Source organism: Epinephelus moara, chromosome 7, assembly GCF_006386435.1.
Source record: "Epinephelus moara isolate mb chromosome 7, YSFRI_EMoa_1.0, whole genome shotgun sequence".
NCBI classification, from domain to species: Eukaryota; Metazoa; Chordata; class Actinopteri; order Perciformes; family Serranidae; genus Epinephelus; species Epinephelus moara.
The window spans coordinates 29,750,668-29,822,756 of record NC_065512.1 but is presented as its reverse complement, the minus strand read 5'-3'; the positions used below and the strand labels follow the sequence as shown (position 1 = coordinate 29,822,756).

At 40.8% G+C, this 72,089-nt stretch overlaps 2 protein-coding genes and 1 long non-coding RNA gene across 5 annotated transcripts; all 3 read left to right on the top strand.

Annotated features, from left to right (window-relative positions):
• Positions 1-17,417: 17,417 nt before the first annotated feature.
• fn1a (fibronectin 1a) lies at positions 17,418-51,455 on the top strand. 3 transcript variants are annotated; one of them, XM_050048686.1, is made up of 49 exons: positions 17,418-17,723; positions 18,669-18,794; positions 18,914-19,051; positions 19,398-19,529; positions 19,733-19,870; positions 20,571-20,729; positions 21,277-21,474; positions 21,703-21,885; positions 23,527-23,703; positions 28,143-28,298; positions 28,672-28,800; positions 29,011-29,154; positions 32,911-33,032; positions 33,187-33,355; positions 33,732-33,917; positions 34,141-34,269; positions 34,492-34,581; positions 34,695-34,889; positions 36,288-36,566; positions 36,673-36,936; positions 37,932-38,026; positions 38,428-38,596; positions 38,723-38,809; positions 39,005-39,196; positions 39,818-40,090; positions 40,746-40,860; positions 40,997-41,073; positions 41,167-41,256; positions 41,448-41,714; positions 41,815-41,931; positions 42,130-42,294; positions 42,402-42,557; positions 42,685-42,798; positions 42,929-43,198; positions 43,322-43,533; positions 44,125-44,212; positions 44,442-44,627; positions 44,805-44,894; positions 45,086-45,277; positions 45,393-45,482; positions 46,398-46,506; positions 46,681-46,900; positions 47,079-47,249; positions 47,334-47,472; positions 47,616-47,783; positions 48,687-48,812; positions 49,278-49,384; positions 49,507-49,626; positions 49,971-51,455. In XM_050048686.1, the coding sequence occupies exons 1-49, from the start codon at positions 17,594-17,596 to the stop codon at positions 50,037-50,039; spliced, it is 7,518 nt and encodes a 2,505-aa protein (XP_049904643.1). In that variant the 5' UTR covers positions 17,418-17,593; the 3' UTR covers positions 50,040-51,455. The 3 variants fall into 3 exon arrangements, with proteins under 3 accessions (XP_049904643.1, XP_049904642.1, XP_049904644.1); XM_050048685.1 differs by having other exon boundaries at positions 38,723-38,833; XM_050048687.1 differs by lacking the exons at positions 44,125-44,212; positions 44,442-44,627; positions 44,805-44,894; ... (9 more) ...; positions 49,507-49,626; positions 49,971-51,455 and having other exon boundaries at positions 42,929-43,209; positions 43,334-43,414.
• A 1,872-nt stretch (positions 51,456-53,327) lies between these two features.
• On the top strand, positions 53,328-61,175 carry umps (uridine monophosphate synthetase). The gene is made up of 10 exons (XM_050048989.1): positions 53,328-53,570; positions 54,294-54,447; positions 55,343-55,467; positions 55,649-55,836; positions 55,961-56,058; positions 57,125-57,285; positions 57,369-57,486; positions 57,613-57,788; positions 58,781-58,895; positions 59,557-61,175. The coding sequence occupies exons 1-10, from the start codon at positions 53,421-53,423 to the stop codon at positions 59,733-59,735; spliced, it is 1,464 nt and encodes a 487-aa protein (XP_049904946.1). The 5' UTR covers positions 53,328-53,420; the 3' UTR covers positions 59,736-61,175.
• A 3,014-nt stretch (positions 61,176-64,189) lies between these two features.
• LOC126393050 (uncharacterized) lies at positions 64,190-65,284 on the top strand. The gene is made up of 2 exons (XR_007570234.1): positions 64,190-64,265; positions 64,373-65,284. It is a non-coding gene; the product is annotated as an uncharacterized LOC126393050 (long non-coding RNA).
• The last annotated feature ends 6,805 nt before the right edge of the window (positions 65,285-72,089 follow it).

Here is a 72,089-nt window from a genome sequence, read left to right as displayed (position 1 = left end):
TATTTGTGTCATGTGGTGACTAACCTGTGTATGTCTGCTGTATGCGTGTGTGGAAACAATACATTCTTAAACTTTGTATATACTTAACCTGTCTAGAAAGTCTGCCTGTAACTTTGCTTATCTGTGTGTGTAGATGGTGTACAGACCATTCTCAATATATGAAAATAGTTTCATTTCAATGGATTCCCTCAAGGATATAAGTCCACACAAATTATTCACATGGAGTTCAACTGTCATGAACTTTGCTGTTACTGACCATTGAGAAATAGCATGTTATTTTAGCAGTGTTGACCTCAGATGGGAGAGGGAGAACCAGATGATGATCCAAATAAGAGGAAGCTGTGGTAGCCCATTAACTGTGTTGCACCATTCACTTTTATTTAAAAGTTGCATGCACCTACTGCTAGCTCACCCAACACCACTGAGCTAGCTAACATTATAGCTCAGCTGAGGAGGATGCCAGTAACATCTCGGCACTCACAAGCACGAGCCTCTTGTCCATGAGTAGATGCACTCGTCCTTCTGTGTGGTGATAAGGTGGTTGGATGTGGTTCAGTGGACAGAAAATAGATCCTACATGAAACTGCTCACAACAAGCTCTGGGGATTATCTTGAGTAATTGGGTCATGATTTCTGGAAAGGGACACTGTTGTTGATTTTTTCCAATGTATTCTGTGGGCCCTTTGAGCACCACAAGCCGAGTGCCATATACTTCCATTATATTCGAGAGAAGGCAGACATCTCTATAGCAGATATCGCCAATACTCAGCAACTCACACCAAAACAAAAATAGCACTACAGGTTAGAGAAAAACTATGTATTTTTGATTTTGGGGTGACTGGTCCCTTTTACCCTCATTTTTCTTTTGAACAAACATGTGAACTTATTCCTGTTGGTGGCAGACAGAATTTTTTTAAAGTTAAGACTGACTAGCGCTAGCATGTTTACAGTGTGTTAGATGTTAGCATGCCAGCTACAGTAGTTCATAAATGAGCCAAGATGCAGAGATTCATTTCGCTGTGCCTCTTTCTGGTAAGACGGGCCTTTATCCTGTTCAGGGTCACGGTGAGCTGGAGGCTAACATGTTGTTCACATTACATGTGAACAAAATGCTAAACAGACACAATAAAAGTAATAAATTAATATGATCCTTTTTAAAGAAGTGGATGTTAAAATCTTTCTGAAAAATATGACACACAATCAGTTTTGGGAATAGTTTCCCCTTATTTTAATTGGCTTATACCGAAGTTGAGCAGCAGCTGAAAGGCACTATTTGTACTTTAACCTCCCAACTGACTCATCTATGATGTGTCATTTGTCCCTTTTCATTTTCCTGTCTCTACACCACATATTATCAGAAGGATTAATAAGGAGTTTCAGGGGAGAGGGCTCTCTGCCACAAGTCAAACAGTCACTCCTCTGTTCTGATAGCAGAGCAGATATTTGGGGGCAGTTCACTGCGCAACATCAAAAGAACTGGTCTGATTCATCTGTCGTGGTTCAGTGGACAGGTAGCAAAGGAACAGAGGCTCCTCTAATGATGTAGCCCCTCTGAAGACATGAAAGAAACCAAAAACTTCTTGATCTCTATTTACTGCACACATGCACACTAATGTATACTTCTTTACTTCCACAGTGTAGATTTAAATCCCCCTTCCTCAACAAGGATCTAAGCACACAGGCAGGGGTGTAGCACCAAATCCTGGGCCCTATGTCTCATTTCATATATTTCTTAAGATTTCTCTTGTAGTCTTGATTCTTTCTCACCAAACAAAGATTACATGACTGTTTATGACATATCCAGATGTCTACCAAATAACTGAAAAGAGCCACCAGCCTGTTTTTTAAGTTAGAAGAGTATACCAGTTCATATAACCAACATACTGAGAGGCACACGCACATGGATTAATACATGTTGCATCAGCATAAACACACACTACCTCTCTCTCTCTTCTCCTCCCCATCCCTCACTCACTCTGGTGCCCCTGTCATAACAGCCCAGTTGATGTCTTTCCAATGCTACTGGAGTGTCTAGTTCAGGGCTACAGAGCCATCTGGAAGAGTATGCATTTCCCAGTCTGTTTCCATTCATTGGTTTCCACTCAGACCAAACTGACTCATGCAGGTTATGATGTAACACTCAAATTCAGAGAGAGGTAGAGGGAAAATAAAGCTGCAATTTCATTTTATGCTCCTTTTATACACAAACCTCACGTATGACATAGGGTATTGAACCAATACCATAATACCAGACTACGGGACTCTGGTAAGTAAACTCAAGCCTGCAACTTCAACATGATTAAAGGATCAGTTCACTCCTATATATATAATTTAAATACATCAGTGTCTGATATTTTTGCCTCCATGCGAATAGAATGCTTCAGTACAAAGACTGCAACTATACTTGCAATGCGCTGGTCTACAATGTTCTGAAAACCTGCCAGTTTAAACCAGTGCCACTAGATGAGACGCTGTTTCATCTCTATTGCATCCATTCTGTAGCCTACTTCCATTATAACTTATGGCTTTTAAAGCTTTTTTCTGTAGCTGTATATAATTTGTTGCGTCTTAAAACATGAATGAGGATAGTGATAGTGGGATACCTGCATAAAAAACTATATGAGCTTCAGATGAACTGTATTCATAACAAATACACCAAAAAAAAACTTAAATTACTGGTGCTGATTGATCAGTAAATGCTTGTTTAAATAATTCTCTTAGCTGAGTAAGTTTCAAAGCTTGTGTCATACAGACATGGCTAAGGTTTGAGATTTAGACCGGCTGACAGTTTGTAACTGACTTGACCACAAGCTGTCTTCACTAAAAGTCGACTGAAACAGGTGGCGTGCCTTACATCCTAAAGGCCCACACACACTGAACCAACATCGAAGAACTAGTGGCGATGAAGGTTGCGTCGCTTCTTGTTGCCTGCGTGTCAGTCAAAAAGTTGGTTAGCCAGTTAGCACATTAACGACACAACCCCTCAAGGATGACAGAAGAAAGAATATTTACCGTGTGCCAGTGAACAAGTAACACAAACCATCATGAAATGTTCTGCTAAAGAGCTCAATGGCTTAAACAATAGTCATACCTAATATAACACGTTAGTCTCGATCTCACACCCTCTTGAGTTTGGGTGTTTGTGTGCTTTCCTCACTTCTGTTTCTTTTCTCGTGCACTGAGCTTAACTGCCTACCAGTTTGATTTCTCTCCCCAACAGTCTCTGACACCTATTAAACATGCTGAAGAAAAGCAGACAAGGGTCTACTGCTGCCAACAGTTAAGGACACAGTGCAAAAACAAGGGCAACAGACGCTCACCAACTGCCCAACATTCCCAACAGCCAACCATCAGCCTTCTGTTTCAGGGCCTTAAAACCAGCCACTGGGTACCTCAAAAGCTGAATCGCTGGCAATACCATCAGCCGGCTTGTGTCAAGTTGAGATTGGCCAGTTTACACTGCTGCAACTCATTCTCCCTGCAACGTGCTAAAATAGTTTCATAAAATAGTTTCATATTGTTGCAAGTCTTTGGTCTGTGTCAGAACATGTGGCACGCACCACATGTAGAAGTTACGTCATGTCACCTTCGCAATTAAGATAAGTACAGGTACAAAGGGGAAAATATTACAACATTGCGCTGTCACACTAGCACTAACGGTTAAGTTTCAGGCCTGTGGTAAATCCAAGTAACAAGCAAAGTCACCACAGGCCAGGTGGGATTTCAATGCCATGGCTCGTATAAAGCTGCTTCATCCCTCTCCAACTGCTTTCATATTACAACAAAGTTCAGAAACTGTAAACTGTTTTAGCTTTGTCTTCCTGTGTGGCTGAGGGATGGAAAAAATTGTGATGAGAGACAGGAAGATATTCCTCAACCTCTGATCCCACATCGCAGTGTTCTGCACATAATAGTCATGATACTTAACTCTGCCCCAAGAGCATAAAAACACACATGCAAATAGGATCTCTAAATGATCTATCCAGGACACACACACACATGCACACATGCAACTCTTCCCAAACATCTCCATCTGTAGTTATATACCTCTAATTAGAACATGACTGTGTATGACTCAGACGTTTGAGGGAAGTCATCATTTCCCAGTTCTCCCGACTTTCCATGCCCTCTGTTCCTAGTAACTGTTTTGCTAGGGTATAATAATGACTCAACCAAACACATTTGTGCATGATGCCGTTGGAGGTTGCCTCCTTTAATTCTTCTTCTTTTCTCGCATTCTTTCTCTTCCCCCTCATTCTTCCATTCAGTATGGTTCACCCCCCTTTCCTCTTGCAGCTTTCTATTCTGCGATCAAGTTATGACTCTGGAATTCCTCACCAGTGTTATGGGGTTACCATGGAAACCCGAAACAGAATCTTCCTTGGTGACCAAAATGAGATTTATAGCTTCATATAGAGTTCAGAAAACAGTCAATACTGGCATCTGTGTGTCACTTACATACAATATATATCTTATTTTGATTGCCCACAAGAATAAAAATTTAACAAATATTGAAATAAACTAATAGATTTTAAAGGATGAAAATGTTATTATTCTTTTACTTTTATCTTATGCCAATATTCCCTTGCATAAGCCTCATTTAGAAACCTGCACATACGCAAATGAGGATGTTAAATATTTCCAGGTCAGACAGGGGGCAGCAGGGTCAGACGGGTCACAGTCTGGGCTCATACATCTTTCTTAAGTAGTCCAAAGAGCACTTTGTCCATTCAACCACTAATACACACTAACATTTTTCAATCTGCCAAGATGTTTACAAGCCAAACCTCTTCTTCCCTCAATAACCAAAGGCAGGAAAAACATATCATTCCCATCTAGGAGATTTTTTTTGCATTTTGTGGAAATGGACACCTAATCTGGGAACCAACACAAAAAAATAAACCAGAGGTTGATTTGTGCTTCCCAGACCAGCACCCAAAATTCAAACATGGGCCCAGACTTACGAAAACAACTACTTCTGCCATATATAGTGATGACGCTTCAGAGGGGCCTTTTAACTCATTTTCAGCCTGTGCACATAAATTAGGAAAGTGTTTTTCCAGAGTCTGGGTCTCAACTAAAAACGGGGCATCAGTAAGATTAAAATTGGACCCCCAAGTTATTTTTTGAAATAATAGGGATAATGTCATATATCTTATCCACAATGAGGCAATGATAGAAATGGGTGTTTGCGATTTCTGCAAACTTATGATGATGATGCTGTTATGAGAATGTTTTCCAAGGGAAAATGTCTCCAAAATGCTGTCATACTGACTGTCAAAACAGCTGATTTAAGTGGAATAAAAGTTGCAACGCCTTAAAATGGGCATTTCCATTCCTCCTGTACAATCATTGATCATGATTCATCAGTCAGTGCGGGGTAAAATGGAAAACTACTCAGACTTATCCAAATTAAATGCCTGCATGCTGCTAAGCAAAAAGCATTCATCATCTTACCTATGAGATGCACTTTAATTACCAATATAACAATGTATTATTGCTGACAGCACATAACGTGAGAGCAGCACATGCTGTTAATGGGAAATAAACAACAGAACAGCACTCATCAAATACTCCAAAACCTCTGCTGCCTTTCACAGTGATCTCACAAATAAAAAGATTTTTATCACCATGGCTGCACACAAACTTGCTGAGTCGCTATCATTTATCAGATTGGCTTCATGCAGGGGTTGAAAGGATAGGTTCGCATTTTTTTCAACTTGGCTTAAAGCAATACTTACCTGCCAATACGTTCACTTAAAAATGATTTGTTTGCTGTAATTGTTTCTCCTGTTTATACCGGCACCATGGCAAGACATGCCTTCTGAAAGCAATTTCACTGTAAGAAATAGGGGGGCAATATCCACAGTCATATATATCATTGCAAAAACTAATTCCAAAGCTTAGCCAAAGGTAATATGAGGTTTCAGCAGTCTGATATAGTGAGTCTTCACATTAAAATCAGTGCTGCATTAAAACAACATTCAGGGCTACAGCAGCATGCTGTTTCAGGTACCAGAGAGACAATTAAATATGATACAGGAAGCTCAATTTTGCAGCAGATTTATGAACTCAAGGATGGTAATTCTGGATTAGGATAGTTAATTGCTGAATCTAAAACCCAGGTTGCCAGATACTGAAACTTGGGACTGGTCGGTTTGACTACTAACCAAAAACATTGGTATTTAATGACCTGGGAATAAGACTCATCAACCAGCTATCTTTCTCTAGAACTGAAGTTATCATGGCATAATTTTACTTTAGGGTGTGACGACCACATGGCAAACCATAGTAATACAGTGTTCATATTACTGAGTAATCCACTAAGTTTGTGCGCTTGCATCTATTGGATTGCCAAAACCAGTGTCTTGCCAATTGTCAGTTTCATACAATATATAGATTATTACTACAAAGCACTATGTTCTCATTTTGATACTGCATCACTTAAAGTCTAATTTAGAATTGATGGTTGTTAGTCACAATTTTTTTTATTAACAAGAAGTAATAAAAAGCCAATGAATGCAAAACCAACTCAAAAACAATATATCTTATATCAAATATATATCAATATATATATATAATATATCAATATATCTATATCAAAATATCTTTGAGGTTCACTTTAATTCAATTAAAATTTGTTTTATGCATATAGAAGTTTTTCATAGTAACACCTTGGCCGGGCCAGTCACAATTTTAAATATGGGGCATGGATGATATGATGACCAACAACTTTCAGAGTCTTTACCCTTTATGCTAAATATGTGATGGCATCATTTTTGGCTCACGCATGCTTTCACTGGGAACACTACAGGAAACGTAAACTTGTGTTGAAGACATTGTGTTGAAGTACTTTTTTCAAATTCTGATGGCAAAAACAGCAACGCTCATTCACAGACATACTGATGATGCTACACCATCACATCTCATCTCTGCACGCTGTAGTCTGTTTATATTTTTCTGTAACTCAGGCGCCACATGTTTTGTTGCTCGGATTGGTTGTAGGTCTATTTAATTGTGTACAGAGGTATTTGTTCTACAGGGGTTGATAACGCTACTCGGAAACTAAAAATGAACTGGGAGGATCCGGGTTAACATTTGTGGTTTGGTGTGGTGATGTCAGGCTACCCTCGCCTACTATTGCACATCTATTTGAAAACAGCTGCTCTAAGAAGCAGTGCTGTAAATCCATTTGATCATCATTAGATGCTATAGGTGTGTTTAATGGCCCTTACAGAGGGCTGCTGGGAAAAAAGGTCGAGAATATACTTTTATGGTGCTGTTAGGATACAGCACAATTTGCATCTGTCTGTGAGATCTATCGGCTGTAACACACACACACACACCACCACACCCCTGTGTAACTTTCAACTTCCTCCCATCCAGCTTAGGTTCCCTGCAGGGGGTCGACAGCCCAGTGCATTATGGTCAGTCACCAGGAGATAAACCAAATGCTGCAGCAATGACATCATCTGTCTGTTTGTTTATGGGGGGTGCGGGGGGAGATGGAGAGATGGGACAAGAAGGAAGTGGGAGGGATTGGGGACATTTGATGAAAGTGGGGTGTTGAGAAAGACTGAGAAAGACAGAGAAACAGTCTGAAGCTCAAGTAGAAAGAATGAAACAGGATGCATTCATAAACCCTGAATAAGCAAATGTAACCCACTCTGCCTCCTCAGTTTGTTTAGACCGCTGTATGTTCACTGAATAATCAAACATTCACAGTTTGCACTTACTGGCTGTTTGCTTTCAGAGCACAGCTGCTTAGTCTATGGACAAGCTTTTCAATTAAGTGAAGTTTTCATCTGTGTATTATTCTTTGAAGTTAACAGATATGTCATAAAGCTTGGGTTAGTTTGTTTCTCATATCTCCAAAAAGCCCTCTCATTCAAGATCTCAGAAAACACAAATGTATTTGAAGTTTCTGGTCTTTTCTGGGCTTTTATCCATCACTGATTTGGTTTGAGGGAAAGCGCATTACATATTTTCTACATGTGGGACACAGCTACTGAAAGCTGTGAAACTGAATGTATGAGGTTCCTCCAGAAAAGGAATGTTTCAGTCAGACATATCTTAAAAATGATAGGTACAGTATGTAAAACATACCAACTGTGCTACACGCACTCAAATATAAGACTCCGCCTGAAAGGTACAGACTTATATCGCATCTAATTTCATGCTCAGAAATGGTGACTTAGTCAAGGAATCTTAGAAGCAATGAATGAAAGAAATTACGATTGTTCAAACTTCTCTTTAGATCAAAGAACTTCAGTGCGTACATTCAAGGCAATTAAGTCTCTGATGCAGTAATGAAGGCACATATTGTCTTAAGGAATGTATCCTCATGCAGCAGTTTGTAGGATATCTTATGAAAATGCACATGCACATTATGGTGTTGTCACGTTACGTACTTAACGTAAAGTGACGTAATGTAAAGTTACATAGGAGAGGAATAAGAAAAGAAACATGGTTGGGTGGGCGTTGTCATGTTACGTACTTAACATTGCATAACTTAATTTAAAGTTACATAGGTTAGGTTTATGCAAATAAAAGTAAATGGGTTACGTTTAGGAAAGTAAAGTTTCATAGGTTAGGTTTAGAAAAAGAAATATGGTGACAATGTAGCTTAAAATAACAATAATTGGTTTTTCATGGGACACAAACACTGGTCTCCTGGGGGGAAGTCCTGTGTCGTTTGACCCATCCACCACCCAAACCTGCCTTGTTATGCCTTGTTTGACTTTTGCTCTTTATAATGCTACTTACTATAAATAAACAATGCTGAAATATTACTGGCTCAAAATAAACATAAGTTAACATAAGTTGAGGCCAACATAGCCTCATATTTCTCATGTCTATTACCATTCAGTCTAAGGTTAACTGACACATGAACAGGCCTTCAGAAAGATCAGCAGATTTCAAAAGGGACAACAACTTTGGTGTATTCTTGAAGTAGGAAAAATGTTAGCTTAAGAACTATATCATAAATACGGTGGCTAGCTGTTATGAACCAATCATAACCCCGACGTTTTAAAATGTAAATCTTGATAGTTAACTGCAGATCATAGCTTGGTAGCTAAAGCAAATGGTCTTGGAAATAAAGTGAAGTCAGAAAAATGAGATTGTGGGTGGAATTCAGGTTACGAATTGGACTAAACTGAACAATAACGCGTCACCGACAGCATCTGGCTTGTAATGTTAAGCATGGATCAATTAAACTTTTCTGGCTGCCACAGCAGAGAGCTATGTGGTTACCTTGATAGATAACATTCACATATTGAGTGTCACACTTTTCATGTGGTGACAAAAGCAATAAGAAGAGTCCTTACTCCAAGGAAAATAACAGTGGACAATAGTGGTCCATGAGGTGCACATGACACACTCTGAAGTTTCCTGTGTATCCGTAATAATTCAATGGTTAAAGATCTGAATCACTCATATCTGTGGTGTTCTCTAGCTCTTGGTTGTGGAGGTGGTTAAGGGCCATGTTGCTCTCACGCTCTCTTGGGCTCTCTTGTGATTTTTCCTGCACGTCTCGGAAGCAAATGGCTATGAGTAAGGTCACACAGAGGGGGGCAGAAAGCAGAATCTCCAGGAAACGCCACCCACACCAAAACATTTTCCACCAGCTTTTTTGATAGTTAAAAGTATCAAACATTTATGAAGTTTACATCATATATGCCGCTAAAACAAACTGATACACTACATACCAGCTGAAGTAAAATGTTCACTATTCAAATGCAGAAATCAACACATGCATTTACTGTGTGTGTGGTAATAAAGTGTTCGCACAGAGGACATTTAACCACTTCTGAGAAACTTAATCTTGAAATGTTTAAAGACTGCCTCTGTAAAACTAACATCTGTGAGATACTGTGAGACAAATGTAGACAGTAGCTGTTCCACTGGCTACTGAATGGATGAAGGATAACAGGAAAATAATTCACCCTGCTCAGTTGTACAGTGATTTATGCCACATTTCAAACCAGGTCTGACCAGTTATAAATACTGAGATGTTTCTGAAGATATCCAGAACTAATCCAGCTGAGGAAAGTGTGGAGTCTGAATTCGTAATCACTCCATCTTTCCTCAGACTGTGACCTCATCTCCCCAGAGGAAGGGGGAGACTGAAGGAAGAGGGGGAGGAAGAGGAGAGGAAAGCAGGGGGTAGGGAAACCGAAGAGAAGTTGACAGACATTAGTAATATATTTGTTTCCTTTTGTATGACTTAAGGTTTTTTTAGATGGATGTAAGAAATCCTTATTGTACATTAAGGGCACATAGTACGGACTGATCTAAGGATAATTACTGCAAGTGCAGCAAAAGTAGACCCAGAGACAAAAGGGTGAATGAATAAAGGTAAGCACACAGGTAAACATATGAACATTTTGGATAAATCATGTTAGCTTCCCCTTCCTTACAAAGGTATAAAAGTCCAGGACTGAAAGTGTAACTTGTATCTTCGTCCTCTTCTCCTTCTTCCAAATGGTCTGCGGAGGATTCATTATAACATAATTGTGGATTCCCACCCTTTGCCTTACAGACACAAAAAAATGGTTGTGCACTCAAGGGGTCCTCCTTAACTCCTGAAAAGTGATCTAATGTTTTACTGCCAGGAAGTCGCCTTTGAACTGCAGAGAATGTAGTAAATCCCGTGGGTAAACCAGAGAAGCTCTGCGATAGCACACGTTTATGCTTCATGATTTTTTAGACTAAACATAATGTACAACTGAAAAACAACGTAAAAATGTGCAACACGACTGCTGCAGCATGCCTGCAGCGAAGTGTGTCTATCATAAACAACTGAAGGTGCTACATTGACCATGGAAGCTGTGCTTCCCCACACTGGCACCACCAGCTCAATGCTAGTTTTACATGGCAGGTCTATTTTTATTTACTCTGCGCACAGCTCTGTGGCCCTCCAACAGGTAAAAATGACATAGAACTGTGTAAAAACAAGTCAAATTAATTGATTAATTCAGTTCCACTTAGTATGGCATATGATCCCAAACCCTTCATAACCACCTATATTATCACTTGGCAAAACTCAGGACATACACAATAAACTGGCAGCAAGCTAGCACTAGTCTGCCACAGGTAAAAAAAAAACAAACCTCTGTAACTCATTGTGTTAGTCTTGTTTTAACATCCATGTTCAAAAGGTGAGGCTTTTCTTATTCACATGTATTGGACATGTCTGGGCCTTGAAAAATTCTGGAAGGACATTTTCCAAATCTTCTCCTCAGTCCTTAACTTTGACCTGCAATTGGGGAGGGTTGTGATTGGATTTCATGTGTTGTTCCTTATGCTATAAGTTTGATACAGTACAGTAAGTTTGATTCATAAAACATCCATTTTAGGCTCTTTCATTGGTCAAGTTAATGGAATCCATTGACCTCTGACCTCTAAATGACCTGTCTTATCTGACATGATTATATCTAAGTTAGATCAGGACTGCTTGATGACATACAAAAAAAAGAGGCAGAGGCAGCCCCTGAAATGTGATACAGCTACAGATCAACTGTGCTAAAGTGCATGGTACTACACTCTGGGCCTCTTGGGAAACTTTCTGTCAGAAACCTAATAACTTGCCATTTTTCCACTACAGCAAACACCATGCTTTTTAATGTGCTTAAAGTGAGAGGAGTGGACACACATCAAGTTACATGGTAAAGTTCATTAAACACGAAGAAACATCAGAACATAAAGATGCAGTAAGAGGGTCAGATAGAGGAATGTATTACATTTTAAAAAAAAAGAAAAAAGAAAAGGAAAACACCGTATGAAAGGAAGGCTGGAAAATAGTAGTGTAAGACAAGAACTGTTCTGGGATGTTGCAATACTATGCAAGGAATGGCCAATTATTCAGAGCAAGGACACTTCTTGATATTACACCGCAGTAAGAAGAGGAATAAAGAAGAGAGAATGACGGGGTAAGACCAGACAGCACCCAAAGGGTAACATTTTGAGAAGATTTGAAGAAGAGAAGAGCTTAGACAGAAAAAGTTGGATGAAACTGTGCAGCAGCTGTACAGAGACCTTGCAGCTGTGACCTCATTTCTTACCCTTGTCCTGTTTCTCAGTATGATCATTCTGAGTGTGTTGTGTAATGCAATCACAAAGTTACAGTATGATTTCCACATATCAGCATAAAACTTTGCTAGCTCTGCCCAAATTTCTCAACTCTCCATTCAATCACATCACGTCGTTACTATTTCACTTACTACTCCCACTGACTATTAGGATTATTCATAACTCCATGTCAGACTGAAAACTTTATACACATTTTCCACACTTTTCTTTCACTTTTCTTGTTTAATGTTTTATTTTAACTTTCAGCTTTACAACTGTCTTTCTCTCCTTTATTAATTTCTTTCATGCACCCACTCTGTCCTCTCACATTCCTTTTCTTTTATCCTTCCAATTCAGGATCTTTACAAACATCCAAAACAAGACTGTATCTTGTATAATCTATGTGTCTGCAAACTCTCTGCAAAGTTCTAGTTGAGACATTTACTGGGGACAAAAGACAGAGAAATTCTCACATTATTTTATAAATAATACACACATATACACTGTATATGCTGCACAACAGGAAGGGTTTACATTCTCTGCACAAGGGCATTCACAGCGTAAAAGTTTAAAGGAACAATTCACACCAAAATCAATAATACATATTTTTCCTCTTACCTGTAGTGCTATTTATCAATCTAGCAAAGGTCAGCAACATTTACTATCAAAAGAGCCATTTTTGGCATTAAAAAAAAAAAAAAAATTGTCCACATTTTTGTGTTTTTTAATAAAGGTAACACAGCCTATGAGGTCTAAATTAGCCAATCATTATCACGAATAGTTCTAAATTAGCATTCTTTAATATGAGCAAAAGAAAAGAAATCTGCTCACTCATGATTACGTTTCTGTTTTTTCTTTTTTGGATTTGGAATCAATAGCTAGCCTTGCAAAGGAGGCTCCACCACTAACTAGCCATCGCTATTTAGGTTCACCGAAATGTAAGAGAAGGCACCGGGTCGTAGACATATGACGTGCACTTTAGGTGACGGAATGTTAAAACTTTTTTTTTGTTTTTGAGTATATAGCTTACACATTTTTACAACTGGAAAATGTAAAAATCACTTTAGGCCTACAGTCATGAAAAATTAAATGAAATAACTGTTATTCTTTTCAAGATTATTATTTGTAAAAGCCACTACAGCATGCGGCTCCAGAGTTGCAGGTTGCCTATTCTTTAGGTGCAAGTTGCTGTCTGTTGGAGATATCAGCAGATGCCTGCCTTCTCTTGCACATAATGGAAGTAGATGGCACTTGACCTGTGGTTTTCAAAGCGCCAAAACAAACAAACAAACAAACAAAAAAAACCCCACACATTTGAAAAACTTAACAGCAATGTCTCTTTCCAGAAATCATGACCTGATTACCACCGAGTGCCACTTAGTTACATTACATTCAAGTGAAAGCAGACATCTGTGGTCAATATCTCCAAACACTCTGCAACTTAAAACAATCTAGACTGTCTCTTTTGTAGTGAGTGTCTGTTACTGTCCCTGTGAACAATGAAACCAAGATGCATACTGGAAATTGGACTGGATTGTCGCTGTTTTCATTGTGACCATGCTGTGTGATCTGCTTTTGATGGAAAATTACCACTTATTAAAGCCAGTCTTTACAACCATAAGAATGTTTGTATATTTATATGTGAAGCCACAGCGGGCAGTTCACTTGCACAATAACCAAATAATAGCTTTAAACTGGGATTTCCGGCTTCATCAACATTCATCACAGCATTGCAGTAGCTGAAGTGGTTTAGAGATGGTAACCACAGGGGAATGATTTCATTTTGGGGTAGTTGTGTCAGGGGGTAAAAGAGACAAAGAACTGTTGTAAATAAATGATTCACTTTATTTGTTCCATTTTTTTTTATTGAAAAAGCTGCATCACCATGTTCTTGTACAAACTTCGAATGTCAAAGAGCACTGAAAGAAGCCACCACCCAGTGGAAGTATTAAATCTGGTGGTTATGGTTTCAGTGGATAAATGGATTTTAATGTAACATAACTATCTCACTACATAAGATTGATATGACTAGGATTACCTCATCATTAAAGCATGATGTAATGACACATATTGTTTTGTTCTCCTCTGCTATGAGGTTTGAAGTTGATTGTTCCTCTGCGAGACAAATTTTGCAATTTTCTGTTGTCATGGGCTCTAAGTTCAAGTTCAACACAGAAACATAATATTGTCAACGCCTCCACGGATAATGAGAAACCCACTCAAGGTGTGAAATTGCTGTCAGTGCTATATCAGATGACCTTTCCACCTCCTCACCTTTACGTGACATCGCCTTCCAACAAACATGTCCTTATATAGATGAGTGTATTCTGAGGGCTTAGGGGGGAGGAGATGAAGAGAAAGAGAGAACTCAGTGTGAGGATAGCTGTCACAGGCAGATTAGCTGTATATGCAGACAGATAGACAAGCAGATCACATTTACACCGTAGGCCTGTAATTGAAAACATATGTGGAGCTTCTCTGCTCAGAAGTGGTGTTTCCTCACAAAAGGCAAACAGTGCTTCAGTCAGTGTGACCTGCATGTACATCCTACTAAAGAAAATGACTCAGGCCTGAGTCTTATCAGTCTACTCTGATTCAGGAAAAGAAAAGAAACAAAAAACAACCTGTGTCACAGTATGTCTGCAAGCCAGCTGACGGATTTCCCATGCATGGGACAAAATGCAACAGATGGGTCCTATGACGCATCAAAATATGTTCCCCTATAACTGCTCATTGTGCAAAGCAACTGCCCAATAAAAGTTAGCGTTAACACAAATGTCACGGTCGAGCCAAATGATGCCAACATGAGATCTCTAACATCTTAAAAATGTGTCAACACCTCGTAGATTTCCTGACACACATAAGATAATCCACATGGCCACGGTTTGAGAGCCTGCACTCCCTTTTTCACCACAGCTTGATTGACTTAATTTGCCAGCTGACTGACCATTAATCTGTTTTACTGCTGTAACAGTTGAGCTCATACAGAGGAAGTCATGACACCCAGTGTGCTGTTTTTCATTTTTGTCAGGGATGGATCACTCTGAAAGCGAAGTGCTTTAGAAAGCGACCCACACTTCAAGTGTCAGAGACGATGTAGAAGGTTGCTTGAAGATTTTGTCTTCAGTTTTGCTTCTTTTTTTTATTGTTGGCATAACTGTAATGTGGGACATTTATTTTAAAAGAGCAGTATGTAACATTAAGAGCATATCTATGATTCAGAGTCTGAGCTGGGATTGTCTGTACATGGCTCTTAACATGGGGTTGGCTAAGCTGATGGTGCTAACAGCGGCAACAGTGTTAACAGAGATAACAGTGGCACCAGAGGGAGAACTGGGGGATGGGCGTTATGCTTCTGTAATGCTGCTGTTCCGCCACAGTGGGGCAGGACGGTGTTATCAGCTGTAACCATATGAGTGGCGTATAGAGCAGTGGCTATTAGCTACCCAGGGAGGACTGACATGCACTAACATGCAAGTGCGGCTATCACAACAAAAAACAGAAAAGCTCAGATTACAGCATACATAAGGGGGAGTGTGACTTCATTCTCTGCTCAGGTTTGTTTGCTGCTATGTTAACGCTCTAAATTTCGCATACAGAACCTTTAAAACTAGTCTGATGCATGCCTTAATTCCGAGATGGATTTAAGAGAGTCCCAAAACAACTGTTTCTGTTGTTGAAAAGAATCCAGGGAGTCACCATGCATGACGTTTCAACCTCAAAATTGTCTGGAGGTGACTAAAGACATGCCAGGAAGTTTGCACTCAGAGGCAAAACAAACAAGTGACTAGGCAGAATAGAAGCATTACTGTAGATTTCCATGTACAAAGTGGTCACTACTTGCAATATTTACAACAGAAAGTGCAACCAAAATGGAGGAAAGAGGACAAAGAGACAATATAAAAGTAAATGATCCCTTGCTGTGCCATTTGTAAAACCAAACACAAATGCCAACTGACTTTAAATTGGCTTTTCTAAAAATGTATCCATGGCTTTTCCCACTAAGCAACACAAAGAAGTACTGAAAAATGAGTACCTAATGTAAAAATGAGTAAGGTCAGGGACAGCAGAAGAGCGCCCCTCCCGCTTTATATGGTATTGAAGAGTTAAACTGGAGAAACAGATTTAAAATGAGCCATGGACAATGAATCAAGCATGCACAGGAGAAAGGAACTGATTACAACAGAAAAGAAAGAACAGAAATCGAGCCAGAGAGGAGAAGAGTGGAGCAGGAGTGCGAAAAAAATTGATCTCTTGATTTGCACATTACACAGGTTAACTTCCATCACAGAGGAACAATTTCAATAAAACTCCTGGACATATAAACACTTTCCAGACATTGAAAATTTAGGCTACTGGAGACTTTCCAGACACTGACGCCATTGACCTAATTCCTGCAGATCACATACGCGGACTCTGTAAAGCCAATATACTGCATAGCATCAATGGCCTGCACCAAGGTTGGGCTGCTTAAATAACACAAAGGCAGCTCTTGATGAGGATATCACATTGCAATGAAGACACACACACCTGGATTTTTGATGGTCGGTATGAATTTGCGCAAAATGAAGCGAGATAGGCTTCTCTTATAGTGAAAGAAACACTTTTTTCACCATCTCTCACATCTAAAAAATGATCATGTATGAGACAGGAGGAGCATGGTGTGTGTTTTTACAGCTGGAAACACAAAACCATAAAGCATCTTTACATTAAAACAATAAAATAAGAACCTTATATGGCTCCTTGTGCTGAAATTCATGGCTTCAAGCAACAACAAAAAAAATCACAAATTTTATTTAAATCAACTCTCAAACACACCTGGAACTCTTCAGACACAGTTTGGGCAAATGGTTGTATGAGTGACTAAGTCAGCACTAAAATTACAGGAGGTTTGAGTAGTTTACTAAAGGTGGATTTTCTTCAACACAGACAGCACAAAATAGCAGGGCTGCAGCAAGAGGGGTCCCAAACCCTTAACGTTTACAGCAAGTGGATGGCTCTGGGGCCAGGACCTTACATTTTCTGCATTATCAATCTGCTAATGGGGCGTTTTGGCATCATGACATCATATATCTTACAGTTTGTTTCCCTCAGTGTTGCAGGTTGCATGGAGACGAGCATGACATTTTTAAATAATCTCTCTGTTTTACCTCATAGTTTAAAAAATAGTATGAGGAAGAGCTTTTAATGTGGAATTTGTAACCATCTTTGTTTCGTAGAAAGTCTGCCTCTTGTCTTTGTGCGTGCTGCGTGGGAGTCGCTCTCTTTTTTGGACCTCCCTCCTCCGCCTGAAACGAAGCCATGCCCAGATAAATCACTCCCACAGACTGGTAACCTGCACACTGGGGCCGCAGACTGATTGGAGAGAGGAGCACACTGATCTGGGAGGTTGGAGCGCGGCGGAGGAAAATAAGAGCTGCATTGAATCCGAGTTCTCCGTCTCTGGTGACATACTCTTTTGCACAAGGAGCACCTGTACCCACATTCTGCAACAGCCGAGAGGGTCGCATTAAACAGTAATATGTCCGGCAGCACCATAGCCAGGGTGCTGGTTGCGCTCTGTATCGGGAGCGTGGTGAACTGCATGCCCAAAGTGAGACACAGGAGTCGGCGACAACCGCAGCAGCATCAGGTCTCCTCCGTCTCTCAGGGTAAGTGTTTTTTTGCCAACTTATGAATCACAAGAAGGATTTCGTGTGGCAGTAAATGTTTAGTTTACTGAGAGCCATCAGAGGCCACTTTACTTCAGTTTTAGGGTAAATGATGAAATTACAGCTAACATGCCACATAGTCTCTCGGGTGTATGTGAATCTGTTTGAGCGTCTTTGCAATGGAAACGATTGGGGCCCCATAGATTAGGTAATGCTTTTTGTATTGGATCTATAACAACAACAATCAGCGTCTTTAGTTGCTGATTTCTGGTTTTGGAGTCCCAACAATTTTTCGGATCTCCTCACTTCATCTGCGTGCGAGTGCCAATAATTAAAGCTTCACATAGAGAGAAAAGAAATGAAAACTCTTGGCTTCAGTTTTAAGGTTGTAAAAAGAAGAGATGGTCATTGCATGTGAAGTCATGAGATGTGAACAAAGAACATGCCTGCTGGGGGAGAGGAACAGTAAAGGTGCATTTAATTCTCCACTCTATGCAACTGATTTATTACTCAGCCTTGGGGGCCTTTGAAGCCAGCTTAACACATCTAGGGTCAGTTTCACAGACATGGGTGGAGCCTTGTCCCTCCAGTAAACTGTTTATTCCAGTGTATGGTTTACTTATTTTAGTGAATATATCTAGAAAGAAAAGTTTTGTCTTTTCCCAGAGAATACTGATATGTGTGTTTGGAAAATGACTATGCCTTAATCATAACTACAAGTATGGCTTCATTTGTCTTTCCACTTTGAAAAAAGGACATGGTAAGCAGGTACAGTGTTTGTGGATGTGTGAGGGATGGGTGGAGTGTGTTTTTTTTCTCTTGCTCACATTTTCCCTATGTGTTTAGCACAGGAGCAAAGGGAGGGGGGGTGCAGTTTATTTGACCTCCTGCTGCCTGATTCTAGCTCCAAAGTCTCATCAGCTGAATTTTTCTGTCTTTTTTTAGATGGTTGTATAGAGAGTGGCCAGTTCTACGGCATTAATGACCAGTGGGAGCGGCCATATTTGGGCAGCACTCTGGTCTGTACCTGCCATGGAGTCGCTGGCATCAAGTGTAAAAGCAAACCTGAAGGTAAAGTGTGTGTGTGCTGGTCTTTTAAACAGTGTCCAGAAAGCCACATCTCATGCATCATTTCACTCATCCTTTAGTAAAACACAAATCACATATTTTCTACTGTTTCCTCCCTGTAGCAGAGGAAAGGTGCTACGATAAGATCAACCAGCAGTCCTACACAGTGGGAGAAACCTATGAGAGACCCAAGGATGGCATGATCTGGGACTGTACCTGTATTGGATCGGGGAGGGGCAAGATCAGCTGCACCATTGCCAGTAAGTTTGTGTTTTTGTGTGTTTACTAAGATTGCCTGTTCTACACGGGGCTACGCCGCTGCCATTAACCATCCTAACCCCAGACCACACGTCCTAGCTCATGTAATTCTGTGTATATCCTGTTCTGCCAGACTGATGCCAGTAAACTGGTTAATCTCCATATTCTCCACAGCTGATTAGCAACTGGTGCTGTGCAGCTGTTAGCAGTTAGCCAGGTGGTTAGATAATGGGAGAAATGTCTGAGTGTGTGTTTCGATTTTTCTTTCCTTCTGCTCTCTGTCTGTGCAAACACACACACATGCAATCTCTTTCTAAAATTAAACCTTTTGTCCTTCTTTGTATCCAGATCGCTGCCATGAGGGTGGGGCTTCATATAAGATAGGTGACACCTGGAGGAGACCCCATGAGACAGGAGGCTACATGTTGGAGTGTGTCTGTCTGGGTAACGGCAAGGGAGAATGGACCTGCAAACCTGTCGGTGAGTCACTCAGACAGCCACTGACTAACAGACGGCTATGTTTATCTAGTGGGATTATTCATACTCTGGTGTTTCACAGCCAGTTAATGAATAAACTTATGTTTTAGGGAATTTTTGTATTAAGCATTTTGTACAAAAGGTTTGATTATTGAAAAAATAAGGTTTCAGTTATGAAGTAGCTTATGAGTCTCTGTTTCCTGCAGCTGAGCGTTGCTATGACAACTCAGCGGGAACATCCTATGTTGTCGGGGAGACATGGGAGAAGCCATACCAGGGATGGATGGTGGTGGACTGCACCTGTCTGGGAGAGGGAAGTGGACGCATCACATGCACGTCCAGAAGTAAGAAACCATTTATTTCTATCACTGTGCTAAAGCTGTGTATAAAAGATCTGCATCACATTAAAAAATCCGACTTCCAATGAATTAGTTGGAAGGGTCCATGTGATTTCTGTCACTCATTTGTTCAGGATCTCTATTTTGTATATCCTCTATGTACACCACTTGTTCAACAGCAGACGGGGAAAACTTCACAAGCAGGAAAATTAAGTTAAAGCCGGAAATCAAATTAATCACTGCTGTTTTCGAACAAGTCACATGTGTCAGTATACATAGCTCAGTTCTCATCAAATGCTGCACTCTCCAGCCTTCCTGGCAGAGCCAAAGGCATAGTGTATCTTGTGATTTGTTGCAGGATTTTCACAGGCTGTGGAGGAAATGTGGACCAGTTGTGTTTCCAATTAGGGACCATTTCTTGCATCCTTAATGATCCTGACTGATCTAATGCATGCAAATGAATGTTATTTCCTGACGACTTGTCACATGCAAGACTTCAGGGTGGCCTTAGACGTTTTTGTGGTGGAGGTTATCAATAAATTGTTGTCATGCATGTGTTCAGAAAGTTATCAACAAAGTCTCAAGGCACTAACATGAAAACAGCTGGTGGCCAGGAGGAATTCTCCACTGATTCGCTGCGGCCACACTGCAGTCTCACAGTTTCCATCTATTTCTAAGTAATTCCTCTCATTCACTTCTCCCCCAGATCGCTGTAACGACCAGGATACTCTGACCTCCTACCGTATTGGAGATACCTGGACCAAGTCAGATGTCCACGGCCACTTGCTCCAGTGTCTGTGCACAGGGAACGGCAGAGGGGAATGGAAGTGTGAGCGACATGCTTCACTTCACACCACTGGCCTGGGTGAGAAATGATAATGTCTATTTTTTTCTCTTCCCTCCCGCTCTCTGTGTGGAGAGAAGAATGTATACCAGAGACAGATGCTGTGAGGAGGGAGAGATAAGAAGTGTCCAAGTGTTGAAGTGAGAAAGACGTGTCTTGTAACTCATGACCATGACCTCATGAGAGTGAGACGTGGAGTAGGGGGAATGAAGAGGGAGGAATGAAACATGGGAAAGGAAGAGGGAGAATTGTGCTTGAAGTGGTTTGAAGTGATTATTGGGTGTGAGACAGAAACATATGCTCATCTTGACTCAGGGACAGTAAAAAACACTCTCTTTTTCTATGTGGCACATGGTGCACACCTCTTTACATTGAAATTAAAGCCAGACATTCATTACATCGGTACATTTGACAGTGTAACACATAGGCTACCTGTACTCCAGTAACAGCTGCATGTTCAGAGATGTTTATTCTTGTTTTTAATTAATTTTTATGGTTTAGCTACATCACCTCAGTAGGCGATTTTTATTATTGCTGCCCCTAACCCAGATCCAATGTTACATTCCAGGCACTGGGTCTCGTGTGATCACTAACATCCAGCCTGCAGTCTACCAGCCTGCCTCTGTGCCTGTGCTTCCTCAGGAGGGACCCTGTCGGTCAGATTCAGGACTTTCATACTTCATCGGCCAGCGCTGGATGAAGAATCAGGGAACCAAGCAGATGATCTGTACCTGTCTTGGCAGTGGAATCAGCTGTGAACAGTGGGGTAAGAGAGTTGCCTTATGTCTTTACAACTTGACAGCATTCATCAACAGTGGCCATAATTTTATGATAACTGTGTCAACTGGAATGCAACTCCTGTGGAGTTGTATGATAAGGGACACAAACTGACACCTGAATGCAACCGAGCTGATAAGCTCCTGGAGATACATGCATGTTGACATTATGTTTCGTCATATTTACTGTATCCTTATGTGTTCCTGTCTCCACCCAGACGGACCAGCTCCAGTTTATGGAGGCAACTCTGGAGGTCAGCCCTGCGTGTTTCCTTTTGTCTACAAGGGGAAGACCTACCACTCTTGTATCTCTGATGGACGCAGCGATGGACAGCTCTGGTGTTCCACCTCCTCTGACTTTGACAAGGACCAGAAGTATTCTTTCTGTACAGAGAGGAACGGTAAGCAGGTGTTTCGATATATTAGCAAAGGAATTTTGAGATGAAATTGCGAAGTTAGTTAACAAGGGGTGAATGTATGCTTTGTATGAAAACCTTGATTTGGAAGACTGCTTGAAAATCTACTCAGCTGTAACGTTAGCTAATTAGCGTTACTCTGTGAAGCTTGTGGCTAATGTCTAGTTAATATACTCCGAACGTACTACTTGTTATCGTTTTGACATAACAAACTTTGTCTTTTCACTGTTTAGAAATACCAACAATAGTATGTCTTTCTCTAAAAGATAATGTTCTTAGCTACGTAAGCTAGCTAGTATCTAGCATGGAAAAAAGGCAGCTAGCTTAGTGTGGTAATGCTAGTGTGTGTAAATAAAAGTTTAAAAGGGAGATTTAGCAACTTCCCACTGCTAGCTGTCTTTTGAACACATTAAATAACTGTTTAAGGATTTTAAAAGCTCCAAATTGAGACCGGGGCCAACTGTGGGTCAGTGACTGCAGTTACTGTGCTAACTGACTCTGTGAACCTAACCTGCTCGCTGGCAGGCTTTCTCGAACAAACACTGAGTTTCTGTCTGTCTCCTCCCTCTGACAGAGCCAGACACGCTTTTTCTTTTCCTCACTGATTCAGTCTGTATCAAAGCGCGTAACAAAGCGCATTCATTAGCTGAGTTTTAAGCGCCGTCAGTCTTTTCTTTGAACAGCAATTTTTTTCTCTTACATTAAAATATCACGCAGCATCAAGTCACCTCTAATCCCTGTACACAGATATCTGCATATATATGCTTTATCATCGTCAGACGATAGCCAGTATGTCCTTCTACACAAGACAGCTGTCAGTTTATTAGAGCACTTCTACTAAAAAGTTTATTGCATATCATGTGTAATCTCAGTTTAAATCATAGCAATAAAATGATTTAAAAAGTCTAAGGTTTGAATTATAAAAATCAGTAGGCCTATGCATTAATAATTATCTCTACTGCTCATTATGTGATTGGTTGCATTAATGGAACATAATCCCTATGATAATGGAGATTACATGTCAATATTCATGATGAGCAGGATGGTGGCGCAGCTGCAGGATAACATTGAGTTTTTAAAATGGGCTGCATATAATCTGAATGGGGTTTAATAGAATTTCAGTGGCTGTTTTTAAATGTACATTTGTTAAAGTAGCTAAAATAAAGTCACTGAACACTGTTGGGCCAAAAAATTCAAATAGATGTCTAAAATTTTAAATCTCTATTTTAGCCTCTACACCTTTTCGAGATCAAATCTCTAAACACATTATAACTGGATCAGATTGTGAGTTTACTATCATGTCTTTGTGTCTGATATATTATTCAAAAGTTCAACTGTATTTCTCATCTTCAGCTGCTGGCCCCTGTGTTTTTTCCCTGTCAGAATAAAGCTGTACAGTATATTTAAAATATAATGTAGGATATTACCTTATGATGAATTAATGGATAACACAGAATAAAAATTTTTTGTGTTAAATTATCAACACTTTTCCCAGCACAGTTCGCATATTCATGAGGTTCTGCCTCCAGTGCCTCAACAAGCAGCTGCATCACATCTGAAGCTTGTGGTTATGCATGGTATAAACCCATCTTGTTTATTGCTGTTATTGTTTTTTTCTTTTAACAGTGATTGTGGCAACACGAGGCGGTAATTCTAATGGTGCTCTGTGCCAGTTCCCCTACCTCTACAATGGCAGAAACTACACTGACTGTACTGCAGATGGACGAAGAGACGGCATGAAGTGGTGTGGCACCACAACAGACTATGATGGAGAACAGCGGTTCGGGTTCTGTCCCATGGCTGGTAAGTCTCTCTGTGTGTTTGCGTGCGTGGGTGGGTGTATGTGTGATGGAGAGAGAGGAAATGAAGGAGAGAGACTGCAAAATGCTGGAGCTGTAGTTGTTGGTGTTGTTTGAAGTTGTGTTGTACTGAAAGCACTTTTAGGCCAGACTAAACTAACGTAGAGTTCCTGGACAGTGAGACACCTGAGATCATGTGACGACCAAATGTCACTGTTGTTAAAATGTTTCATTTTCTAAGTCCAGACTGTAGCCTGAGACAGATCTTTCAAGATCTATTCACTCAAGTGTTTATCAAACGGTAGATTCTCAAAGGTTAATAGTGCCAACTTGTTATGGCAGGATGGCCAAAATAGAACGGTTGTAAATCAGCAGCTTGCTAGCCATGGGGGCCACTAATGTGATTAACACAGCTAATTGCAATGTCCCGCCCAGTCTTAAATAAAATGTCCCCGCCCAGTCTGAATCAATGAGTTAACATAGCCTTTGTATTGAGAGCACTCTTTGACGGTGAAAAGATTTGATATTTAATTTACATAAAAGCTATTATCAGTGTGATGAAAAAGGAGTTAGGGCTGATGGCGCAGACAAAATCTCATTTACAGTTCTTACACCTTTCAATTATAACGTTGCCAAAATCACACTGAAGCCAGTGCCTTGAAAGGAATGTGTTGTTGTGTTGTATAGGTGTCAATTAGGTCTCCATGGGTAACAAAAGAGGCTGAAGCCAGTGAAACACCAGGGGGTCACTGACACTACACTAACGTCTGTGAAGGAGTAATGAAATGGTAATAATGGCACTAACATGCCATCAAGATGAGAGTAAAACTATAAAAACCCAGAGGAATTATGTAGAGATCAGAGGTAATGCATTTTGATGTCCAAATAAGCTTAATAGTCTTATTTACAAAAACACATAATTATAGTGGGTATTGCCAGAACACAGCTAAGTGGTCACAACAAAAGTGAACTTGCTGTGAATATCCTTAAAGGAGGATCTAAGCTTGCTAAAGCTTTTTTTTTAAACATAATTGTAGAGGAACTCTGAGGTTTATTGTAGCCATTGTTTGAATTTAGTGTGTGCATGATGTGAGTGCAGTCAGATGTGGTGACACTGTAAAACAATATCCACAAATAGGAAGGAACGGTAGCTCTGATACACACAAAGAATCCCTCTAACTACTTTCTAAATCAAAGTAGAATTTGGTAGACTTCAAAGTAGACAGATAGAAGATGGAGTTGTCTATTTGGCAGCAGACTGTGAAATGTGGATGGTACACAGTGGAAACATCTACAGGACTTATCTGAGATAAAGTAGTCTTTGAATTCAAAGAAAAATGGAGCACCGGATTTATTTTATCTCATAAGCACTTATCTTTTGTAGGTTTTTTTGTAGTGTGGCAAGACAGATAGACGATCCTTTTAAGAAGTTCAGAAATTTATAACTTGTTTAACTCTGCTCTGAAATCAAAGGATTCTGCTGTGTGTAGGAGTTTGGAGTTGGCACATACACATGAAGACAGCCTATAGGATAGTAGTTGTGGTTTTTCCTGATGATTTTAACAAGTACATAGCAAGTGATTGGGTAATGGATTGTAGTAAATTTTACGTTTTCCTTTCAACACTATAAATTTCTTCAGAATTCCTTTACATACCTACTTCACCTACCCACCTACTGGCCGACACCCTGTTGTTAACAACACCCTGTCAAGATTTAAAGAGTGAAAAAAAAAGAGCGTTCATGCCCTTTAGCCAGTGTCATAGCAGGTTGTCTGTGTTTAACTCAGTCCAGCAGTCAAAGCAGCAGGGGGGCTTTGATATTGACATTAATGACTTCACGGGGATTGTCAAAACAAACATGGTACTTGAAATGTTAATGGCGGCGTTTAAAGAGCAGTAATAGTCTGGAGCCCCTTCTCCACCTGTGGCAGTCCTGCGGGAAGATGCCAGATAGGCTTATTTGGTGTCTGCGATTTGTTCATCTGATGGTAGGGCAGCAGTCTCCAGCTATGAGCCCACATCCAGGGTCCGCCTATATCAGTCCCTGTTCTGTTTTGCCTCGAGGAAAATGTTGTGGCTCTCCCTGGGCTGATGGCTGCAATGTCCAAACAGCCAGTTGAGTTTTAAGTTAGCCTTTCAGAGTCATTAAACCAATGGTTCAATTACAATACAAAAGCAGTGAGTGCCCTTAAAACATGGCTAAGTCGATGCCAAATACATTGAGACTGGGTTACTGTAGATTACTCCTTTGTAACTGGAACAGATTAAAGCAGGTTTTAAGCCTTTCAATGTCTGGAGAACAGACTTACACTTTTAAAATGTGAAAAGCATCAGATCAACCTCCAGCTTTAGACAACTGGAAAGGATGGGATAAAAACACACCCAGACATGGCCTTCAATCATTTTAAACTTAAGCCATACCCAGCACAAGAGAATCACTGTATAGCAGTTGAATAGAAAATCTACTGTGAGACAAAAATCACATATGTTTTGCACACAGTGTTGGGCTGTAATCCTGTAACACATGAACAACACACTGGATTGTATTCACTGACAAAGGCTTTGAGGAATTTATGCTTGAACTGTATTCATATTAAATTTATCACTAACCTTGTAATAATTATCATCTGTGTGCCTCAGCATAGTTTTTTATGATTACTAACAATATGAAATCACATGGCTTACATGTTGTCTACCAGCCCTTACTTATTCAAATGTCTAATGCTGCATTTCTGCTGCTCTACTCAATTTGACTCTCTCTTTATTGGTTTCCTATCAACAAAAGTTGTGAATGGTACCTGGTACTTTTTTTGGTTTGACCTTGGTCGAAGTTCCAAGCAAGCTGAGCTAATACTAGAGGCTGAGGTTAAAACACTTCAGTCTAATTATTGGTCAAAGAGAACTGTCATTTGTGCAACATGGCACCTTACACAAAAACCTGCCATTTTTACATAGCCAAGCTATTGTCAATAGCATCAGCAATTTTTCTATTCCCAGATTTTAAAAAAATGGCAGCGCGCAGAACTACACTATATGTTACGCCAAATGCTAGGCAATACACTAAGCTGTACACTGCCCCATACATTTGACAAAGTGTAGACGTTCTCTTTTGGGTTGCCGACGAAAAGGTTCAGCGAGTGTCACGTTGAATATGTCATGGCAGTTTCATCAGGTGCCAGGGCATACTATCCACAGTCAAAAACATTTTCAAAAAAAGGACCAGGTACCACAAGGGAGTTGAGTTGAGTTGGTCAAGCCAAACCATGCAGTGGAAATAAGGCATTTGTTAGCTCGAGCCCCAGGCCTGGCGCCTGCATATCTTAAACCAGCGCCCAGGTACTTGACTATTCTGTACCATGTCCTGAAAATCTCCAGCCCCTGTGCATCTGCCCCAAGCCACAGCCTTCGTGCATAGCCACCAAGTCCGAATGATCTGTATTCCCAGGGACAAGATGGTCTGGCTCTGGTCCATATTCTGCTTGGCATAGAAAAGTCCGGGCTGGGCTCCAAGACAGCAGACCTGCCCTTTATCTCCACCTTCCTACCCTATATGGAGAGTTTATCAGATATGTACACGGCTTGCATAGCAGCTTTGTCTGCCTCTCTAGCTTTACAAGTCTTACAGTCTTTTAGTCTGCAACTGACTCATCTGTTTCAATGGTAAATGCCAGTATTTCCCACCATTGTTCAGTCAAGTGCTTTTTTGTAAGCTATGCTGCTGTATTCCTTCCTGTAATTTGGATACGGGTCAAAACTTAAAAAAGAGGTTTGAATCTGCACTGAAAGAACCATTAATGTGAAGAACTCTTTTCAACAGTAAAATGCTATAAACATTTTCAACAAACCAGACTTGCAGTGAAGAAACATAGTACTATATAAACAGAAGCACTTTCTTTTCCTTGCACACACAAACACACTCACATATACACACACATTAAGGTCTCTGCCTATCCTACCCACCTTCACAAACTTTCTATCTTTCCTGATTAAAAACTACTCACTCTTTTGATTACCGGAAAACATATGGTGAACACCCAGAGTCATTCATACACACAAGGACACGAACCAGCTGTTTCTGGCTTTCAGTCCAGGAAAATCTTCTTCTTTTCTATGGACACAGGTGTTCTGTGGTGGTTGTATCCTCTGTGGCCTTGTGTAGTAATTGTAGGGTACAATCTGTGATCTCCAAGGGGGATCATTCATCATAGTGTGTTTGTATCTGTTTTTATCTGGTTGCCAGTTTGCACTGCTTGTGTTACTAACAACTCTGTGTGGTGTGTTTATATGTATTTGGTTGCCTGCCTGATTATTTTGTTTATAGTTCAATTTGTGTTTTCAGCTAAAGATGTGTATGAGTTTGCTCCACTTTTCTGCATCAGGGTGAATCAGATCCAAACATATTAGTTTCTGCTTTTGTAACTGGTTTTGTCCTGTGTGTTCTAGCCCATGAAGAAGTGTGCACGGCCAGTGAAGGGGTGATGTACCGCGTGGGAGACCAGTGGGACAAACGGCACGATGTTCTGGGTCACATGATGAGATGTACCTGTGTTGGCAATGGCAGAGGAGAATGGAGTTGTGTTGCCTACTCCCAGCTTAAAGGTGTGTGTGTGTTCCCGTGTGGAAGAAAAGGTGATTTAGAGTTGCTGTTGTAGGAGTGTTTGTGTCACCGTGTGTGGGGTAATAATTAGAGTAAAATTAGAATCCTCTGAGTGAAGAGGTGAAAGGTCAGGTGTAATATAATCACTCACCTGGCAAGAGGTTAAAAAATGAGCCTGCACACCTGCACTTAATGAGGCTTCAGTTGCACCTGCAACACCCCCAATCCACCCCCTCAAAGAACACACACAAGCACAGACAGACGCTGTTCAGAGGAGCAACTGTGCAAAAGTGACGTATCAAGACAAGAAGTTTAGTTTTGCATTTTCTCCTCCATGTCGTCATGTTTTTACATATCTGTGTTTGTGTGTTGCAGATCAGTGTATTGTGGATGGTCTGACCTATGAGGTGAACCAAACCTTCACCAAGCAACATGACGAGGGCTACACCATGAACTGCACCTGCTTTGGACAGGGACGTGGTCGCTGGAAGTGTGATGCCATTGGTGAGTTTACCATGTTACGTGCATGTTATGTTGTTGTTTAATTTTTTTGTAAATTATTTGATGATTCTATATATTTATGTGTCACTTTCACACATTAATTTTCAGTGCTTGTTAAAAATGTTAATAATTCATGACATGTAAAGAATGATGTTTGAGGGAAGCAGCATGGTCCCCATTGCATGACCTGGTTTTATGTGACTCTGTCCTCAGATCAGTGCCAGGAGCCTGAGACGAGAGCCTTCTATCAGATCGGAGAGTCTTGGGATAAAGTCATCCAAGGAGTCTTGTACAAGTGCTATTGCTACGGCAACAGCATTGGAGAGCTCAGCTGCGAGCCCCAGCAGTCCTACCCTGGTAAGATATTAAATATACATTAGGGTTGGCAGTGCATTTATACTGTGTATACAGTAAGACGATATACATTTGTCACCCGTCAGAGCTTTTGCCATTCTGTGGAAGCTATGCCTTTGACATATCTGGTTGTAAAAGGCCTTGCTTGTAGAGTTTCCACCCTGCTCAGAAAAATTAGCATGTTATTCTTATTATATTGGCTAATGATGACAGAGGAGGGCCACACACAATGACAAGAGGCCACCTTATTTACAGAAGATTGGAAAGCAAATGTTTTCAGCCATTTGGCCTTCATCAGTGTTGCAAATCAGCTGTAGCACTGTGTTATGGCACTGCTATCTATATTTTTTCTGTTAATTCAGAAAATGTACAGACTATACATATTGATATTGCAACAAGGATTTTATTCATATTGCATATCCCGCTAATACGCATGGAGAAATGTCCTGTCTGTCTCTTACAATCTTGAGTTTGTTTATGTTTTTCCCACCCGCTCAGCTTTTTCAGAGAAAAAAGTCCCGTCCTTATCCTGTCCCTATGACTGCTGATGCTATTTCTGTTCCTGTTTATATTTTTTTTATGTGGACTGCTGTATTGTGAGGTGGCACCTCTGGTTATCTAATTTTAGTGTTGGTAAGTTGTTGAAGCTTGGAGTTTTTCAAACAGGAAAGCCAGGTTGATGGCGATGCGAATTCTGGTGTTGTACAGGATAAAGACCGGACACAATGTTCACAGTAGCTGTAAAATAGATTTTTAATCCTAAATAAGGATGTGTTCAGTAATATTTTGGGAAAATGAGCTAACTTTATAAAAAAAACCCTCCAACTCCTGCAGGGTGGAATTCGTGTGTAAGTCACCTCAAAATTTAGCCCCTTGACTTTGATGTCAAACAGACAGAGAAGGGAGGGGGTGTGATTTCCTCTTTAACACAAGCACCCCCAACTCTAAGCCTTTGTTCTTGCTAGCATGTGGTACATCCCCTGTGCTGTTGCCACAGCTGTACAAAACACCACAGTGCATGTGTGTGTATACACCTCCCCTACAAACACACCTACCACATGCACACCTTTAAAGCCTGTTGAACAACAGTTTCCAATTTTGTGGATTTTAGCAATCACTTTAAATTTAAACTCATGTCTTAGAGTTTAAGCCCTTAGCCACTATAATTTAGAATAAAGTCATGCTTCATTACACTACATTATACAGCCTTGATGGTTAAGTTAGCTCATTCCTGCTGACCTGAAACCAAGCTTGGCTAGACAGCATCGCTCACAACTTTTTTACAGAAGAAGCTCTCTCACAGTTTTGTCTTGACTTTAAGTTTTATCCTGTATATGTCTGTGTCCCTTCACAGGCTTTGTTGTTTACTTGTTAGTATTCTGCCCTCTTTATTATAACAACTGACCATGTTCTGCAACTTGCTGTATGGCATCCCCCACTAAAACAACACGTAATGTTTCCATACTATTCCCATTTCCCCTGATTTTTGGCAAATCAAGAACAATGGTAGTGGAAATAAAACTTGAGATTCAACAAGTCTTTCGTAAAGGAACATTTGAACTATTACTTGTTTGCTGTGTGTGTGAAGCAGGTTGACGGGAGATACAAAATGTAGGGCAGTATTCCTCCGTAAGTGGCTATAATAGCAACCAGCTGTGAACTTGCTGTGTGTGTGTGTGTGTGTGCTTAGGCATACAAAATACAGCATGCTAAGATTTAAGGGCAGCAGCAGGCAAATCTAGACTCCAAGTCACTTGGCTCACTGCGTGAAACACCATAAAAGGTAAAAATGGAAAACCCAAGTGAGGGTTTTTTTTAAGGGTTTTCACAAGTCTCAGATTTGGCACTACATTGATAACATCGTCTAAAATTATGTTGTTTTCTTTTCTGTGGTCTGCGTTAATCTCCCCTTGTCTGGAGTGTAATTTTAATCTTCAATCTTTCAGGGCTTTTCTTATTGTTAGGATGGCTCTCAGCATTACTTCCCTTTACTCTGGTCCTTATCACCACCTTGCTGCGCATCGATCTTTATCAAGAATGAATGTTTTGTCTGCAAAGTCAAGGGGGATGTGAGCATGTATGTATGTGTGTTTGTGCTTATACACTTCACAGATGTGTGTATGTATTGCTGGGAGTAAGTGCATGTGCACATGCAGCATATCCACTGCAAGTGTGCATCCGTTTTCATTTGCGTCCCACATCTGATTCTATGTAACCCTTACCCTCGCCAGTGGCCTGTGGGTCTGTGGGTCTGTAATAGGCAGTAATTGGTCCCAGATTGTTTTTGAGGTTTGTGTATCTGCTAGCAACTTCTGGTTAACCGAGCCACTTGCTCAGAAACTTTGATTACAGGTCTGCTATTTGGAAAAGTGGTTAGAAAACCTCAGTTCTTTATAGAAGCTACCAGTTTCTATCAGCACAGCTTATGTCAGGAGTCTGCTTGCCACATGACTTCTGTTTACATTAAAGATGACTTGATACCCTTTTGTGCATTTCCGAAACCAGCAAAGATACTACAAGCTCATATCATGATATCATTTTTCTTTCTTTGCTAAGTTTTATCTTTGCGATTGATACACTTTAGCCTGGACCGCTACTTTTTGCAACACAGAATCCAAGTTTATCCAGATGTAGTAATTACACAATACATGTTTGAGCTCCTGTCGGCTACAGTGCTTACAATTACAAAGTTTTCCAAGGAATCCACTAACATTCGTGCATAGATGTGGGACGGCTGTTAAAGACTCGAGGTGTTCCACTAAGAAACATCGAAACCCACGTTTGTAGAGCTAAAAGGGGCTTTTACAGCACAATAAATGCCATAATTTTGTGTTATCAACTTGGCTGCATCGTTTTCACAAGACATTTTCTCACACTCAATTGCTTCCAACAATTTTTGTTTTTTTTTAAGTATACTGTTGTTCTTGGATGCTTCTTGTTTGCAGAACTTTCTCATATTTTGTGATGCATCTGCAAGTGTTTTTAAACCTATCGATGTCTGTCACATGAGGTCATACAAGTATTTCCATGACAAAACCCTTTATTATAATAATTGTTCAGATGTTAAACTCTCTTTAGTTTCATTAGGCTTGCAATTTTTAATGTCAAAAGGACCTTAGGTTAGAGATATGGGATTACAGGACAGTCAGAGAACTGGGAACATTAACACAGGGAGCTGTTTTCACTGTGAAATTCATCCACTATATTTACACGATCTATTTTTAAAGTCTCCTCTAAATGCTGCTCTTTTACAAATGAACTATCCCTGCAGCAAAATAGCTCGGTCCAAGACAACAGAGAAGTTCAGAGAACATGATGAAATCGAGGAGGTTAAAGAAAGAGAAAGTAGAGTAAAAGTCTTCTCTCCTCCAGCTGTTGAAATCTGGGCTGGAATCTCACAGGGACTTGTTAGTTTTCCCTCACCCTATCTGTGTTCTGTTCAGGAGAACACTGCTGCACACTCACTGATACTCACTCACTGTTGTGTTGAGTTATATAAAACTGCAGGTTTCTTAAATTTGTAGAAGAGGCAGTATCTCACCGTCTCCCTATCTCACCATTTTATGTCTGCTTGCCAAAATTAAGATTTGACTAAGATATTTGATATTAACACCATTGAAAGTGTCTCCTCTCTGTTAAAGCTGTGCACAGTATCACATTATGATGTTATCTTTACAGTAGACGATGAAACTCCTGATCTGTTCAGTTTTGTTCTGTATTACAGCTCACCCCTTTTTCTTTGTTCTCTTTCTCTGTCAGGTGGCAATCGTCCAGTCCAGGTCATTATAACTGAAACTGGAAACCAACCCAACTCCCACCCCATTCAGTGGAATGCCCCATCGTCTGCTCACATCACCCAGTACATCCTCAAATGGAAAGTGGTGAGTTTTCTAAATGAGCTTTACAAAGAAACGAAACCTCTTCTTGTTTCTCTCTACATGGATCTGATGCTGACATAGTCCCGATTGAGATATCTGACGTTCAACTCCTGTTCTGCATGCTTATTTTTCTAACATCCATCATCACATTTTTCAGAAAAACTCTCAGAACCCATGGACAGAGGTGATGATCCCTGGCCATCTGAACTCCTACACCATCTCTGGTCTGAAGCCAGGCATCACCTACGAGGGTCAGCTAATCAGCGTGTTGCGGTTTGGAGCCCAAGAGGTCACGCGCTTTGACTTCTCCACCAATTATGGATCACGTGAGTTGAGAATGTTGAAAGATCTCATTTACCAACAGTACTGACCATTTTTTTGGCTGCTTTTTCAATGCAGTCTAGTTCAGACATAGGTATTTTTTTGTGCATATGCCCTTGTTAGCAAAATACATAATATGAAAGATGAAATTAAAGACAGGGATCTGGAAATGTGCATGCAGCGTCTTGAAAGGGCGATGTTCTGTGTGCTCTTTTATTCTGTTCAGGGCCTTTCATTTTATTTAACCAGGAAGTCCTCACTGAGATTTTAAAACTTTTTTCCCCAGAGTGTCCTGGGCAGTGTTGCCAGTTCTGATCTCAGAGGCAGCAAATAGCCAACTCTCTTATTTTCCATGTCTGTCTTTCTCTGCTTCTCCTGTAGTTGCGACATCACAAGGCGAGACCACCCAGCCTCCGCCTGTGGTTGACATCTCAGAGTCGGTGACCGAAATTACCTCCAGCAGCTTTGTCATCTCCTGGGTTTCCGCCTCTGACACAGTTTCTGGTTTCAGAGTAGAGTATGAGCTCAGTGAGCAGGGACAGGGAACTGGACAACCCCTGGTGCTAGGTAAGAGCAGTTAAACACATATACAAACTGAGCTGTATATACATATACCAAAATACGCTTGGGTGGGAATGGATGGTGGCAAAAATATTGTGCATTATAATTTGGCCTGATGTCCAAATAATGGACATTATACCAAGATAATACTCTTAATTAAACTGTCTTTATGTGGCTGCTTTAAGTATGAAAGCTGATGTGTTAATGCAGTCTATATTTCTCCTATCAGACTTGCCCCATACAGCTACCTCAGTGAACATTAATGAGCTTCTGCCTGGAAGGAAGTACACTATCAACGTCTATGAGGTTACAGACTCCGGAGAGGACAACCTCATTCTCACCACTTCACAAACCACTGGTGAGTAGGCACATACACACACACACTTTCTCCCAGCTTATATTTTGTTCTTTCCCATTCTCACAAAAATGCTGCTGCTAGCCTCAAATGTTGTTTGAAATCCCAGACCTGCAAGCAGCCTAACGAACATGTGCCGGTGGACTATAAATCAAGGGATCCAGTAAAAAAGAGGCAGTGGTTGTAATTTTCCTTCTCACACTTACACCCCATTTTGTTCCACAGCACCTGATGCTCCTGCTGAGCATGAAGTGGATGAGGTGGGAGAGACTTCCATACAGATCAGCTGGGAAAAACCACTGGCTCCCATCACTGGTATGACACACAGCACTGCCAAAAAATATTTTGTTGCTACTTTGAAGCCCTGCTTCTTCATCTGTGACAGTCACACACACGCAATGAACCATATGGTCTCTTCGTCCATGCAGGCTATCGTGTCGTTTACACACCATCCGTAGAAGGTGAAAGCACGGAGCTGACTCTCCCTGACACGGCAACATCTGTGACTCTGAGTGACCTTAAACCCGGGAAGTTGTACAACATCAGTATCTACTCTGTGGAGGACAGCCTGGAGAGTGAGCCTATCTTTGTTCAGGTCAACACCGCTGGAGATCCACTGCCAGGTAAAAAACCTGTGTACTTTGCTAGAGAGCCTCTGTATACCTTTAAAGGTGCAAGTCCTAGTATTTGCCAAAACAATGTATTTGGTGAGAGAAAATTGCTGGCACTTTAAAAGCATCCACTACCCCTCCAGGAACTACAAAAATGATTAAAGCAAAAATATAGAGAGTCACACACTATGGGAAAGTCTGTCCCTTGTTTCTTTTAGCACCACCAGGAGTTGTTGGGCAGCGGTCTGCCTATTAGGTGATTCTGATCCTTAAATATCCTCATTTGATCCTGTGTCCCCCTGCTCTGCTCTATGTTCAAATGAACTTGACTTATTACTCTTGTCATAAGGGCTCCCTCCAGATCAATCTGCAAGTCATCCTGTGGCGTCGTCACTGATCTATGTAGAAGTTTCCAATTCTTAATACTCAAAGTTTAGAGTTTTCCAATGGAAAGTGAAGTCATTGAGTTCACAGCTGTTGCACTCCTATTCTGCTTGACTGGAGTTATGTAAAACTTTTTAGTCTGCCAGGTCGAACATGCTGTTGGGCCAGTTGAGCAGATGCTGGAAAAGTGTGTGTGTGGGTATGTGTGTGCTTGTTTGTACAGTCTGTGTGATGGAGTAAAGATGCATGACCTAATTAAGAGTGTGTGCTGCCATCTTCGGACAGACAAGTGAATCCCCCCTCCGCTGTGGCAGATGTAAACTATGACAAATGGACCACGGCTGCTGTCTGCACATAAGCTGTCTGAGCTGCACCCGTCACTGGCTTAGAGTGACGAGTGCAGAGTTGGTGCTGTCATGATAGTTGTAATTTAGATGATTTATAAAATATTAAAGCTCAGAGCTTCCTTAAGGTTCATGATCAGCTGCACCTGATTTTCTCTTTCCTTTCCTTATTGTCTCATCAAGACTGATGTCTCTCTCCTCTGTTTTTTTACTCTCTGTCCATCTTGTCTTTAATGCTTTTTTCTATTTAAAGATGTTGGTGTGTGTCCTGCCATGCAGCCTGTCCAAAATATGAAGCAGTGTTATGGTTCCCTTCTTGTAGAAATTGTGTTACAGACCTAATATAATTATGTATATATAAACAAGTGTGGGCTTTGATCTGCAACATAAATGCAAATGCATTGAATGACGTATCAAAGAGTTCTGCTGGAATCATGTTTTTTAATCACCTGCAAGATAAAAAGATAAAACACAGCCATGAGGTCAAAGAGTTGAATTGAAGTTCCACATACCTTACCTTGTTTAGCAGATCATATTTCAGATATGAACAAGCTAGTTAACCATTTTATTGTCCGTTTAAGGTGGTCTCTGTTAAGGAAGTAAGGGTCTTACACACTGTGAGGAGTTATTTCATCTAAATAGATATTAAAGATTTTAATGTAAAGTTTTTTTCTGTCCACAGAAGAAGTTTCCTCTCCCACAGACCTTCAGTTCTTCGAGGTGTCAGATAAAAAAATCGTTCTGACTTGGACCGGCCCAGCCACCGGTGTCTCAGGTTACCGTGTCACCGCCATGCCCGTCGATGAGTCTGGATCTGCGCAGAGGGAAATGACTCTGCCTGTTAGTCAAAACTCCTACATTGAAGTGTCACATCTACAGCCTGGAACACTGTACCGCTTCAACATCTACACCATTCACAATGGAGAGGAAAGTTTACCACTTATTGGGGAGCAAACTACAAGTGAGTATGACCGAAATAACTGTGCACACACAAATCAGTCTGTGCAAACTGATTTTTATTTCACAGTGAAATTAATTAAACTGTTTATTGTTGTTTCTCTTTTCAGAGCCTGATGCTCCCACAGATATCCATTTTGTCAATGTCACAGAAGACAGTGCTGTGATGTTGTGGTATGCCCCCCGCGCCAAAATCAGCGGCTACCGTCTCTTCCTGACCGTGGAGGGCTCTAACCCCAAGCAGCTGCGCCTGCCTGCCCGCCTTACTCAGTACACCATCCTCAACCTGAGGCCTGATACAAAGTACACTGCTATGTTACATTCAGAACAGGAGAACTCTCTGAGTGTGGGAGAGACGGCTGAATTTACCACTAGTAAGTGTCTGATGCATTTATAAATGAGTATAACGAAGTGTGGTCACTGTGCATATTCTGAAAAGATGTATGTGTTTTGGAACTCAGAGTTGTCTAGATTAGGGTTGGACTGATGACTGGATGTTTGTTTGACAAAGTGAGGGTGCAGTTTTATGATTTGGCAGTTTCAAAGAATGGCCAGTTTATAATAAAATTTTAGAAATATTAATAGTAATGGTTTTGCCCCTCAAAATCCAAGATTGGTCATTTAAAGGGATAATTCAGATTTTGTATGAGGTACTTTTCCACAGTCAGTGTATTACTTTGAATTGATGGCAGTTAGCACTCTCCATGTTTGGAAAAGACAGAAGTACCACCACAGAAGCTCAGCAATGTACTGCTGTGGACGAAGGCAGCAGCAAAACATATGTTAGCCACACAAAAAGTGTATGCTATATTTAGATTATTTTACTGCTCTACCTTGCCATCATACAGCCCTTCCTGATGGGGGACTGAACTAAAACTAAAACGTATTCATGCTTTTTTTAAAGACACCAGACTCCATTGACAAAACAGTAATTTTACCTTGCAGAACACGGGAGTTGCTGGTCTACCGCTGCCTTGATCAGATAGTTTATGTTGTTGTTTTACTTTGGTGAATCTGAACTAACCCTCTAAAGCACCAAAGTCACATAACAACACAAACAAACTATCTGATCAAGGCAGCAGTAGACCAGCAACTCCTGTGTTCTGCATGGTAAAATTACTGTTTTGTCAATGGAGTCTGGTGGCTTTGAAAAGAGCATAAATACATTTAGTTTCAGTCCACTGACTTAAGATAAGTACCTCATATGACCCCACTTCAAAAAATCCAAACTATCTCTTAAAGGTGAGTAGAGAATACTGGCAATATGGATACAGTTAATGCAGTTGAGGGGAAAGATGGTGGGGGTTTATAACTTGACATCTCATGACACAAAAACTTATCAGAATACCTTTACTCTCTGTGTTTGCAGACCCCCCAATGGGTAACGCTCCTCATTTCAGCACTGATGTGACGGATACCTCCATTATAATCTCCTGGACTCCAGTTCCACGTGTTGAATACAAGGTACATTCACTGTTAATACATAACATACAAAGTGTTTTTATACCCCACCACACACACACACACATTCATACATCTGGTGTTCCCAATTTCTGTCCCCAAAAATGAACAACTGGCCTATATGATTGTCTTCAGATGCAAATTGTTTCCTGTCGTTTTCTGTGGAAAGCACATTCCAGTTATTCTGGGGTTAGCGTAGGCCCCATTTGAGTTAGATAACATGGGAACTACAGACCTCAGGCTTTAAATCTGATTGGTCACAATATGTCACACTAGAGATGAGAATGTCCTGCTGGCTACCATGTTCTTGGGAAAACATTGACTTCTGACCTTTACCTCCTGTACCCCCAATCCATACCTCGCTCTTTGCTGTCTCTCTGACACTGTTTGCATTTATCTTTCAGCTGACAGTACGTCCCAGTCAGGGCGGAGAGGCCCCCAGAGACGTGACCTCTGACTCAGGAAGCATTTACATTTCTGGTCTGACTCCGGGAGTGGAGTACACCTACAGCGTCCAGCCAGTTATAAACGGCTATGAGCAGGGAACCCCAGTCACACGCCGGGTTGTCACACGTAAGGATAAACTTATAGATACTGACTGTTGTCTTTTCCCTATTCCTATCTGTCTCTTCCTTATGTATCTTTTACACTTATTTCCTTCCTTCTCCTCTGACCCCTCTTGTTCTTCTTTGTCTCCAGCTCTGTCTCCACCTACTGACCTCAACCTTGAGTCTAACCCAAGCACTGGAGAGCTCACAGTCCAATGGAACGGGGCCAGTACACCAGGTACACACATACCGACATTCCCAGGTGTGCTTGAAAAACAACGGATTAAGTCACATTGAACACTGCTGTGCTTCTTTATGTTTTGATAAAATTGGAGGTTGATTTTTTTTTCTCCTCTGCATCTTATTGTTCCTCATTTCTTCTTCTGATTTTCACTCCATGTTAACCTTCTTTCTTTTTCTGTCTCTCTCCAAGACATCACCGGCTACAGAGTGACATGCACTCCCACCAACGGTCAACAAGGAAACAGTTTGGAGGAGTTTGTGGAGGCAGGGCAGAACTCCTGCACCCTGGAGAATCTCAGCCCAGGAGTGGAATACAACATCAGCGTTGTTACCGTTAAGGACGACATGGAGAGCACTCCTGTATCAACTACCATTACACCAGGTGAGTGAGAGGTCAACTCAGAACCCTGAGGTGTTAATGGGTTTTTGACACCACGAGGTATGGAAATTAGTTACCGAGAGCCTGGTGTGATTGTCATAATAATTTTGTAGACAGGTAAAACACACTGTCCCTGTTTTTAGATTAACATATTATGTTGAAAGCTGTAAGAATAACACATGAGCTTTCAACATTTAACAGATGCTAGCTCTGCTCTGTTAGCATCGCTGCTCTAACTTTGCACCAGCAGCTGAGGGACTGTGCAAAACAGCACCAATACTGTTTTGCAGCACTAATCTTATATTGCTTGTGTATATATTAAGAATTTTCAATGGAGATCCTTCATTGAATAGCAGATGTAACCTCACTAGATGGTAATATATACCAGAAAAAGCAGCCCAGCATTAGCTCTTCCACTGGTGTGATATGTTGAATATCTCACCCCACTGGAAGCAGACAATTTTCATTGCTTGCCTTAACCACTGCTCCTGTCTCTTGTCTGCTGGTTTCCTCTTTCTGGCTCTTATGTCCAACACCTTCCCTCTCCCTCTGCCCTTGCCTCTCGTTTGTTTGCTGTTTCTGTTGTCTCCTCCCTTCCCTCCAATCCCCTTTCCACATTCCCAGAAGTCCCACAGCTGACCGACCTCACCTTCAAGGACGTGAGCGACACCACCATCAGTCTCAGCTGGTCACCGCTCAACACCACAGCCATCACTGGTTACAGGATCACTGTGGTTGCAGCCGGCGAGAGTGTACCCATCTTCGAAGACTTCGTTCAACCAACGACCGGTCAATATACTGTTTATGGACTGGAGCCTGGTATCGACTATGACATTAGTGTGATCACTGTGACAGAGAATGGCGAGAGCGAGCCCACCACAGTCACTCAGCATACCTGTAAGATCCATTTTCTTTCCTACTAATATCATTACATTTTCTTATTGGAAGAGCCATTCAGTTAGAAAAAAGAATACAAAACCATCAACAGTATGCTTACAGTGGACAGATAGTGTGACTTGAGTTGCCAGCGAGGGCGCCACAAATCACATTGTGTGTGCTAAGTTATATAATGTATAAGGTTCTCATTAAGCCCAAGACATGGCGCTTCAAAGCAAACCCTTCAAGTTGCTGATGTAATTGCGCAGCATGCTTTGTTGTCAGTTTAATAATGCTCTTCTTGTGTGTACGTGAGGACCATCTGGTTTTAGTTGTGGAGTTTAATCATACTGAGGCTCATTTTGCCCCCCAATGCAAACACTGCTTGTTCTCTCACTTTTAAGATGTCGTAAAACTTAAGATAGATTTATACTGACTCACACATAAAACAGAGACTCTTCTCTTAAATAGAAGGTAGTGTGAATACTTTTCTCTTTTAGTCATTTCGTTATTTACTTGTTTCTTTCTTTATATCTATTTTCTCCCCTTATTTGCCTCCTAACTCTTCCATATGATTATTACAATTCTCTGGCCACCTTTTACATGAGCAATAAGAAATCTTATCGATGTATGTTTTGAATACACTCTGAATCAAGCTGCTCTGTCTTTTCAACAGCTGTACCAGCACCCACTGATTTGGGCTTTGGCCAGGTTGGGCCAGACAGTATGGAAGTCACCTGGGTCGCTCCTCATGTCCCCAACCCTGCTGACATCAACAGCTTCCTCATCAGGTACGAGTGGAAACATAACTCAGTATTTTTTATTTCTAATTCAGATGTTATCTAAAGTACACACTGATTTTAGTGCACCCACATGTAAAAAACATAACACAAATGGCTTGACATTTTTGGTCTCCTTATTATTCAGGTATCATCCCATTGACGATGAAGATGACAATACCGAAACCAGCGCAGGAGGCAGGAGTAACAGTGTGGTGCTAAGGAGTAAGTTAGAGCAAAAACAAAGACAACACAGTTACACACAGACACACCAATGACTACATTTGTATTTATGTCTTTTTTTATTCCTGTCCACAGACCTGTTGCCTAACACTGAGTATCTGGTGAGCGTGGTGTGTGTGTATGAGCAGAGAGAGAGCTCACCTGTCGTTGGCACCCAGAAAACAGGTGAGTCTAAGATGTTCTAATTTAACAACAGTGGTGAATCAGTCCAGAAACAGATACTAAATAAGGTTATGTTTCAGTGCATAGATGTTTTATATTGCTAGTATTTAGGTGATCTTTTCAAAACATGTTTTACCTTTATGATTAAAGACTTTTTCCTTGCTTCCTTCTCTGTACCTCTCAACCTTCTCCAGCTCTGGATTCACCAGTTGGCCTGCGTTTCTCTGAGATCTACACCAACTCCTTCACCATCCATTGGCTCGCTCCCCAGAGCAAAATCACTGGTTACCGTATCCGTTACCAGATGGCCAGCGGCGGGAGGACCAAGGACGAGAGGCTGCCCCCATCCAGGAACCACTTTACCCTGACAGGACTCACCGCAGACACAGAGTACTTAGTCAACATCTTCGCAGTCAGCGGGACCCAGGAGAGCCAGCCGCTCAGTGGCAAACAAAAGACAAGTAAGAAAATCCTGATTCATTTCCTCCAGTTACTCACTGTGTTATCATCATTATGTTGTTTGCTTATTTTTTTCTCTCTGATTCTTCACTCTCTCTCCAGTCTCTGATGCTCCCACAGACCTGGAGGTGCTCAACTCATCCCCCACCAGCATTACTGTCCGATGGGACGCCCCACCTGTCACTGTGCGCTACTACAGAATCACTCATGGAGAGAGTGGTGAGTTAGTAATAGAAGTTTAAAAAATTGACTTTATTTTTGTTTTTGCCAGGAAACAGTTTTTTTTTTTTAAGTATTCTTCCTTTTTTTGTGTTTGGAGATTCTTGTCAATATACCTGTTTTACCTGTGTACCAATTTATTGAGTGGTGCAAATATTGGCTTTGCTAACATTAATCACATTATCATTCTTTATCCAGGAGGTCACAGTAATCCTAAGGAGTTCACAGTGCCTGGCTCTCAGTCCACTGCTACAATCAATAACCTGAAGCCCGGTACTGACTACACCATCACTGTCTACGCTGTGACTGGCAGAGGAGACAGCCCTGCTTCCAGCACTCCAATCTACGTCATGCACAAGACAGGTACACACACGCAAAGGCAAAACACAGGAAACTTGAGGAAGCAAGATAATCACTAATATGGGTGTCAGTCATTTTCTTTACTTCATCTCTCCATCATCCTCTCCTAGGTGTTGACTCTCCCTCTGATATGGAGGTGATGGATGTGAAGGACAACAGTGTCACAGTGAGGTGGAGCCCTGCCCAGGGCCCAATCAAGGGATACAGGGTGACTGGGGTCCCCAGAGATGGACAGGGACCATCTTTCACTGAGGTGGTTGCTCCAGGTATGATGTTTAACTGCCCAGTATGTGGTGCTCTGTCAATATTTAAAAGCTTTCCTCATTTTCCCTCTCATTTTAGTTTTGTTTAAGGAAACTCTAATGTTTTTCCTTCTCCTCTTTTCGTTTCCAGACCAGACGGAGATTACTTTCTCAGGACTTATGCCCACAGTAGAGTATGTTTTGAGTGTGTACGCCCTTGGACAAGATGGAGAGAGCTCTCCAATGGTGGTGAATGCTTTAACAAGTAAGGCTTTACACTTTCTAGAGAGATACTTGGGGAATATTGTTTGCCAGACTTTCAGAAATAAAAATACAACCTCCTGACCTCTGCCCTTACCTTTCCACCCTTCACTCCACTCTCATCACCTTTTTAGATGTAGATCGTCCCAAGGACCTGACCTTCTCAGACATCGACTCCACCTCATTGAGGATCACCTGGGACAGTCCCGAGGGAATAGTCACATCTTACCGGGTCTTGTATTCAAGTTCAGAGGAGGGTGAGAGAGAGCTGCGCCCTGCTCCCAGAGGAGATGCTGAGTCTGCTGTTATCTATGGTCTGCAACCCGGTACTGAATACACTGTAAAGGTCATCGCTCTGCATGACGACACAGCCAGCACACCACTGACCGGGACACAGGCTACAGGTATAGAAGAAATTTAGATCTCGATGTTGTAAATTTGAGAGGAAAAATGTAATACAGATAGATGCCCATGTTGTCAGTTCTGTCTCCACTAACCCTTTTTTTTATTTTCTGTCCTCCTCCCAGCCATCTCATCACCAACCAACCTCCAGTTCTCCCAGGTTAGCCCTACCTCCTTCACTATGCACTGGGATGTGCCGGGTCAGGAAAACCGACTAAATGGCCAAACAGGCCTCACAGGCTACCGTGTGGTGGTGAACCCAAAGAACAAGAGCGGCCCTACCAAGGAGATCAACTTGGCCCCAGACACCACACAGGCACACATCCCTGGACTCATGGTGAGTGTGGATCTGTGAGTCTCAATGAAGGATTCCAGTTTGTTCTGACCTCTTGAAAAGAAATTATAAGTTAATGCAGTAACACTATGGTGTTTTTGCATACTCTAACCTTCTACATTAACGGTAAATTTAAATTAGTTTAAGGTGGTACCTTTTAAATACCAAGTGGTTTCCATTCATGTTGTTAGAGTGTGAAAATGGATTTGCAGCAACATCCATCGCAATGAATATTGTCCCCTTTTGGCTCTCCATTAGCTTGCAACAAAAACAGAACTAGGAAAAAATGTGCAGTGGTCACTGATTATGTGATGTTTTTTTTGTATAGCATAAACCTAGTAATGAATGTGCTACTTAATGCAGAGTTAAAAGGGTAGGTACAATAAGCTTAAGCTTCAGCCTACTCCCTTTTGGTCTATATATTTTTTCTTTCGTTTTCCTTTGAATTGAATGCCTTGTTGTTATTTTTTTCTTTATTACGTGCTTCCTTTTGAAGAAAAATGTAAATATAGTATACTTAAACTATAGTATACTTAAACGCAGTGCTGTGGAGACAGTGCAGCACTTAAGTTTCTTTTCCTCTGTCTCTTTTAGGTTGCAACTACCTATGAAGTCCATGTTTACGCCTTGAAAAACTCTCTGACCAGCAGGCCAGTCCAAGGAGAGGTCACCACTCTGGAGAGTGAGTTTGCAACTCATGAATTATGAATTGCTGATGTATGAATGCAGTGTTTTGATACATTAAAAACAGAGACATGGTGTTGTTGCAGTAATGTTGTTACAGAGAGTTCATTTGTTGTGCAAAAAGCCACTCTTGTGTTTATCTCATCATTAATAGATGTATACTCTCTCACTCTTGGTTTTGTTCCTTCTTATCATGACGTTCTGTCTCTTTCCTCATCTACCTCAAGACATCAGCCCCCCTCGTCGTGTACGCATCTCCGATGTTAACGACTCCTCCATCACCCTGACCTGGCGCTCCAAGACAGAAACCATCTCTGGCTTCCTGGTTGAGGCCACACCAACCACCTCCTCTACAGGCTACATCCCCATTCAAAGGACCATTGGCCCTGACCTGCGTTCATTCACCATCACAGGTACACAAATATGAGAATGTACAAGCATTAATATACACAAAGGTGTGTAGTGCAAGCCCAAAGCTGTGAGAATGTTAAATGTTAAATTGCATATAATATTGTTCAAATGTGACATCAGATTCTTAGTATTACTGCACACAATTCCTCACTAACCTGTCACTGTGCCTCAACTCTCAGGTCTGGAGCCAGGCACCACTTACAAGATCAACATCTATACACTGAAAGGCAATGGACGCAGCGCACCTCTCACACTCACTGCCAGCACAGGTAACCATTAATCTCTATCCAGTTACAGTCAAGAGTAATACATTACTTTAACTGTGTAATGTTACATCTTTGCCATGATTGCAAGAAATACAGTATATATTGGCGTACGTGTTATATTGATAACAACAGAAATATAAATATAATGTAGTTGAGGTCGTATGAGTACTTAATAGTTTCTCCTTCTCTTTCAGCCAAACCAGTGGTCATCCCACCCACGAATATCCGCTTCACCTCCCTGAACCCAACCAGCATCTCTTTCACCTGGGAGCCATCACGCAGTCCAGGGGTCACTGGGTACTATGTAACCTATGAGGAGGCTGGTGGTTTGCCTCGAGAGGTTATCCCCAGACCCCATGCAGGCCAGAGCTACGCCATCATCAATGGTGAGTGTGAAGCATTAAAATTTACTCTACACATACACATAGAACATACATACACTGATTAACAAATGTGGCAAATGTTGGTAACTTTTTGTGTAACTGTTGTGTTTGGTCACAGGTCTGAAACCAGGAACAGAGTACGTCATTAAGATTGTCGCGCTGCAGAATGCTTTGAGAAGCACACCTCTAGTGGGCAAAGCCAGAACACGTAAGTACACCCATCATCCACATGATGATGATCTTCAGTTTTGGCTTTTATTAAAGTAAGGATTGCTCCAATGTTGACAATGTTTAATAAATTGTGACAATGTTAAAAGGCAGTTTCTATTCTATCTTTCTCTGTGGGGAGAACGGGACATTTGACATTTCTCTTGCTGTTGTTATTCCCAATATCACATACGACTAGTGCTGTAGAACAGTAAAACTAGCTGCTATTAAGTCTTCCCACAAAAATTTTCATAAAACAATGAAATACAACATTATGAGGTGTTTTTATATTACCCATGTTTTGGAATTGTGCCAAGAGCTGCACTAATTAGGTGAGGTAATCCTCTGCCTCTTCTGATCATGCCTATTTTTCATGATTATTGTAATGAAGAGAGACACTTAGAGACACTTTTTTCCCCTTAAACTTGTTTTGACTATGTTAGAGATGTAAGCTTTTATAGCAGTAATTGTTTCTGTTGGCAAAAACATTGTTAAAGTAATAAGTAATAATATCTACATATTGACCATTGTGTCATGTTTGAGAGCTGTGCTCTGCTGCCCTCTGCTGGCTTTTTGTGTAACTGCTGCTAATGTAGAATTACAGCATACAGCCTTGGCATTGACTGTTATTTATAGTATCTCATATTAAACACTGATGTTGAGATGTGGGAAAGCCCTCATGGGAAAATCTGCACTTGTGTATTCTCAGCTAGAGGCTCATCTTTACTTATATTGGGTGTCCTGTTGAAAAAGACTGTGATAAACTTGTGTATTGTACGGGCAGGTTGGTGGATACTGTATTGTTTTAGGAACACAGTGGAATCACCTGCTAAAAATTCAGCTAGTTGGTTCTGTGCATTTGCTTTGTCCTGCTCATGTCTAACAGCTAGCATACATATGTCTTTTGTTCAATCAGAGCCAGTTACAGATGATCAGCTATTGGTCCCCGAGCTGCCTCAGCTTCCTGTTCCTCACAGACCCACCACTGACATCCTGGATGTTCCAGAGTCCTTCAATGACAAGATGTAAGAACCTGCATAATAATACTGAAGCTATGAATTAAGCTTAAAAATGCAGGACCAGAAACCCCTAAAATGTCTGTGCAGTCAAACAATGCTTGTTGTGCTTTTTTACTTCATGTTTTCCCCCATTGTCATCTCTCATTTTAATTATTTTCTCATCGCTTATTCTGTGTCCAGTTTTGACACCAACCATGTTCACTTGGCTGGAACTAGTGGCCAGAACCAACCAGGCCAGCAGGGCCAGCACATCTACACTGAGTACCAGAGCCTAGGCCCCAATCATGGACTTAATGGCCCCTTCAGTGGACCCAGAGAAGGCCAGAGACCAACTCTCAGAGAACCCCTGATCTATATTCCTGTAGCTGGCCCTGATGGACACAGAATCCCCTTGGTCAAGGTGTGTGAGACTTAAATTATCTTCGATTATCTAATTCAAAAATATAGAACTTGGTTCTTAACAGCAGGGTTGCAAATACATCAGCTGTCATTCTTTAATATTTAACATCAAAGTATATATATGACATTTGCAATGATTTTATGACCTCACATTATCTTTGTATTGTTTGATCCTGTAGGTGAGCGATGGTCCCCTGCCAGGTCTTGCATTCGGCTTCCCTGATAATGAAACAGACTTGCCCCAAGAAGCACAGACAGTCACAACCATCTCCTGGTCTGGTGTTCCTCACACTTCAGAGTATGAGGTGTCCTGTAATCCTATTACACACGTGGAGGAAGGCGGCTTTCAGGTATATACACACACATAATCACACACACATATTTATGGCTGGAGATGTAAGGACCACTTATTAACTCTCTCTTCCTTTATATAGATGCGTCTCCCTGGCTCCTCCAACAGTGCCACACTGATTGGACTGACATCTGGAGCCTCCTATAACGTCGTAGTAGAGGCCATGAGGGGCGAGGCTAAAGAGAAGGTTTTGGAGGAAGTTGTGACCGTCGGCAATGCTGGTACAGTCTACACTGACACAATACAGCAACAATTACGGAATAACATTTAAATCAAACGATCAATTATATGGTATCCGTCTTTGTCATGGTGAAACACATCATTTGGTTCTAGTTTAAACATATTTGTTTCTTCCATCTCTTAGTTCCAGGTGACATCCCCATCACCACCAACCGGGACGTGTGCTACGACACGTTCACACAGACCTACCAGGAGGTGGGCTCAGAGTGGGAGCGCATGTCTGAGACGGGCTTTAAGCTGTGGTGCCGCTGCCTGGGGCTGGGCAGTGGCCATTTTAGGTGTGATTCATCCAGTGAGTGGCTTAATAACCCATCCCAGCATGCTTTGCAACACACCATGGAATTAGAAATCAAATAATTCTATGTGATTTACTCAAGAGGAATTTATAAGAGGAAATCAACAATCAATTATATCACAGACAAATTTGAAAAGACTTGTTGGAGTTATGTGGAAAACAAAACCATCAAAACGTTTTACATTATTAACTTTATAAATTCCTGGGCCACAGTTCAAAAGCTATAGAATAATACAGTTCTATGTGCAGCAACACACATACTTTGTATGAGTCTGTCTGTAGCCTGCCCATGTTGCTCTCTCTGCTCTGCATCTGTAAACTGTGAAAACATCACAGACAGCAGAAAGCTAAGCTAACCGGTTAGCATCAGTCTCAGTTATTTGTATTGTCCATATAACTAACACGACAATACCAGAAACTGAGCTCACCATCCATTCGCCATAGGTTTAAAGTCATTCCACTATCTGTATGTCTATATGTGTGTGTCCCCACTGGGACAATGTGTTTATCCAACTCAGGCTCTGTCTAATTTAGAGGATGTGATCACAGTTTGTTTGTTTGAAATATAAATGTGTTTTATGCTTGTTTTACAAAGACTGTGAATTTAGCTGTGTGAGAATCTGTTTCCGTTAATGTTGTGCATCTTTATCTGCAATGTGAAGGGAAAGTGTTTCACCTTTTGGAATTTTTGTTTGGCTGCTCTGTACAATAACTAATGAGACTTCTCTCACATATCCACTTCACTCTCCTATTCACCCTTTGCTCTCCCTGTCTTTGCCATTTTGATCCAACCTTCCTCTTTCTCCATGTCATCCTCATGCATTTCTCTTCTCCTTCCCTTGCTCCTCACTCCCTTTTATCTTCTTTATTTCTTTCTCTTACTACTCTTCCCTCCATCAGAGTGGTGTCATGACAACAATAATAACTACCGCATTGGCGAGAAGTGGGATCGCCAGGCTGAGAACGGTCACATGATGAGCTGCACTTGCCTGGGCAATGGCAAGGGAGAATTCAAATGTGAACCCCGTGAGTACAGACACACAAACACAACCAGGCCTATACACATGGAGATATCAGGCCTGCAGTATTGTCATACAGGGTGATTCTGTTACGTTTAGTATATCATGTGTCACAAAATAAATTCACACTTACAATTAATAGTATCATAGCGGCAAAGTGGGGCTATATAGACAGGCTAATAATTGACGTGCTAGCCATAGCACCGCTAAGTAGTGTCAAGTGAAAATTAGCACATCCTATTTGCACTCTTCCATTCACCAACACAGTCCTCTGAAAAAAAGTTCCTACCTAAGCAAGTGACCCAAAACACAAAAGTGCCACCTACTGGACCAATTTGGTGCCCACACACACAGATCTTGAAATGGCTCCATCAAGTATCAGATATTATTACTTTTTTTTGAGATTGCATAAAAAATACAAAATACAATTGAAAAATATTCCTATCTTTAACATGTTACTCTCTCACCTCAGATGAGTCGACATGTTATGACAATGGGAAAATGTACCAGGTGGGAAACCAGTGGCAGAAGGAATATCAGGGCGCCATCTGTACCTGTACCTGCTATGGAGGACAACAGGTGTGTAACACTGCTACTTTATAGATAATCTTATTGCATACTACTTTTAGAAGTGCATCATGTAGTCCTTGTGATCCGATTGTTTTGTGCATGTGCATTAACCTGTCCCTCCTCCTCTTTAGGGCTGGCGTTGTGAGAACTGCAGAAGGCCAGGAGGACACACCGATGTGGAAGCTGACCTCCTTCAACCTGTTCATTCAGATGTCTTCGACCGGTACAGAGAAAACGCTCTACGCAAACTGGTGAGTGACACACTCTGAGTTTTACTACCAATATTCTGCTCTTAAATAAAGCAAATCAATAAATTAATATTACCATTTAGTCACAGATATCAACACACTGTATTTATACTCGAACAACTTAACGTTTTAAATGAATGTGATTTTGTTCTGTTCATTTCAGTATCTCCTCACCTTTTTTAATTAAAGCCATTATGGAAGTATTAAGTATTAAATTCAGCCTAGTTTTGGTGATCTGTAATTTCTAATTGATTCAGAGAATGTTTCTATAAATCCAGTCAAAACTAATAATCGCAACATCTCCTCTCTTTCCATCTCCTCTTGCCCTGCCTTTCTCTGCTCTCCAGAACATCCAGTGTCCGATTGAATGTTTGAGGCCGGAGCTGCTTGCAGACGCTCAGAACCCTTCAGATTAAAGGAGAGGGGAGTTTAAGTTAAAGGAGGATGAAGAAGCGAGACCCCTTACAGCGTTGCTACCACTGCAAGAAGGAAGCCTCCTCCTAGTTTTATTAAGAGAAGACATTTCCATCAGACCTGTGCCTTAAAGGTTTTCCCCTCACCAAATTTAAGTGCCTTAACAAGACTTTTTTACACCAAACTCTGTGCCTTTTCAAAGATCTGTCCAACTTTTCACGTTGGTTGTGATCCTTTCTTCTTGAGTAGAAACAAGGGTTTCTTCATCCAATGATTTTTGAGCACAAATCCTGCTGCTTTATCACCTCAAACCTGCCTACCCCCAAACATACTGTTGACACACACACACACACACACACACACACACACACACACACACACACCAGATGCAGTATTGCTGTGTTTTTTACTGTTGCTTTGGGATATCTTATAGTATTTCAAAACATTCCATGACAATTTTCTTCCCTTGACCAACAAAATGCATCACTGCAAATGTGTCTGATTTTATATAATTATGTTCCCAAATAATTGTAGCCACATTTGTTGCATTTCCCATGAGTCCCCATGATTTTGAGTCTCACTGTGACTAATATATGCAGAAAACATTTAAGTAATGGCAGAATGCATTTTCTGGGTCGTTAGTTATTTCCAAATCAGGAGAGCATGACTGTATTGCAGAGGAATTCTGAAGCCGTAAAGTATTTACGCTGTTGCCCAGAACAGCTTTTACAGCTGTCCTGTCTCAGCTCGACTGACCAAGACAGACATGACAGTCACAGTCGGATTTAAATGAAATTGATAGGACGGTTATTATTAATTTGAATCAGCATTCTTTGTAATGAAGGAGATTACAGCCGTAAAAGCTGTAAAATGTGTAAGTGTCCTGTCTGTCTCTGTCAGTGTCTCGCTGTTTTGATGAATAGAGCAACAGGTTTCTCTTCAAATTACATGAAATTCAAAACATTTCCTTAGAAAGATAAGCACTGTTACTTTTCAGTTAGTATTAAAAAAGTTGCCTTGCTATTATTATAGCATAGGCTCTTCAAGTCACCATGTAGATGTGACTCTGTGATCTGTACTGTGGGTGTTTTTAAAAGTACAAAATGTACAGCACCTGTAAAATATATAAAGCAAAAGCTGACTGACCAAAAGTGAAACTGTTACTTCACAAATGTATTGGAAACTCCAACATTATTTCCAAGTGAAATGCATTTTAATTACATAAATGTTTGTATTTTTTATTTTTTACATTTTTTTTAATTCATTTTTTTTTATTTATCCCTTTTTATTCAGGCATTTTGTTCAATGCTTTTTGGGGTGTACACTTTATTTTTGATTAACTTGTTTTTATATTGTTGGTGCCAAAATCTGAACTACTGTGGACTGAATCTTTTTAATAAACTGAAAAAAACCCAAGACATTTCTTGTCAGTGTTTTTTGGGGGTATGAATAGTTTCCTGGGTGTGAGGTGAAGATAACGCACAGACTTTAATTTTGTGCAGTGACTCCCAAAAAACAAATGGCTGCTGCTTTTGTAAGATCTGAGTTGTCTGACAGAAGGAAATTAAAGTCAATAATCACAGATAATTTTTACGGTATATAAATGACGGACTACGGCGAGCTGTCGCCTCCACAGGCCCTCGATATGTGCAATGTCTGCGCTTTTATTTTGATAAGCGAAATAAACTATAGCGGAAGTCATTCTTCTTCGCGGAGTCGTTGAAGGGAAAATACGTTACGCCATTGGTTCTGCTGGCAAGACTTTCGGTTAAGGCGTCTTTCCTTCAGAATATAGTTTGAATCAACTTGTTCTCGACTCAAATTATATTTATTCACTGAAGCTTAGAGTAAAGATGATGTTTTTTCCTCTTTTAATGTTGCATTTATTTTTTTTAAATATTCTTTTTTTCACAGACAATTGTATGAGAGAATATAACGGAAGATCAGAGAATAAGGGACAACGAAGAGACAATACCAGGGGTTACAAACAAATTGTGATACAGATAAATAAAAGATATGCAATAAAATTATACCAAAAACAAATAAACACTATAATAGAATCTTAAACTTGAAGCACAAATTTAGGGTTTTCACAGCTTTTCTATTGCTTGAGTCATACAAAGTCCTCAAGTAGGATTCTGCTTCCTTTTCAAAGGCACATAGAGAGGGTTAGATTGTCAGTACCTTATGTTTATGGATATAAAACTTTGCCAGAAATATGATATTACACAGAAAATTCTTGTGTTGTTGTAATAATGCTAAATCATACTCCTGTGACCTGTGTAGTGGGGGAAACGTGGGAGTAATCACCCAGGGCCCTATTGGGAGGCGGGCCCTCAGAATCAGAATCACAAATACTTTATTGATCCCTGAGGGGAAATTGTGATTTGTTACAGTCGCTCTGATGTAAAGAATGGAGAATTGTGAGAAGTAAGAATAAGAATATGAATTAGAAGTATGTAAATGTAAAGCAATAAAATAAAATAGAAATGAAAATGTGCATTGAAAAATAAATTAAATGTACATTATGCTACGGTGTTTAACACTAATACTTAAGATATTAAAAATATTAAAAATAAAATAAAATGTGCATTATGCTACAGTGTTTCACACTAGTACTTAAGATAATAAAAATATTAAAAAATGAAATATATATCGTCACTGTGCTGAGGCTGTATGTGTGAAAATTTTAAATACAATATGTACAACAACAGAGTAAAACAAGAATAGAATAAGTAACTAACTAAATCAAAACTGGTGGGATAAATTGGTTAAAAGACTGAACTTTGTATAAGAAAATAGAGGAAGCTCTTGGAGGCCTCCATCACCCCTTAAAGGCACAAAATGGCTGAGTCCGTCCCTGCACTAGGATTTGTCTCTCAACTCTGCTAAAAACGAGTGAGTGAGAGACTGCGTATGTTGCTGAAGCGCCAATGTACACTCTCATGTCTTTCCCAAGGAAGAGAAATTGGTATTCAAAGAAAGAAAAAAAATGAACGGAGAGGGAAACTGACTGTGAGAAATTCAAAAGGTGAGTGAGAGAGAAAGGGAAGGAAGGGGGGCCACAGAGACTGTCCAGAGGACCAAGAGTTTGGTACTCCGGCCCTGCTCCTTGTGCTTTGTACTTGTGCTTTAGCTTAATTCACACTAATAGATTAAAATTTATGGAAATTATGGAGGAAAAAACGCTTAGTGTCTTAAACAATTCAGTAGAAGTTGTCGTTGGTCGAAATACTTTCATGAACAGAGTAGAGGCGATGCTTTTATTCTGAAAGGACTCACAGCGGAAGTGTCGTTTATGTTTCCCGCTGAGGAAGCGAGCGAAGAGTGGTAGGGCACAACTTCGAGGGAACTCCTGTTAAATCTCCTAAACACACGTAGAGATGGACACCGACTCTATAGACAGTTTGATCCTGAAGCTCCACGATGTGGACGCGGTGAAGTTCGGAGAGTACAAGCTGAAGAGCGGCATGATGACACCCATTTACATCGACCTGAGGGTGCTGGTGTCGCACCCAGCGCTCATGAACCAGGTAAACACGTGCTGCCCTTTCCGCTACACGGCGCGATGGACCTAAAATTAAATGTGTTAAATGAACAAAAGTGAAACATCGCACTGTGACTTTGTCCAAACTGTAAATGATACTATAAAGTGTTAGCACCCACATGTTGTAGTGAGTGACGCGGTATCGATGCGCACGTGGGTGTTTATCAGCAGTCTGAGAGTCCACACTGCTGTGTGTACATAGTATTGGACTAGAATTTTCAATGAACCCCCTCATTATGGGATTACAGCTCAAAGCAGGATGCAACCGATGCAAGATTTGTTTATATATTTAGCATGTTTGACACAGTATCAGCAACATTACAACTATGATCTCTACAAATATGAGCAAGAAATATTAATCCTGCACTTATCCAGGTCATTTACCTTAGTACAGCTTAATCATTGTTTTATTCTGATAAGATAAGTGAGTAGTAACTATAGTAAGTCAGTGCACATGCACAAACACAGTCTGATCACATGGAGTACATTATGTAGACACCCAAAAACATTTAATACCATTTTAAATATTATAAGACAACATTTAATAAAAAGTATTAAACCTTGTAAGCATGGTGGGAAAATGAGGGGGGGTTCACTGGATGGTAAAAACTTCCATTGTTTTGTCATGCAGCCATCTACCTACAACACTAACACAATAAAACCTTGACCCTTTTGCCGCTGCACACCTTTTATCTTGTTTCATATGCAGGTGTCAACTCTCATCTACCAGCGAGTGCAACAAGAGGGGCTACAGTTTGACTCGGTGTGTGGGGTGCCGTATACAGCCCTGCCTCTGGCCACGATCATCTGCTCTAGACATGAACTGCCCATGCTCATCAGGCGAAAGGAGGCCAAGGACTATGGTGAGTGGGTGGAGGGCTAGGCTTTATTAAACCAACGTTGAGTGTTGACTGTGGAAACATTCATTAGCAGTTAAGAATTGTCCCATTTTGAAACACTTGATCTTTAATTTGGAGAGTGACATGTATCAGAACCTGAACTCATTTATGTATGGCATAGAGAATGAAGGACTTCTTATACATGTTCTGGCTGGTTCTTGGTACCTGAAATCAACGGCTAGACAGAAGCAGCTCAAACTGAGTGTAGAGGATGTGAGATATCCGCAGTTTTATGATTGACCTTCCTGCGTACAGCACTGTCATATATTGCAGTGTTGCTTCAGTAACTTGCCATTCCCCCTCCCTGCAATGTCAATAATCTGACGAGATTGTTTGTGCTATGTGGGTTGACATGTTAACTTTATGATGCAGTTTTGGCGACACTTCTATCAGTGAGGTTGTTGCAGTTTTTGCTCTCAGCTGTCAAGGACAAACACATACTGTCACATTCCTGTGATAAGGTGCAAAATGACTGAGTTAAAGTGTTAAAAAGTAGCATGGGAGCAGTTTTCTTACATGTGTTATTGAGAGCTGATTGACATTTTAGAAAGTCTCAACTGGCTTGCGGTAAGTGCATTGTAGACATTGACCTAATACTATGCTGTTTGTCAAACACAGACATATATCTGGTCCTTCAGGTTCGACAAAACAATTCTAGAAAATCCTGAAAGTGCTGAAAGTAAAGTTTCACACCAGGTGATACATACAGTTTGTGGTTGTAGCATATTTGTGAATCAGCAGAAGCTGTTGCCCCACTGGAACGTGACCTCTTAAAGGCCTTTAATCAGAGTAAAAGTGCCGCAGTTACTCTGCTTGTCCACAATAGGGACTGATAAGGCTCCTTATGTAACCCTTCTAGGAACCAAGCGTCTGGTGGAGGGCTCATTTCGTGAGGGGGATACATGCCTGATTATTGAGGACACAGTGACCAGTGGCTCCAGCATCCTGGAGACTGCTGAAGTGCTCTACAAAGGTGGACTGAAGGTGCAGTATCAAAAAACACCAGACATTGTAAAATAACATGGCTGCTTTTTTTTTTTTTGAATGTTCACTGTAAAGGTTGTAGAAGCCCATCAAGTACGGTAAACGTGTTAACAACGGCAACAGCCATCTTAAACCTGGCCCCAGTGGGTGTAGTCATCTTTTGAAATCTTATTGGTTCAAGGTGACAGATGCCATCGTACTCATGGACCGAGAACAAGGCGGTGTGGAGATGTTGGCTTCTCAGGGAATCAAGCTCCATCCCATCATCTCCATGTTCACGCTGCTCAACGTGCTGCTGGCAGCCGAACGCATTGACGCTCAAACCGCCCAGAACGTCCGCAAGTTCATCTTGGACAATAACACTTTCAGGTACAGTTGCACCATCGTCCCAGCTAAGATGATGAATGTAGTGCGGAGTGTAACTGTGTGTGTTTTAATGCATACTTTACACATAACAATTGCAAATGTAACATTTGCTTCTTGGTTCTTTTAGCCCCAAGGAGGAGAATGGTAACGGGGTTCCTGCCACCAAGAAACCATGTATGGAACAGGACATTGAGCTGAGCTATGCAGACAGAGCCGAACTACCAAGTATGTAGTCTTCCAAGTTAGTCAAAGGGCAACACTGGTGCAATATTGTGAATATAATTGACAATATTTCTGTGCAAGGTTACACCCAACATGAAATACAAATACTTTCTACCTTCTTGGCCTCGGGGGGGATGATTTTTGTGATCCTTTTAAAGCATTGTAAGGGGGATTTATACTTGTGCAGTGGTGTGTCTGTGTCGCTCTGCAGTTACACCTCCAAAACACTAGGTGGCGGCAGAGGTTTCTGTGAAGTGCTGTAAAGTTTAGTTGATTCAAAACACACATTAAACACACATTAAACATGGCTTAATAGAGACAATTTCAAACACAAGTACACAAATCAGCTTCACCATAACTCGCAGCATTCACAGACAAAGGATTTGTCTTTGCTGGACACATTTTCCCCATAAATACAACATGCTAATGTTTTTTTAAGCACAAGCCTATAGCATTTTACATTGTATAGATTAGCCTAGCAGCTAGCGGACTTTTCTGTACTCAAATGAAGCCAGGGACAACAGCAACATTTAACAAAGCTAATGTTACAAATTTCGGCTCTATTACAACTCACAAGGTTCACCAATAAAACCACACAAATATAAGATGCTAACATTATTAGCACAAGCCTATTACATTTTACATTGTATAAATTAGCCTAGCGACGAGCAGAGATTTCCTCTGCTCATATCAAGCTAGGATAAATCCTGAAGGATAAATCACACACAAGACTTGAAATGCTATTTTTGTGGAGGCTTTACGGTCTACACAATTTATTGTTTCTTATCTGTGAAATGAAAGTAAATAAAAGCTTCGTTTCCACTGAGGGAAATGGTTTCAGCTCACAAAAATAGACAGGTCTCCGTCGCCATGACACATACTTACATTTCTGGAGAGGTGCACTTCAGGCTATGGCGTAGGTACGGCGTCAATTTGACACAGATGTATAAATTCCGCCTTATTCTTCATTTCTCAAAAGTTTTGTTTAGAGGTGGTGTCATTTTCAGTAACAAATATTACATTCAGAATCGAAGCTCTTCATCCAGTCTCTCCTGCCTCTTGTCCACAGACGTTCACCCTCTGGCGTCAAAGCTGCTGAAGACCATGGAGGACAAGCAGTCTAACCTCTGTGTGTCCGCCGATGTGACGAGCAGCGAGGAGCTTCTTCAGCTGGCGGACTCTCTTGGTCCCAAAATCTGCATGCTGAAGACCCATGTAGACATCCTCAAGGTCAGAACGGAACCAGTACATTTTTTAAACAGAGAATATTGTCAGGACAAGTAATGTAATGCTGTTGTTGTGTCTGCTAACAGGACTACACAGTGGCCTTCAACCAGAAACTGCAGGCTCTGGCTGAGAAACACAACTTCCTCATCTTTGAAGATCGCAAGTTTGCTGACATTGGGAACACAGTCAAGCATCAGTATGAAGGTGGGCGGATTGAAAACCTTTTACATTTTCTTTCCATATTTGGACATGGCTTATCTGTCTTCAGAAATAACTGTTTTGTTAAAATTTAAAGTATCTTAATAATGTGCATGTGTATCCATTTCCCAGGGGGTTTGTACCAGATCTCATCCTGGTCCCACATAGTGAATGCTCATGCGGTGCCAGGGCCCGGGGTTGTGAAGGGTCTGAGTGCTGTAGGAAAGCCTCTGGGCCGTGGCTGTTTGCTCATAGCACAGATGAGCTCCCAGGGGTCACTGGCTACCGGTGAATACACAAAGGCTGTGGTAAGCATGTCTGTGTGCTTTATAAGTTTACTCAAATAAACAGTGCATTGTTCAGGATTATCAGTTTACCGTTTTTATGCCACTGTGCCGTCGACAGCTGTGGCGGAACATGTGTGTTCAGGATGTCCATCTGTCTGCCCCATTCTTGTATATGCAATATCTCAGGAATGCCTGAAGGGAATTTCTTACATTTTGAGGTTAAGTGACAAAGTGGAGAATTGATAGGTCAATCAGTGGTCGCATTGATCAGAACATATCAGATCAGATCAATGGATCAGAGGACCCGCTGCTGTAGAGGCGAGTGAAAGCAAACTTGCAGACCCAGAGCTGTGCAGTGTTGTATTTCTAAATAAATGAAGGACAAACGATGAAGTTTCATTTCACTGCATCTGGCATTCTGCTGCTCCTACTGTTCCGAGAGTGTGGTGCTATGAATAACCTAACGGTATATTCCACCAGTGCTCCTAATTAACAGTCCAGCTCAAAAAATAGAAAATCAAAATGTGGTAGCAAATACTGATATCATGTCAGGCCGCCTCAAATACTGTGTGGAATTTATGACACTAATCTTGGGTGTCCATCTTGAAACTGTGCTGATTATATAGATCTTCTGTGCTGTTGAGTATAAGATGTGTGTGAAGCATGCATGTTTTAGAAATGTGTTGCTTCTTTGCAGCAACATCCATATTTAAAGTATTGTCAGTGGTGATGGCTACAACTACAACACAAGCTCAGTGATTTTTCTGATATTGAGCTACAGGTGGTTGTTGTTGCACCATGTGATGAAGCTCTCTATCAGTGCTTTGTTCTCCTCTGTATAAATAGTCTTAAAGTGAAGACGGCATGACAGCCTTATATTTATTTCCTTTAAAGTCTTCACTTCATATATTATATGAGTCAGACATGGATGTAAATTTCAACTTGACTGGTTGGCAGAGCCACACAACTGTAAGGTGGTAACTCTAATTTATCTCTATTATCTATCTGTACAGGTGAAGATGGCGGAGGAGCAGTCAGACTTTGTCATTGGGTTTATCTGTGGCTCTAAGGTCACCAAGAGGCCAGAGTTCATCCACATGACCCCCGGGGTGCAGTTGCAGGCTGGAGGTAAATATGACTTCATTTGATTACTGACATTTGTCATTTCTTTGCAGTGGTTGATTTATTTTTTTCCCTGGAAATGTTGAAATTTACATGCAACTAAAAGGAAACTATGAAATCATGTAAAAGTAATATTACTCTCTATTACACTCAAACAGAATGCATACATATTTGTATAGATACAAGTTGTCCGTACACATTGAACTGTTGTGTCGCATATTTTAAATAGTATTACTCTGTATTCCCTCATCAGATTTAAAATGAAACAGTTAGTATAAGGTTAAAGTGCAAACCTTCAGCTTTAAGGATTTTTGATACAACATTCATATTGAGTGGAAAGTGTCAGACAATGAGCTCTTTTAATGCACAGCACCTCAGATTTAGGACAGTGGCTAGCACAAATACAAGGTGTGCTTTTTACTCCTGTAGGTGATTTATCTTTGATGCCTTAAACGGAAAAACAGGTGTAAATAACGTGATGACTTCCCACTCTGCCCTCTTATTGGTGTTGAGACTCGTCTTCAACACAAGGAGGTGCTATAGTATAAGAAATGATTGCTGGGCCTGTCATCAATAGTTCCCCTCACACTCTTCAACATCCTCCCCCTTTCTCTGTCACCCCTCCTCACCCCTTTCCCCACCCCTCTCTGCACCCCCTGTCTTACAGGTGATGGGCTGGGCCAGCAGTACACCACCCCAGAGGAAGTCCTCTGCAACAAAGGCTCTGATGTCATCATCGTGGGTCGCGGTATCCTGGAGGCCCCTGATAGGCTGAAAGCTGCTGAGTCATACAGAAAGTCAGGCTGGGAGGCTTACACAAAGAGACTGGGCCGCAGTGGCCAATAGGAGCTCAGGACAGACCTTCATCACATGTAATTGCAAATTGAACCTAGAACTCTAACAAGGACTTCTGTGGATGACCTTTAAGTAGTATCTCCCTTATTCCAGTGTGCACATAGTTGTATACATAGAAACATATGTAGACATGTGTGTCTGTACACCACACTGCCACATCAAAATGCACAACCACACAGGTTGCAGGAGGTACCTGGCAGGTGTGGGGAAGTGGTTAAGATATGTAACTGTGTTCTTTTGATTCCCTCCTATAAATAAACTGCACAACTTAACCTAAAGTCCATCTGGCCTAGGTACTCTTGCAGGTTTAACTGATTTGGGGAAAGGTTTCTGTGTTTCTTTTAGGTTAATTAATTCCTCCTGTTGGAGATGAGACGTGCATTACCTACAATAGCTATTTTTTTTAATGAGTTCTCTGCTAAACTCCCAAAGACCCCTCAGGATTTCTTACAGCAGGAATACAAGGCGCCAGTCAGTGTGGCACAACCACCATTCCTATGCTTTTGCTTAATTGCTGAAATACCAGAACAAGATTTGCAGTAAAAATTAGATTGGGTATGTTTAATACTTTTTTATGGTTGTGTAATATTTAGATTGGCATTTCCAGAACCAAACTGACAGGCACAGAGTATGTTGAAGTTCAGCTTCACAGTGTATCAGTATTAAGTTGATTTTAAACTTGTATGTACAGATAGTTCATTTCATAGCAAATGGAACAGCTTGGTCAGTGACACTTGAGTAATGGATGATTGTATTCAAATAATGTTTTGACTGTGGTTCTGACTTAACTATGCTTTTTTAAAGGGAACTCTTTACATAATGAATTTCATACATCAACTTAAATGTATTTTGAGAATATGACAAAATGGTGGGCCATATGAACAAACCTTTTTCAAGAGCTGTAGTTGTTTTTGCAGTTGTTAAGAACAAGATGAGGGAATGCAGATTGCAGCCAGATTAGTTAACACAACTGTCTTAAGTCCAACGTCTGCCGTCCATATTTAAAATATCAAATACTGAGGTGAGGCAATAATTTCCCCAAAGTCATATAAAATTGTTTATAATGTATCATGATTCATTTCTTTCCAGAATCAGAGTCGATAAACAAGTTTTGTTAAGACGAGAGAATTACCTTCAGTTTGTGGCGCCTCCCTTTAAAAACAGACAGAAGTTGAATTTTGTTTTCAGTGTGTCCTGGAGCCATGACAGTTGTGCTGCTACTACTCGGCCTGTAGGCAGTATCATGGCGTCATTGTATCCTTGAGTGTGTTATCATACATGATTTAATGAGTAAATGTCTTAACTAACAAAGACCTTGTTTGGTTTTTTCCCTCCATGTTCTTTCCTGTTGTGACTAAAAGAAGAAATGCAGTGTGTGTTTTTGTAAAGTGAGACTGAATACTTCAATAAATCATATGTTGGAAAACTTTTCATTTCAAGCTCAGTGTTTGGTATTGCTCCCCACTTGTACATATATGTTCTTAATGTAACAATACTACTGTTATGTTACTTGTGTTTTAAACTTTTTAGAGTGGAGAGATGCCATTGGATATTTTGTTATCCTAACTTTAGTATAAGGAAATACTCAAGTTGGACATACTTGAATGCAGATCAGTTAATAATTTGTTCTAATCTGTAGATACTGTGTATTCAAATACTACATTAAAAGGTCTTATCAGCTGACTTTTATACACAATGTAAGATATAGATTACGCAGGATTATCTCCATTGCTATGTGATGTACCAAGGTTTACAAAGTGCATTTCAAAACTTCAATGTAATCATGTTTAAAAACTCATCCCCTGCGTACTGATGAGACTGTGAATAATGTACCAGCAATCAATGTAGCATGAAATAAACTCAGTGGTTATTATAAAATGATTTTGCAGACTGTCTTCATTGAAAACTAATTTTAGTTAGTTTCTGTTTATCTGAACTTACCCTAATAAAAGCTGAAGACACTGTTTGTTGACTGATTTTACTAAATGAATATCAGAGCCACTGTGAATTATGAATGACAAAACCTCAATTTGATTTGACAGTGAGCCAGAACAGAATTCCAGTTTAAAGCAATTGCTTCTAATCAAATAAACAGGCCACAGAAATATTGTCAATGGGAGTCTTGAGTCTCACAAAACTTTTTCACGTGTGTGTGTAATCACTACAGGAGGCAAATATTTTTGAAACTAATATATTGATTAGTATAATTAGTTGGTTTTGATTTATAGTATATATCATGAAATATGGCAAATGTGTGCAAAATAGTATCAAACTCAAGTAATTCTATGGAATTGTTGAACTTTTTATTGATTTACCAAAAGTGCATGTCTTGCTGGGTTGACTGTCTTTCCATATTCTGTGTCACGTTTCATTTACTTTCGCCTAACTTCTCTGTATTGTGTCTCTGACTTTGAGGCCTTGTGAGGGAGATGAAATAAGAATGGTCAAAACTGAAGCAACAGGGACCGAGATATCCTAACTTATATCCCTCAGTTTGTAATGTCAGTCTTAAGCCGAATTTACAGCAACATAACCCTGATGACATCATAGTAAGTAGAGATGACATAGGTCCTCCAGAGCAGCTAAAATGATATAACTGTTTTCACAAGCTGAGCAGCAGTTACTATGACCAGCAAAGAATCAACTAGAAGCAGTGGCACCCCCAGAAAATTTTCATAGGGGTGGCCATATGGGCCACCCTTATGAAAAATGATGGGGCACCAAAACCAAAAACCATAACTGAATTTTTGGAATTCATGTATGTTTTAATGTGTTATGTGTGTATGTTGCTCTTTAAATAGACTGGTTTGACTTTTTCTTAAAGAGACAAACATACATCTTTAATTTGACGGAGTACATTGATTGTGAGGAACAAAACATTTACTGGACACAAGCCTTACCAAATTACTGAAGACTCATGGGTACCCAAAGAACCCATTTTTATACAGATATCTTGAGATGGGAGCTCAAGGGACCCCTTGAAAATGTTGTTCCCTCGCCAAAATTAAGCCTAACTTTGAAGCATAATTTCGCTTTAGGCTGTCTAATTTAACAAGATACCATTACCTTCATGCTAGCTTAAAAAAATGAGCGTCTTGAAGACAGAAATGTTGACCAATTCTTTTCATCACAGAGAGGCAGCAATTCTGGGAGTGCCACTGACTACTCAGAGAGTGCAGACCTCAGCCTAGGCCAAATGCCTTATCTTGCAATGTTACAAAAGTGAAAAATAATTTGTGTGTCCACCCTGTGATTCAGATCTCCTCCAAAATTCTTCTTCCTTGACCCACTTTCCATTAAGATTCATGAAAATTGGGCGAATCGTTTTTCCGTAATCCTGCCGAGAAACTGACAAACTGAACTAAAAACATATCCTTCTTGGGGGAGGTAATCAGATTGGAAGACTGTCCCTTTAATTTAAAGACTGTAGTAAGTTTGCAACCAAGGAGGTCCAGCCCACAGAGCAGTAACAAGATCTCTGATTGGCTCGCTATCATGGTTCATGTTGTGTGGAACAGGTTCTGTTGTCAGTTGGCTAATTAGAGCTCTTTATATTAGCGTTGTCTTTTAATTACCCATAGATTTTAGTGTTGTTGATTTATAGATTCAGTCATACTGAATTAACTGACTATTAAATCACCTGAAAATATCCACGACTTTCTTATTCAGCTTTTCAGACAAAGAAAAAAACAGACAAAAGAAAGAAAGAATGTTGAACCAACTCCAAAAACTTTCAATTGAACGTTATTAATTCAAGTCTTGACTCTCTGGTTTCCTGTTTGGGGAGAGTAGACTATGTATGTGTTTGGCTACATCAATGTTTCCTCGTGTCTCAGGGTGGATTTTCCCCTTTAGTGGCAGTTTGAACCCCGAGCATTCTCTCTCCACAACACCTGCGAGATTCCACAGCGAGCTTTTCTACCAAAGTTGTCGGGCTAGGTGAGCCACCCAACAGCAGAAAGTCATTTGCAAGGCATATGACATGGAAATGATGCCCGAACGGGCGCTAAATGGGACAAATGGAGTCGACAGGTAGCTACATTACAATGCGCCTTTTTACAGACCAACGCAGGCACAAAGGTCAGACACGTTGCCTGGCACAGAGGAGGCGGAGGGAGGGCGATTTGGATGGAGGAGAAGGGTTGGTAAGAATAATGCATTTAGTGTGTGTGTGTGTGTGTGTGTATGTGTGTAAGTATAAGTGTATGTGTGTGTGTGTGTGTGTGTGTGTGTGACACGCATACACACACAAACACCCCTCCCCCTTTATGTCAATATTGGATCAGAGCAACGCACCGTGCAACAGGTGTCTGCGCCCTGAGGATCCTCTGTCGATTTCATCCATGAGGGGTGGGGAGAGAGAGAGAGAGAGAGAGAGAGAGAGAGAGAGAGAGAGAGAGAACATGTAGAGGTATAAAAGGTGTATACCTGTCACACACAGCACACATCCAGTGCGTGTAAAAGGTGAGCCAAACCTGACCGAGCTTGTGCACATTGGCCCTTGCTTTGCTTCTCCTAAAGGTAGGCTGTGGGGTCTCTCATTGGTTTCTTATTTCCTTCAGAGCATTCACTCATACAAATGTGTACACTTGCTTGGTGTTCTAACTTCTCCAAATCTTCCTCCAAAGGTTACCCAACAGCAGCGAAGCCAGCTGTTAACGCGCACACTACCTCCCTCCCTCTCTCTGGATCATCGACACACTGTGATCGTTGTTGTGACTTTTTCATGTCCGTATTTGCTTCACGTTGAGCCTCACGTACAATACCTGAAGATGAAGTTTTGTTCGTTCGGCTCGCGTTATGCAGGTACGGGTTGGCAACTGGAAAAGGCACAAACTGTGTTCTATCGTCACGAGAGCGTAACTGCTGTTAACACTGTCAAGCCTCAGTTGAAGACAAACAGTTGAAGGTTGTTTTTGGTTAGGTTGTTTTAAAAGGTTGTTTTAATGTGGTTCAAGAGTGCCAGATGGGTGTGTGAGTCAAGTGAGTCAAATTGTAGCAATGAAAGTCTTGAAAATCCATCAGTATTGTATATTTCTAAGAAATACATCAACCATGAAGTCAGGACTACTGCTCTGTCTAAGAGGCCTTGATAAGAAGAGAGTCTCACTAACTGAAGCGCCAGGTGTGTGGCACATTTCACTGAGCAGAATGCCTTATTTGCATACAGCTGGAACAGGCAAAGCTCTACAGAAAGCCATGTCAGCCTTGGACAACAGGTTCCTCTGACTACTGGAGACAATCATTTATCCACAGGTGAACTGTATAAACTCCTAGAAAAGTAACTTATATAAAGTTTATTTGTTGGATAGGTGACTGTGTCGAGCAAAGAAAGTGTTATCAGTGGTTTAAAAGTTCCAGTTTAAATCCATCAAATATTTTCTTGTTTTTACTTGAAAGGTAAAAGACAGATTATGACTCACAGCCTCACATTACTCCATATGTTCATGTAAAACCTGCTTGCTTTGAACACACACACCTGTCTCTACTGTCTCTGTCACTACTGATAAAGCTGTAACTGAAACTGGCAAAACATCCAACTGATGGTCATTAACTGTTTGTTTTCTAGCCAGCGGTTGTTCTCTCTCCCTTATGTGCCTGCGGCTGATATCATATTGTATGTGCTGAGAAGGTTGACATTTACAACGAAAGGGACGATTAGCTCCATATCTCCCTTTGGGGCTTTTTTTATAATCATTTTCCCATTGGCACATTCATGTTGACAGCATGTTTTTTCCACCGGGGGCCTATTCATTACTGTCCATCTCTTACGTCATGAACTGAGGCTGCAGGCGAGCACCAGTGAGCAGAGAGATGGGCTTAATGGGAGGTTATGTTAATCATTGACTAAACATTAACCACACACACCAGACATCTGATATGGGCCATCTGTCATGTGGATGCTCTAATACAGCATTCAGCCATCATTCATCATATTTGTTGTTCCCTATGTTTAAGAGTGCATCGTCCTCTCAGTGCTTTAGTGTGTCATTTAAAGATACACTGGTGTTTCTTTTCTTTTATCCAGCTCTCTGATGAGGAGGCAAAGTGAATGTTGTGGATTTCAGACAATAAATTCATGAAGCCAGTGTTGCAGCTATATTATTCCACCTTTTGCAGTCCCAGTTTAAACTGATACATTCATTCGAAAGCAGCACAGTCACTCACAGTGCCAAAACACATTGTACACACAGATTACAATCCCTGACCAACTTAATTTATGACTAAATGTTCCTTAAATTGGCTGCTTAATCAATTTATATGAAAAAGTATAGTCACCACTGAAGATTAGGTTCAAACACAAGTCGCGTTTGATCCGTGCAGCCAAGAATGACGAGTTAAACAACACCATGCTCAGTTTTCTGTGCTTGAAAATGATAAATCACCAATAACTACCTTGTCTGAAAATCAACCGCATTATGTTGTACGCCTATAAGAAGTTTTAAGAGGCATTTGTATCTCTTTGTGACTGTATATGTCTCACAGTACAGCGTGTCTGTCAGTGCTTAAGCAGATGTTTGAAATACAAATCTTTAATACGTTTGGTTCCCCACATTCTCCCCTTAACGCTGTTTTTGTTTCCTCAGCAAATCCCCATCACTTTTTATTATCTCACAAAACACCTCATTTAGGTATCATCACCTTAAAAAAGACATTATATGAAAACCTGCCCAATGTGTCATTCTTTACCTGAAAGCCTATTTGCCTCTGCTCTAAGCTCTAGTCAATATTTGCTTAAAGCCAGAGGAAGGGAAAGCTCACACTCCTCAGTATCCTGGTTACCTTGCCCCGATTTAAACAGACTGTCCCAACTGGTCCTGCTGCTGCTGCTGCTGCTGCTGCTGTTACACCCTTCCTACCAGCTCCAGGAGCTGTATTAGCAAGCACGTACTTTGTTCAGGATTCAACGTGGAGGCTTAGACAGCTGCTCCTGTACAAATGAAAGAGTCTGAATGTATATTTAGTGGGAGTTGATCCCAATTTGAAGCCGTTTGGATCAGGTGATCAGCATCAGATGCTGTATTGTAGTCATCTGTCTTTTGTCATCTTTAAAATATGTCTGACAATTAACTTCTCTCAGTGTGAGTTTTGAAAGCAACATGAGAAAGAAAAGTTAAGAAAAGATGCTGGATACTCTGCATCAAACCTGCAAGAATATTATGTAGCAGTGCTTATATTGGTGACAGTCATTTTTCTGTACGTAACATTGAACATTGAAAACCTTTTTGTTATACTCTCATTTCCTTAGGACACACAATAGGAAAGTAACAGGCAATAGCTCAGTCCATAGTGACTTGGGTTGGGAACCGGACCAAAATATAGAGCGTGGACTGGTAGCTGGAGAGGTGCCAGTTCACCTCCTGGGCACTGCCGAGGTGCCCTTAAGCCAGGCACCGAACCCCCCAACCGCTCGGAGCGCCTGTCATGGGCAGCCCCACTCTGACATCTCTCCAGGCCATGTATAGGTCCTGTTTGTGCATGTGTGTGTTCGGACCTGTGTGCAATTGACAACAGAGTGAAAAAATTTAATTTCCCCTTGAAGATTAATAAAGTATATATATATATATAAAAAAAATATATAAATACATTTAATTAGGGGTGTTACAGTGGGGGCAAAAGTGGGACTGATTGCTCAGGGTCCCATTAGGAGAGGGGTCCCTCAAAAGCCTAGAATTAAAAGATTGTTTTTTTATTATTATTTTTATTTCTAAGTAATAAGTGCCATAACTAAATTAAAATCGGTAATAAATTGGTTAAAAGACTATTTAATTGGTTAAAAAGAAAATAGTGGAAGCACTCTAAGGGCCCCTCCGACCTCTTAAAGGTGAGGTGCAAAGTGGTTCAGTCCGCCCCAGCATGAGAAGTTGTCTCTAAATGCAGTTAGAGCCAAGTGAGTGACTGCTTATGCTGCTGGAGCACAACAACACACACTATCATGTCTTTCACCAAGAAAGGGAAATTTGATTCCAAGGGAAAAAAAGAAAAGAAAGAAAGGAAAGGGAAGTAAAGCAAACTGACTTTGTGAGAAAAAAAAGGTGTGTTAGAGAAACATGGATCAAGAGAGGAGGGGCAGGGGGCCCACAGAGACTGCTTATGTATAGTGCCCAGAATTTGGTACTACACCCCTGCATTTAATAGTTATCCATACCTTACCTTTTTGGGTTGGTTTAACAGAGTTTCATATTAATTTACTAAGTATGTTTCCACCTGCTTGGTCAGCTGAATGTGAGCACAGAAAACGTACACACAGATGATATTAATATATTCTGATAAAAAAGATGTTTTAAGCATTTTATTTTAGGTGCTATTTGTTAATTAATTAACATTGTCATTTTGTTTATGGATATTATCATTCTACTACTGCGAAATGTCTTTCTGTCCTGGAGGAGTGATTCTTTCTCTGCTGCTCCTCCTCAGGCTTTTTCTTCATTATAGAGTTTTGTCTAAATCTAAATCAAAGGTACAATGACAGAGGGGGCTTTATGTAAAGAGCGCTCTCAGTATAAATAAAATTGACTTGACTGCCAGGAAACCCCAGCGCACACCTTCTCTTATTTCAAGCCTCGTGCTGCCCCGGCTGTGACCCTATAAACTCTGCCACACTGTATCAGCACCATTAAGACCACTGTTTGTATCTGTACAGCAGGAACATGATTACATTTGTGGTGCCTGCCTGCCAAACTGTTTGCTGCTATCTGTAAGTGGTAGAGAGTGCTACCCAGAGGCTGTGTGTGTGTGTGTATGTGTGTGTGTGTGTGTGTTTGTGTGTGTGTGTGCTGCCTGTAGGCTATGTGCTGTTTCCTGTGACAGTTACCGATAATAAAGAGTCATGCAAATGCCCGAGGCCTGGTCCCTCTCCTGGTTGGTGACTTCTTACCTTTGCTCTTTGACTTTCTGATGGTACTGACTGTAGTGTGCTCTGGTGATGATGATGATGATGATGATGATGATGATAAAAGTAATAATCTTCATTACTGCAATTTCAGAAAAAATATCCTAATGAATAAATGTGATGTTCTATAAAACGTAGAAACAAAATTAAGAGCATCTTGTTTAAATAACTATTAATAACCACGACAACAAGCATTTTTTTTTTTTAGTTTCGAGAAAGGAAGTCAATATAAAGTAGCAAATGTGAATGGCAAAGTTTCTTGCTCTTGACTGTCTATCTCAAGCAAAAATAGCCTCCCTTGTGTATGTCCTGTCTGCTTGTACACCTGACTGCCAACTGATTATGTGTGCCTGTCATCACAATTCAATACTGATTGTCTTTCTGTGTACCTCAACAGTCATAAATCATTAACACTAGCTCAGAAAACAATATCATAATCTACATAGTATTTCTCTATGTTTTCCCTGCAGGTAAACCCAGCTGCCTGGGTGTCCACGCAGAGATCAGTGAGGACAAGCGGAGGAGGTACAAGCAGATGTCCTGCTTGCATCACTCTTACCTGGATTAGTCTCCACGGTAACCTTCCACCTGAAGGAGGGCATTTATTCAGTGCAATCTGTGTGTGTGTGTCTGTGTGAGTGAGTGAGTGTGTGTAAGTATATGTGTGTGTTAGAGTGCAGATACACAAACAGTCACGTGTGTGTGTGTCAGTGTTTGTGTGCTTGCATGCAAACACATTTGTGATGTGTGCAGGTGCATTCACTGACTATTCAAATAGTTTGGACTCACACTGACCCAGAAAACAAAATCTTTCCCAGCAGTGTTAACACAATTCCTGCTCTGCAACCTCTCTATTCATGTACAAAAAATGATTTTAAGTTAGTTAAATGTTAAGCGATATATTTCTGATGTTACTTGGTGTAGAAAGACAATAAGCACAAATAGATTGGGAGGTGAGACAGCTGTTGGGCAACAGCAGAAAAATATATATGTTCATAAGATGCAGCCGTCATCTGACTCTCAAATTGAGTGTAGATAGTGAAAAAATACGAAAAGGCTTGAAGGACAAAGAACTTCAGACTTGGCACACAGTGTGCAAATGAGAACATCCCAAGGATCAGTGATCAAAGCTGGTCTAAACAACATTCAGAGCATTATTATAGCAGCAAACAACTATTAGCTATGTAAAGATATAGTAGAGTAATGGCATCCTGAGTGGAGAGAGTCATGCTACCTCTGTGTGTGTTGTAATCTGAGCTTCTCTGTTCTTTATTCTGGTAGCCGGTCCGACCGTGCACGCTTGTTAGTCCATGTGAGTCCCTGCGTGTATTCCACTCGCATTATTTTTTTCCCAAGTGTGTTCCAACTAACCCAAAACAAGCTCAGGGGAAAAAAGCATCCCTCGGGCTAGCTAATTGTGGCCTTATCACTGATAATGCCATCCTGACACATGGTGGTGGGACGGCACAACCTGGTCTCATTCCGAAGTTGACGAATACTGGCACTTGGGCAATGACATCTGGTGTCAGACATTGACAAAAAAAAGGTTGTCCTTTCATGTCAGCACGATACGCAGCCTGTCGCCATTATTGTGTAACGGCACCTGGTGGCATCTGGGGGAAATGCGGCCTGACAACAACTTAAATTAAGGGGGCGAAACGTATGATTGTAAAGCCAAATCTTATTTTTTTTCCAAACCTAACCAAATGCTTTTGTTGCCTAAAGCTAACCACATGCGTGTTGGCTAAATGTAACCATGTGCCTGTGTTGTTGAAGGAAAAAAATATCAATGTGGTGTTTTACTGACGAGGTATGTTTATTTTGAAATAGCATGCAAACTGTGCCTTTCTTGTGGAAAAAGGAAGTGTATTTTGAGAACATATAATGCATCTAACATACTAAAGTTGACACGGCATCCCAGAACGTTAACAACAGATGCACCCAGGGTTCCTTACACATCATATGTCAATGCTGAAAGTCCAGGACCACCATATGTGACGAGGTTGGAGTGAGAATGTGTTGGACAGCATTGTTGCAAAAGTGTAGTGCCCACCCATGCGGTTCTCCCCCGTTAACACCGATACATCTGTCAGCACTGTTGCCATTATTAGAACTGTTTGTGCTGCCGTTAACTGGTAGCCGGTGGCTCAGCCATCTCCATGTTGAGGGCTGTGTGCAAACAACCTTTGAATCATAATTATACTCTAAATGTCTATACAGCTCCCTTAATAATGGTTTATTATTACCTTTGAATTCAAGAATAAATCATGATTGAATAGTGTTTACACCATACTGGGTGCACCTGGTAAGGTAAGATGATCTGATGTTCTGTGTAGCACAAGCAGATAATGGATCCCAGTACATGGCTACTTGGCACACCATTAGCAAGCCGCCACCCACTGTTGTTTGCCTTTGACTGCCTCAGTCAAATGTATTAATGACCTTTAACGTGTTGCATACATAAACCAATCTGGGTGTAGAAAAGGATAAATGACCTTTTTTTGGTAGATCCATGTCTGCTACAAATGTTTTCCTCACCATGTTATCTTGCAGTTCCTCAATGATATGAAACAAGGGACCAGTAGCTATGTCATGTGACCAGGGAGAAGAAATGAATGGGGGGTTTTTATAGAGTAAGATAAGGATTCAAAGTAGAACTGTACCTGCTCTGTACAGGACTACATTGTCCCTGACACATGCAAATACCCCCAGCTGTATTTAACAGGGAAATGAGCGGTGTATGTGTGTGTCTGTGTGTCTGGTACATGAGTTTAAGGATCTGGAGTGTTGAAAGACTTTTGTATGTGTGCTACTACCTGAACTACTTAGTATGTCTACATACATAAAAATGTGTGTGTGTACATGTTTGTGGGTGGATGCATGTTGCACCCAAATACATAGACACACACACGCACGCACACACACACACACACACACACACACACACACACACACACACACGACATCTGTGTCTATATAATCCTGCCCTTTCACCTGCCCATCACCTGCTCTGGGGGCAAGCCCCTGGTGACACACAAGGACACACACAAAGAGACACACATGTAGAGACAAGAACAATGAATGGGTTAACTGGAGACAATGAGAAAGCTGTTCATACAAGTAAACAGCTCACACATGCCCACAGGTGGACAACGCACACACACGCAAAGTCCTAACCAAACTAGCCAGGTCCTTTACTATGTAGCCACTCCATCTCAGTTCTTTGTGAGCTCTTGTTAGTAATTGCTGTGCTGGCTGAAGCCTGACTGTTAAATCAGCAGTGTATTAACATATTAATGTTTTTACCATGACAGTAGATTTTATCTTTATTTTAAACAGAGTGGACCAGTTTTAAAGGTCTCTGCCAACCTGAATGTAATTTACTTCTTTGCCACTAGATGTCACCAATGATGAAGGAAAATACATCTCTAAAATCCTTATGCTTGACCCAA

Excerpts from the sequence above, each read along its gene's own strand:
- fn1a (XM_050048685.1), top strand. The coding sequence starts at position 17,594 with ATGTCCGGCAGCACCATAGCCAGGGTGCTGGTTGCGCTCTGTATCGGG. Across the intron at positions 19,530-19,732 it reads ATGGACCTGCAAACCTGTCG|CTGAGCGTTGCTATGACAAC; the intron begins GTGAGTCACTCA and ends TGTTTCCTGCAG. Across the intron at positions 39,197-39,817 it reads ATCAACTACCATTACACCAG|AAGTCCCACAGCTGACCGAC; the intron begins GTGAGTGAGAGG and ends CCACATTCCCAG.
- umps (XM_050048989.1), top strand. The coding sequence starts at position 53,421 with ATGGACACCGACTCTATAGACAGTTTGATCCTGAAGCTCCACGATGTG. Across the intron at positions 54,448-55,342 it reads AAAGGAGGCCAAGGACTATG|GAACCAAGCGTCTGGTGGAG; the intron begins GTGAGTGGGTGG and ends TAACCCTTCTAG. Across the intron at positions 57,789-58,780 it reads GTGAATACACAAAGGCTGTG|GTGAAGATGGCGGAGGAGCA; the intron begins GTAAGCATGTCT and ends CTATCTGTACAG.